General features: G+C 36.0%; 1 protein-coding gene across 2 annotated transcripts; it reads right to left on the bottom strand.

The window, feature by feature from the left end:
* Positions 1-11,777: 11,777 nt before the first annotated feature.
* Positions 11,778-41,923, bottom strand: LOC140135837 (BTB/POZ domain-containing protein kctd15-like). Of its 2 annotated transcripts, XM_072157476.1 has the most exons (3): positions 41,057-41,923; positions 27,114-27,423; positions 11,778-13,864 (listed from the first exon to the last, which is right to left on the bottom strand). In XM_072157476.1, exon 3 carries the CDS (start codon positions 13,820-13,822, stop codon positions 12,986-12,988), a length of 837 nt encoding a protein of 278 aa, XP_072013577.1. In that variant the 5' UTR covers positions 13,823-13,864; positions 27,114-27,423; positions 41,057-41,923; the 3' UTR covers positions 11,778-12,985. The 2 variants fall into 2 exon arrangements, with proteins under 2 accessions (XP_072013577.1, XP_072013576.1); XM_072157475.1 differs by lacking the exons at positions 27,114-27,423; positions 41,057-41,923 and adding an exon at positions 14,528-15,005.
* Positions 41,924-72,089: the final 30,166 nt, after the last annotated feature.

The raw sequence follows: 72,089 nt of genomic DNA, 5'->3' as shown, positions 1-72,089 counted from the left end.
AAGTTGTTTATACCATGTAGCGGCCTTTTAAACATTAGGATCACAAAATATTCGCATCTGTCGGGACACAATTCGTTAACCTCAATATAAACAGTGCAATAATAAAATGACTTTTGAAAGTATGAGGTACAAAACTCAACCCCACCACTTGAGGTCAAATTATGAGCTACGTTTATCGAGTGGTGGCTGATGTGCCGTGGCATTGGAAATGAGTTTAGGTCACTTTTACCATGCTTTACAGGTGTATTCTGAGATTGGCGCGCATCATCGTCATTATGTTCAATTGTGTCACCTGTCATTCACAAAATAGTCGCATCGTCAATGGCAAAGTTCAGTCACTCTAGTTTAATACTGTTGACCTCATGTTGTTGGATATGAGTTTTGTACCCAGCATATTCAAATGTCATTGCGGGAGTGTGCATGCGTATTGAGGTTTAAGAAGAGGACCCTCATAGATGATGATGTTTGTTTATAGATTATGATAAAGATGAGTAGGATTGACTCAACTTTGCGTACGTTTGACTCAATCAATTTGAAATCTGGCGCTAACAATTATTTAAGCTCTTTTAGCTGATTAGTAAAACCCGGATAAAATCTATCGGCGAAACTTTCTAGGAGTCAAAAATCTGCATCACATTATGTCGCCACATGAGCAGATTTTTGAGATGGAGTGAAGAGACCTTCTTTTTTTTTTTAAATCAAAGATTCATATAAACAACTGATGACTTCTTTGAATTAGACCACTTTTTATTAATTTGGTAACCATGGTGGCGTTTTTGGGGCAACATAACAAAAACAAATAAGTAAAAAACATTTTTTTTATTGATTTTTATAAACCAATGTTTTATAGACTTTTAAAAACTAGACATAAATATCTAGGATAAGTTTTTTTTCTGGTTTTGACCAACAATGGTTAAAAAATACTCAATTTTGCAAAAAATAACAATTTTTTAAGAATTAATACAATTTTTTATACTGAAGTTTGTTGTTGTTATGTTGCCCGAAGAAAATTGGGTAAAAAATATTTTTTGGGATTTTCTCCAAAAAAACTGAGCATTTTTGAAACTCTTTGCCCTCGCAGATGGATTTGTCAAGTCTTTACCATTTAAATACGTATAATTTTATATACTCTAGAGACCAACAATTTAACAGTTATGAGGCCCAAAGGCTTCCACACTAGGGCTTCCCTTTGTCCTCACCAAAATAAGATGGAACAATAATTACCCTTACCATAATTTGCCGAGGCATACATATAAAGAAATGAACTGTTACAACGACCTAAGTCAAGTAAAATATTATCGCAACATTTTGCGGCAATTTTTCCTTTAGAAGTTACAACCAAAACTGCTATAATTACGCTCTTGGCGTTTTACGCAACGCCAAAAGCAAAATATTAAAATAAAACAATATACAACATACATTACTTATGCAGCACAAGTAGTAACTCAACTAATAATAACACACATGTAAAAGGACAACCTAGGAATGCAAAGAGAATAGAAATACCAAAAACGTCAACAAAAATTTATCAAAACCTGATATTAAATCGACAACATTTGATTTCTGAAATAATGGATTCTAAATTAGTTACGATGCGAAAATAATTTTTCCCAATGGAATAAAAATGTGAGTGCCAGAAGAAACAAAATGATAACACTCGCCATCAAAATGCACAATATTTAGCGTGCATTTTACATCTCTGCTTTAAGTACAACAAGCATACGGAAACATAGAAACGAACAGTTTATTTCATCATGATTATAAAAGCCACCCGCACAAAAGTATGTCAGAACTGAGGCAAAACGAATCTCTAAATCTTTGTTAAATTCTGAGACGGATACTCGTCAGCGGACTGCCGGCGTAGCCCGAGGCTAAACGCGGTAAACTACAAGGGATAGAGCGTTTCTTTTCGCCAGCCCACTCGGGGCTGGTACCTGTTTCAGGTTTGGGGTCAGTTTACTCAAGAGATTATATTTTAGTGGTATTGGAATGATTTTTTTTTTTTTTTTTTGTGGTTAAATTTTTTTTAAAATATTTTAATTCGATTTGTTAGGAAAAGTAAGTATGTTTTGCCGTTTCAACGAACGAAAACGAGTGAGTATTTCCAAAGTTATGTTTGAATTATTTATGGCTTAAATATTATACGTTTATTGGTATTGGAATGACTTTTTGTTCAAACGTTTTGTGGTTGAATTTTTTTTTAAATATTTTAATTCGATGTGTAAGGAAAAGTAAGTATGTTTTGCCGTTTCAACGAATGAAAACGAGTGAGTATTACCAAAGTTATGTTTGAATTAATATGACTTCAAAAGTTTTAGGTATAGGCCTAAAATGTAACAATAATAGTTAATATACAGCATCATATGGTCAGCAGAAGAAAAGTATGTCATTTCAGTGTCTTTGACCCGGGGTCCTTGACCACTGAACAGCGTGATATCATGTTGATAACAGATCTAAGAATCAAAATCTTCATCATATGGACCATATTGATGTCAAAGTAATTATCTATCCTATCCTGTGTCGTTTTATGGATAAAAATGACTCAAAATGCTATTGATGAAATAGTTGCTATCATGAACATCAGTTTTGCCTTTTCAACGGGAAAAATCCGATGCAAAATAAAGTTTTTAGGGCTTAGCTATAATATGGGCATAATTTATGCATGTAGGCCTATAGTATTGAACAATGTACCCATTTGACATGCACTTATAGATAAATAAATTGTCTTACTTTATTAATTTAATAACTTCTATGTTATAAATAAAATGACACATAACGTAAGTGAAGCTACTTTCTATCTTTTTTATTTGATTCATAAACTTACAGTCAAAACACACAAGAGTGAAGATTGCAGTGAGTAATCAGTCCTTTATAAATGTTCTTGCCACCATCTTTCATACAGTAAACTATACATTGCGAATTAATATCAAATTATTTTAAAATAAAAAATGTACATGTAAGGTGAGTTTATATTATGTTATATGGCGAATTTAAGGAGTATTTCGTGATCCTAGCATCCTCTTTTTATGACATTTTTCAGTAGATATCCACAAAAAAAAGCTTATTCTAAAAAATTTCAGTTGATTCCGATTTTGCCTTTACGAGTTATGCATGGTTATGTGTAGACAAATTTCACGATTACTTTGCTAAACGAATTAATCTGCAAGAAATATTTTGTACATAAACATTATGTAGCCAGAGGTTTCCAGTGATATAAAAATCTCAACTTTTTTGAGAAAAGTTAGGGGATGATGCTGTGGATCACGAAATGCCCTTTTAACTAAAACCTGCAGTCAGTGCAGTGTAGTATTTGTGACGTGGTATATCGAAAGCAGACACTTTTTTGGGCAGGATCGTATTAAATGGAGAAATAGCCAAAAATCTACCCGGGGTGATTTTTTCACGATTTGGGTTTATGATGTTATTAATGTTTAAAATATTGTCTGATCGTTTCAGACCGGAATATAACTGGCATGTTGTATTTTTGAGACATTTTTCAAGGTAATTCCTACTCTCAACATTGTCAATAATATTTTTAAAGGCATCTATTATTAATATTAAAGGCCCATTCAGTGATTTGCTCATCCGGACGATCGTAAAAATCATCAAAATTTTGGTACCGTACCTACATGTGCTAAGTCTGCAAATGGTTCAGCCAAAAGCCGTGTAGGCCTATTTAAGACAAAATAAGACATTTTACACGAATCTGTATTTTTAGATACTGACAGTATCTAAAATTAGCTACAAGTATTTGAATGGCGGGGCTTGAACTAAGTCAGTACTGCTGTTTTCTTCATTTTTTGCCAAATTTGGTATTTCAAAAATACGAAATGACAATTTGAATGACTTAGGCCTATCCTTCTCTTTTAAGCAATTTATAAACAATTTTAATTTTTTTACTCTTGCACTGGGATCACTGAATGGGTCTTTAAGAAATGTGGCGTATCATGTCAAAACAGACATCTTTTGGACAGCTTATAAATTTGGAGGCTTTCACATAAAGAGCTATTTTGCTCCACAACGCCGTTTTCCCCAATAAAATCGGACATTCCTAAGCGAAGAAATTGAGTTCGTAAGTTAGGGTATTAAAAAATTGGAAATTGAAATATCGTGGGTAAGAAGGTGAAAAGACAAATAAAACCAGAACAGAACAATTTAGAGAACAATAATGAATTAATAATAATGAACAATAATGAATTAAAGAGTTGACAGGAGATTAGGAGTTAATGTTTTCTGCAGTTTCAGTGTACATCTTCTCACCGTTGATGGTTTGGCGGACTGTCATGTAACATGGATGTAGTAAGCCGTGATCCTAAAAATGCCTTTCACATTGACCAAAACTAATTACAAGACCTCTTCTACATTGAGGCTGGCTTTCCCTTTTAAAGGGGATTTTTATTTAAAATTACATGTTCTTACTCGAATGTGATTCTTAAGATGCAATAGTAAGAGTGTTAAGGGGAATGTTCAGCCAAAGCTTGCAAACATGCCGCGTAGGGGCATATACATACATACGACATTTTGAAATTAAGACCCCAGCTTGATTATTCCGAAAAGCATTCCTTTGAACTGAAATGTCATGTTCTACAAAGAATTTTAGATTGTATAATAATATATTAAGAATTAAACATCATTTTAGATGGAGTTGTATATTCCATACATGTATAATCCGTTTTAAGCCCCAACCCTTCGAATGCCTGAAGACGGAATAGGATTTCAACCTTCTTAATTTTAACGTTATCTGAGACTCTGATCTAATTCGTCTTACCTCTTAGCTACCCGGTTGTTACACTCTTCACAAATGAATAATTGCTTTTTTCTCCTATTCCGCTATGTTTAAATATATATATATATTAATGTAAAATATGTTTTTTATTCATTCTATGTACTGAAATATATCTTACTGTTTTAAATATTGGTTATTATAAATATATGTGATAGGCAAAATGCATTTCGTTCTAATCAGTGGATTACAACAACGTAAATGCATATGTCAAAGAATGAAAGGATTTTGGAATAAAAAAGTTTTATCGATACTCAAGGCACACCTTTTGAAACTCTTATGCATACATTTTCTCCCTACGAACATTTGTGACACTTTTGATGACGACATGATGGGAAGAAATGTTTTAACTCAATAGGCCTAAGGAAAAAGAGATGTCTAAACGAAGTTTTGTCTCCTCAATTTGATACCACTCTGATTTGATACCTTACTTAGCAGAATTTTCATTCAGTTGACTCGCTATGAGGTACAGTTTCAAACAATGGTTTTGTATAATTGCGTTTCCTTAAAACACCTCGATCCCGCCAATAATGTATTTCATTATAAGGCTATTATCACATCATGCCGCAATGAACATATTTCAAAAGGCGCGGGAAATCACTTTGAAAGAGAAGAGATGGATTTAGGGGAGCTGATCCTATAAACTGCGAAGGCTTATATTACATTATGTTCAGGTATGCGCTTTGCCCATGACTCCTTGAATAACTTTGAATATTGCCAAATGCGGTTGTATGAAGTTATTTGAGCCAGAAACAGTCTGTCACATTGTGATGTAAGCGGGATGTAAGGATTGTAGGTTTGGCGCAACGCACCGCTCGTCTTATTAAGGGTTCGGTCACCCACCTTTGCATCACAGAACCTTTGCATATGCGGGAGAGCACATCAGACACACCACATTAACAGTCGTCCCTATTTCATATTTGTTCGCTTATTTTAATGTGTTTATCTTTTTTGCTCATGCTCATTCTCTGCTGTTTAAAGTTGCTTCCTAAATTGTTTATGCAATGCAGAAATAAATGCGATTACATAACATTTAAAATTGAGAAAAGGACATGCCATTCTTGCAATAAATTAACAGAGAGAATTATCTATATTAACACATGTTAATTGTGTTTAAAGAAAGACCAGACTTGCAATGAATTAACACACATAATTATTCTGCATTAAAATGTTAATCATATTGAAAGATTAAACACCTGCTTCGCAAACTACCAATATGCAACAGATTTCTAAACACGTTCACAACGCAATCTTACAACAAAGAATCATTTTTTTCATCTCAAGCATCTGCAGCAAGATAAAACCAAAAAATCACAAAAGAAAAGCACTATATGTTTGATTGTTCTAGCATTGCCTTGTTCTCTATGCCAAATAACATATTAATTTTTAAATATATAACGGAATTTGTCAGACTGACGTGTCATTCGAAGCAACAAAGTTGTGTCGGATAACACTATGGACTTTAACAACCTGAAAACATATGCGCACGTGTTTCAATAGGATAAAACGTTAAATAATTAATAGGGATACAAAGGTGTTGGCGCTTGAGGATAGCTTCATCTTTCGGCTTTCCATCTGTCTATATGTTACATGTAGATCTTTTGGTCTGCATGTCTTCATTTCATTCGCTGAGCTGTCTGACTGTTATACACTGTTATTTTATGAGCCTAGCAACCGTTGTTTAAAATTACACAGCCTGTTTTAATGTTTGGGTAAAATTTACACGACTTGTGTATTTTTTTAAACATCAGTTGCTGCTGTGTGATATTATAAACAATCATTTTAAGAGTGTATTATTAGAATATTTAGTTCTTCAAGCGTACTAACTTGCACAATAAAATGTGATCATTATGTATTTTGCGCAATAACACGTGATCATTATGTATTCTGTGATTAAATAATATAAATGATGAATTAAAAACAAAACCTTAGCGTCAGGAAGAAAAATATATTTATTTTTAGTGTTTAATCTATTTGTGTAAATGGTTACCTGGAAGTACACTGGCATTCTTCTTCGTCTAGAAATACACCGTTAGTTCACTCAATTTGAATTCAGTTCAGCGAGTTGTTTAAACAATATCGCGTGCGTGACCGGAAATTATTTCACATTTCCAATTTACCTTCTTTTCAAGACACTGTAATAATAATAAATAAATAAATAAATAAATAAATAAATAAATAAATAAATAAATAAATAAATAAATAAATAAATAAATAAATAAATAAATAAATAAATAAATAAATAAATAAATAAATAAATAAATAAATAAATATTCAAATGAGTAAATAAATAATTAAATAAATACATTTATTATTGTTTCTTATTTTTTTAAATATGTTAAAGTTTATGTTGATTCGAAAAATGAAATTCAATCCGGTGCGAAAGTTAATAAAGGGGTAAATGAGTAAATAATGTTAAACATAGACTCTAGAAAGTTATGGTTAAAATATATTTTTCCATAAATCGAGGGTTGAGAACCAGAAAGCCTTAACTCACAATGAAAACCATTGCGAGTTACTGCTTTCTGGTTGATTCTCAACCATCGAAATACACATGCATACAGATCGAGACATCTATACCAGAAAATAAAATAACCCCCATCACCAACAATCACATCCCTCACCACAAACACCCCTTACACAAACCATCACACAAATCAACTCATTCACATAATAATAAACCAGAAATGACTCGCGCGCGTTTTATCGACAGGACAGCCAACCCCATTACCATGGTTTCAATCAGAAGCAAAACAGAATTATCAATTACGACATGACAATTTGATATGATATAAGTCGAATTGAACAGAAATGATGGCGGACTCCTATTCTGCCCTAAGCTGTTATAATATCTTCCACTATAGCACTAAAATATAATTCATTACCCACATTCGTTTTTCATATCATGTAATGTAACAAACATGCATATTATTTTGTTCCAAAAATATTTTTATTTTACTAGACATTCAGTCTTGACACACGATAAGTGATTTATACAATAGGAAGATACAGAAGAAGAAGAATGCTTATATGACCTATAAATTCACAAAGCAAAACTGCCCAAAGCGTAAAAGCAGTTAGCCCCTCAAGCCACCAGTACCTGGACTTCCTGTCTATGCAATCTCCATCCTTACCAAGCGGCCTTCCCTAATGCAAATTCTGCCCCAGATTCTCAATTCCTTTTACTGTTATCCATTTTGAAGCTTTCTGAGTTTAGTTTATTTCCCCAGCTCTTTGCTTATTGGGCTGTTCCATTTAAAATCCACACGCCCCCGTGTGGAATATTTTGGAAATATCTTCCACAGGGGGAGTATGAATTTCAAATGGAATTAGCACATTATGCAGCTCCATTTAAAACTCACCCTCCCTCTGTTGAAGATTCAAGTTGAATCTTTCTCAGAGGGTGTATGGAATTCAAATGGAACTTCCTAATGTGTTCATTCCATTTGAGATTCATACTCCCCCTGTAGAAGATATTTCCATAATTTTCCACAGGGGTAGTGTGGATTTTAAATGGAATAGCCCTATTGAATGGTAAAAGTGTGTCTTCTTTATTACGCACTGACCGAACAAGATTATTAGGTTTACAAGCGTAAAAAGAGCCACATTAGTGACTGCGCGGTTTGTGTCATCATGGAGGAAATGGTTGGTTGCTGCTGTTGATTTTGGTATTCATCAATCGTTGTTGTTTTTAATTTTCGTCAATCGTTTTCGTTCCATTGCAATTGATGTTGAATATTTAAATCTTGTATCCTGAACTAGAAAGTGCTCTTAGTACAATGTTTGTATACGTGTTGGTTGTAGACAATCAAGTGTTGGACGTTTACACGTTTATATAGGTTCATGCTATTTAAAAAAATTGTTAAATATGTTAGACAATTTTGTTTATGAAGTCAAACACAAAATATTTGACCGATTTTTTTAAATGTCAGGTTATATAAAGGGTATACATGTATAACTTTTTGAAAACTTGCTTTAAAACATTCTAACATAAATTAATGTTATTTAACCATGACAAAATATTTTGGAAAAATGTTTGCCAATATATTTTACAATAACATTTCTTGCAATATTAATTTGTTGTAGTGCTTTTTCATATAAAACGTTTAAAAACGTGCTCATGACCTTTATATAACCCGACATTTAAATGTTATTAAAACGTTTTGACCAAACCCGAAACACGTTTATACCTCAGTGCACGTCTTCAAACTATTTTTGTGATTTGTTTTTCTGTTATTCACAAGAAAATTCACTTTGAAAGGCACCATCAACATACTATTGTTTTCCAGTGGCTAAGGTATTCAATTTCACTAGAAAGACACATGTCTGTATTGATGATGGGAAGGCCACAGAAAAATATGACATGTTAATGGTGAATTAACAATCCATTCTGGTTAACATGTGTATAACCTTTGAAAATAGGCAAACTTAGTGCTGAAAATAGAAAATGTAATATCAGTGATATCAAGTTAATGAAGATTGTTAACTAGTCCAGATAGATATATAAATAGGACTGTGGCATAGTCTAGAAAAGTAAACTGAAACCAGTTTTTCTGAAGGAGTTACCTGTACAGGGCCACCTTATACTAATATTCCATTTTAAGTATCACATCACTATATAAAAACACACAATTTCACATTTGTTGATTTTAATGAAATGTTAGTTTAATACAAATACATTTATAATGTTTTTACACACAGCAATCAGAAAGCGTAAAACAGGTTGAAAATGCTCCTTTATAAATATCTATGTTGGTGATCAATATCTTTGAGATTTACAAGTTACCTTCTTAAATAAGTATGATTTTCTCCATCATTTATGTTGACAAGTTAAGTTTTGCAGTTTGTCAACAGCTTCATAACGCATTTAAATACAATAACAACTTAAAGGCCCATTCAGTGATTTGCTCCAAAATTTAGGTTTGGCACATTTATTTCTGTCATAGATGCGCTAACATAACCTAGTGGTTAAGCTGTAAGCAGCATATTAAAGACAATAGAATACATTTTACACGAATCTGTAATTTCGCTAGACAAATTAGCTACATGTATTTGAATGGGGCTTCAACTTTGTCGACATTGCTGTATTCATCATTTTTTGCCAAATTTTTCATTTCAAAAATACTTAATGACAATTTAAATGGATTATCCATCACGTTACGCAATTTATGAAGAATTTTGATTTTGTTACAATTGCGCTGGGATCACTGAATGGGTCTTTAAACAATGCCATTTTGATGCTTTTTCAAAAATATTACCTGGTCCAATGTTTCCACAGGGAAACTGGCGATAGAAGTGATCCATGCAGATCATTACTAGAAAACCATGACTAAAATTGGTAAGAAAGTTGTGAGAGCAAATTTATACAATTTGTTACGAAACATGTGCATTACCTAGTTTTGCTACAACTGCTAAAAGAAGTCTTCGATACCCAACTTTCGAGGCACAAAACTTTTGTAGCTATTCCTTTTTTTAATTTAGAGTGTTCTTGCGGGATGAATTTACATTCTTGACGAGGTAGTGTGTCTTTAAATTGGGCTGGTATTAATAATGTTATTTCTGTACTCACCATTTACGATCTTTGCTTAATACTACAATTACTTAAAGGGGCATTTTGTGATCCACAACCTCATCCTCCCGTTTTCTCATAAGTTGAGATTTTTATACCTCAGGAAAACTCTGGCTACATAATGTTTATGTACAAAAACTTCTTGCGGATTAATTCGTTTAGCAAAAATATTGTCAAATTTGAATTACGTTCTGGTATACCAGAATGAAATAATAACAACACAGAGGAGTTGGAGCAGTGTAATACATATAAATCAAAATAGGAATCAACTGGAATTTTGGAAATAAGCTTTTTTCGTATATATCTAATGCAACAGGTCACAAAAAGAGGATGCTAGGATCATAAAATTCCCCTTTAATAGAATTTAAAAAAAAAATGGTGTGTGCAATTCTCCAATTGTCATCAAATTAAATTTTCCAGTTAATAAAACGATATACCATCATTAACTATTCTGAAATACTTAATAAGAAAATAACGAAAACGGTACACGTTGTGAATAAGTGAATGAACGGGATAAAACTATAAAACAAAATGTAAATTAAGATTACATGTAAATGACTTTTAAAAATAGCAACATTTTCCAAATAATTATTTTGAAAGTGTAAGTTCTCGTTTTGCGCAACATGTTAATGTTATATATTAAACATGAAAATAAACATAGTAACTAGAGAAGACTAAAATATACGTCACAGGTCCTGTTTCGTAAATGTGCTATTTTAAAATGTTACTCACTTAAGATTAAAGTGCTGTATACTGGTTTAGTTAACCTTGTATAATCACAACAAAAGTTAGAAAGTAAAATTTAATATTGTCAAATATTTTGGTTAACCCATACTTTCATTTTAATCACAACAATAAAAAAAAGTCTTGTGTTTTTCATCATTGTAATAAAAATAATCAAACTCCTTACACACATTAGTTATTATAAAAAGAAATTAAAATCAAGCAAAACTTTGAAAAGTTTGGTCTCTTTCATTGATTTCTATCTATTAAAGCATTATGAGACAATTTTTACAATGAATTAGTTTTTACATTATATTGAGCGTTTCAACTCATAATATCAAATCTGTGGCATATCAGTAATATTTACTAGAATGTACAATAATAATTAATATTATTAACAATATTAAATAACAAATTTGAAAACAAGAAATGTTAGATTTTACATTATCTATAATTCTACAAGTGTCAGCTGTTCGCGTACAGTGAAAGAAATTTACGAAAATAAGTGATTCGGATAGAATAATAATGTTTAAAAAAATTAAAATAAACATGTCTTTTCTCTTTTGGGAACATTTTGTACTTAATCTTACAATGAATTTAAATTTCACAATCTCTCTGGGTTGATAAGATTACTAGGAATCCTGTAGGTTAAACATTCAAGATACAATTACAGCAATTTCATTAAAAAAAACACCTGAAACTATGCTCTTTACTTAACGTCGCTGCTTCTAATACCGCTGGAGTATTTAAGGCGACGGATCCAGTTGAGTAGTCATGTTGGACACAGTAGTTAAATTCTTTAAGTGCCTGCTCGGATGAACATGACAATGACGAACAATACGTTATGGGTTTCAGATTAGGCACTGTATGAAATTGATTACTGTCTCATGCATGATCGTCGAACTGGAACCGTCATCTCACAATGACAATGGTATTGCACACGACGTTTTTAAGTTGAAACAAAAATGAAAGTCAGAATTTAGTTAATTAAGTTTAGTCCGTTACATGATGCACCATTCCATGCAATAGGACATGTTCCGTATGCCATATCAGTTTTAAAACAATAACGTTTGTATGAATGACTCTGTAACATCATTAGTAAATCTAGTCGTGTCAAAACACATTCTAAGGTGAAAATCATTGTAAGGTTAAATAAGCATAGTCCATGCTCTGTTTATCAGTTTGCGACACAGAAATATTTTAAGCACACGTGGGTAAACCACTATACTGATAATCGACAACTGTATGCTAAAATCATGTAGGAATAATAAAATTAAGTCAGGTTCAAAAGTTATACAACGCAATCTTATCATAGATTGTTCAAATCTGATGTGAATTGATTCCTTTATATAGTTACGGCTATGTACAACAGGAAAATAAAGGTGCAAATCTCAAAACACAGTTTTTTAAACACACTAAACTGGTTGATCAAATGTATACTTTAATGTTTAGACTTTTTCCGAATTTTGGACGACAGAAATGTTTTCAACGGTTAAGTCTGCTTACGTTGTACTTGTCTATTGAAACCGTCGATTCCTTAAAACCGTTTGGTTAACAAGTGTATTTCTTTAAAAATAATTCGTCCATTTGTTTGTTCTAAGTCATTTTGATGGTCTTTGGAATCTATAGAAATTACCCAACTTCATTTGATTCTGGTTTAAATCTAACATAATTTCTAATTTAAACCGGTTTGTTATAAATTATAGTTAATACAAACTTTCCATCGTTGATACGGTATACATTTAAATCACCGTGACGAGAACGTAAGTAACATACATGATAAAAGTGAGAAAACGTAGTTGAATGAATACGAACGGGAGTAATAAGAATTAGTTACACGGGTGGGTAGAAGTATGGGGGAGGGGAGGGGAAGGGGAGGGATGGGGGTTAATGTACAGATGTATAGAAGATCAGCATCCAGGACTTCTGCTCATGACGTATTCACTGAATTGTGAACCTTCGATACCGCCACCACATGACGCAATCACACCAAAGCCACATTGCATGAGGCGCTGCAATACTTGTACAGTGTTCAATTTACAGTACCCATTCAAAGGAAATCGAATCACATAATTAGACTCTTGTGTCCAGCCTGTGTTTGATGAATTACAGATTACGCTGCCCACCTCTGGGAAGAGCTCGTGTATGAGGTTCTTATCGCCGCTGAGACTTATTCTTTCACCACAGTCAGGGGTAGTGTGTACAATGATACAATCTCCTCCTGCGCCTAATTCTGTCTTCACAGTAACTCCTTTCTCTTTCTGTTTGGTCGCTTTTACATTTTTCATACCCTCAATCACATCCATCATATCGCCAAGTTCATAATATCGAGCTTCCTCATAAAGTGCTTCATATTCATCGAAGGAATCGGGTAACAACAGACGCGATGACCGCATGAAATTCAGAATGTGTCTAAACAGATGACCATCTCTGTCGATGAAGTAATGCTGCTTGAGACTATCCAGCACAATGGGGATAGAACCATTAAAAAGCTTCCCCAATTTGGAATCCGAGTACCTTGTCAAAGTCTCCAGTGAAGACGTATAGATCTGACCACCTACATCAATGTGCACTGGAGCGGTAAATCGGCTATTAGCTGCTACTCTCGGTACTCCAGATGGATGAGAAGATGATCCAGAGCCATTGTTGTTATTGGTCGCAATGCTTGAGCTACCCGATGTCGGTACTGCTGATTGAGAGGTCGGGGGTGGCGTTCCCGAATTGCTGTTCGGTGATAGCGACGACATAACATGAGCTTTGCAATGATGCGGCGGTGAAGAACACCAAGCCTGTTAAGTTAAAAAGAAAAAAAAGAAGGATGAGAAACCCAAATGAATTTGAATTAAATAATACCGATATCATGGGGGTGGATTAAGTTACTCAAAGACAATCCACAAGCACAGTATAGCATCTGCTACTTAATTTGGTGCCTCTAGTGATAATTAAAGTGCTAACATTCGCGCAGATAATACTGGAACATTTTTTCTTATTTTCGAAAGTGCAAAATCTCTCTGAGGGCATTTATTTGAATTATCTGCAACAGAGCATTTGACATTGATCTCAACTGCGCATCTCTAAAATTAAAAAAGGGTAATATAAAAAACTAACTTGAAGTCAGAAATCCAACATTCGAGCTGGTAAATATTAATTAATACTTTCACAAAAATCACATTGATGCTGAAAAAGAAAAGACGCTACCAAAATATCAAAAGGCACATCACCACCAGAAAAGACAATAAACGTTTATAAAACCGATGAGTATGATGACAAACACAAGCAAATATAAACTACCCATTGGGAAAAAACACGACACACGAGACACTTAGGCATCCTGTAAAATAATACGCCAATGTGATGACAATAATACCAAACAATCTGCGAAAATAAAAGACAGATCTGAAATAAAAAATCATGTTAGATCCAAAAACCATGAGAATTGTTTCAAAACTCACTTTAAACGCTCTCGGCCTGGTGATCCCGAGACAAGTGAACTCGGGATATTTAGTACAGTCAGTGACCATTGCAGACACAGTGTTCAAAAGTGATTGCTCGCTATGTACCAAATGAAGAATACACACACTCACAAGACACCTTATAAAAAGGTGCCCAGAGGGAACTTTATAGTAGCTATATGCCCCGCAAAACAGTTCCCCTATTGGTGAGAATGTAATTACGTCATTCAACCAATTTTAGAAGCGCGTTTGTGATTGGAGGTACACGGGCGGCTGCCCCGAAGCGCTACAGAATTAGTGCCCTGTTACCAGTGATCGTGCATAGCAATACTCATAAAAAGGCTCACAGATAATAAAACGTGATTTCGTATCATACAATATTGCCGCAATGCTTTTCAAGAGTCTTAAATTCGCAACAAGGAAATATTGTGTTTTAAATATTTAAGGTGAGCGAGGATTCCTGTCCGCACCTCCTAATCCATGCAATCTTGCTCGAACATGATTACCAGATCTCTAGTATTATCACATTGTGCAATAATAACTAAGCCCCTAAATATCATCGTATCCCAATCAGACTCCGTAGCTTGCCGCCAGGGGACCTTAACTAACGTTCATATATGCCATCCAACCATGTAATGAAGCCGACAATTAAAAACACTAAAACGGTGTCATGAAAATGCTTTTAATGGCGAACCTGTTCACCGAGCAGACTTTAACTAGTTGCTTCTATCTGCATGCTTAATTGAAATTATCCGAACACCGCGAATTTTTACCTGACTCCTTTGACACAGAAAACATGAATATTTGCTGTCTTTTAATTTTTTCTTCTTCTTCAAACATCAAGTCCTGTTTGCCTGTTGCGAGGCAATGGTGCGAATTAAATGATAACCCGCGGGAATTTTGGGTTTCGTACTTCATTGGTGTGGGTGGGTGAAGCAGCAAAAACGCTCTGAACTGGACATTTTAGGCAATCAGCGGAAAATGTGCAAATGCAGTATTTTATAGCTGGTTGTCCTGCGACATCAGGCCCGTAGCTATATAATGGCTAGTATCTTTCTACCTAGGCAATGCATTATGTCACCGCAATATCCATTATAATATCGGGGGTTTGTCGGGTCGTGTTTCGTTAGCGCGATACCCGTAAGCGATGATAGGGGCCTTGCCATAATATGTTATATTTCTTATATTTTTAAGCCCACCGAAAAACGCCTGAAACGAGGAGGATTATGGGTAATCTTACAGGATGTGATAAAAAATTCTATGCATTGTGGATAAAGCATAAGAGCTACAAGCAATGTATGTAAATTGAAGAAAAAACATAACTTATAACTGTACAGATGTGATATTAAAGAACAGTTACTCACGGGCATATGAATAATTTCATAGTTTTTGATATGTGAAGAATATTTGAAATTTAAATATTTGAATTGAGAATGACATTTTGCACAGAAGCTCTTTTTGGACGTAAATGACTGATATATGGTGAGAAAGTAAGTTTTCAACTATCAATAGAAATGCTATATTGGATGGTGAATGACGTTTTAGGAATGTGGGTGTTGCGAGAAAAAACAGAAACACAATAATATATGCTGTTTCTATTTATTTACTCATTATTATATAATGATTTTGACTCATGACTTCTACAATCTGATGACTGTATTCAAAACAAAACAAGACATATTTGACTTAATTTCATAAATTAACCCCAGACTGAATTAACCCACTGAGCACTACCTGCCGATCTAACATTGCCCCGATTTTTGTGTGTGTTGAATCATTCTAACAATGTTGCTGATTGGTTCAATTAATAATGAAAACTTCTTTTTTGACCAATCGGCAGGTAGTTCTCATTAATTTCATAAGACTAAAGAGAAACTGAAACAAAATTAGCAAGTGGTATATAAATTAGGAGGATTTTACTAATAGTTATCCGTTGATCTTTTTCATATTGTTTAAGTGGTATTAACCCCAATCGCTCAAAGATCTGCTAAATCGGCATTATCATGAGCTTTAGTGGTCAAAGCGACCCTTTTCATTTTGGACGTTATTTGAAAAAGCAGGTGCAGATTTAACTTACGGTGACTTAAACGTTCTTGTGAAATCTGTAATCAGTGCAGTTTTGTTTTACAAACACATACGTAAAATTAATAGAGAAATAATTAGGATATAATCAGCTGTATTGAATAGTACAAGTCTACAATTTGTATTTCTTCACTAACAGAGACGATTCATTTACATGATTTGGTGTATCCTTCCTGGAAGAGAATACCAAACAAATCCCAACTCTAATCCTAACCCTAACCTTAAACCTAAACCTACCCTAACCCTTACCCTAACCCTAACCCTAATTCCTAACCCTAAACCTAACCCTAACTCTAATCCTATTAGTATTTCGTGCTTTGTTCGGACACCGGACTACTCCAATCTTCCTCAATACTTATCCCACAGAGATAAACCCTAATAAATGTATCAAATATGAATTATTCGATAATTGCTATTGTAAAATGTAAAAGACTTAAGTCTCGACCATCATACCCAGCTTTAATTGTTAGGAATTAATTGACCTTTAGCGTAGACAATTCCTTGTTGTTCATAATTAATATGCCTTAAGACTCAATTCTGTGGAGGATCAGCCATTTATATGTCTTCAGGACTCGTGTGTGTTAATATAGATATATTTCATTTAGTTCTTACTCAGGTAATTGTATATAAATCGTGATAACACTTGCACGTTATCTTCATGAACATACAGCGCACACAACCTCTGATCCAAATCGGCCTACCCCCAAGCAAGTCATCTTTTTGTATTTGTTACAGATGTACCTAAAAATACTTGGAAATTCACTGGTATTTCAAAACAGGGCTAATCCTTTTCTATTTGTTGTCTAAGGTAATATCATAGCTCTCTCTGATGTGTGTAATACTTTCAGTTGGAAGTCTAAAGTAGATATATTAATTGTATTATAAAACTAATTTAAAAAGAGTTATTCCTTCGTGTAACACGAAATTAGGTTTAGGGGTAGGATTATGGTTAGGGTTATGGTTATGGTTAAGGTTAGCATTAGGGTTAGGGATAGGGTTAGGGTTAGGGTGGTTAGGGTTAGGTTAGGGTTAGGGTTAGGGTTAGGGATAGGGATACGGTTAGGGTTAGGCTAGGGTTATGGTTAGGGTTAGCATTAGGGTTAGGGATAGGGTTAGGAATAGGGTTACGGTTAGGGTTAGCATTAGGGTTAGGTTTAGGGTTAGGGGTAGGATTAGCTTAGGCTTTCTTACACGAAACAATTGCAAAAAATTACTAACATAAATTACATGTACTTTGTAACTTTGGGTGAAACAAGTTTATAAATTTATCAATCAACTTAAAACGTCCTTCATATGGATTACACTTCAAATGTATCAAATTGTCACGTTCTGTTGTTGGAATACCTCTTCACGAAGTTCATAGTTGTTAAATGTTCTGATGGGTAGTTTTGTAAAACGTTTTACACTTTACGCTTAATATGTAGTATAATCACACTAATACGGTAGTTTACCAACTGTGTCTATCGAAATACGTGATACCATCAGTGGTCCAGAAAGCATAGACAAGATTATGTCACGCGATAATGATCCATTCCACTTAATGTAATGCATAGTCCAATTATAAAAAACATAAAAAACTATACATTCTGTTCATTTAAACTTTATGCAATATAACAAATCAGTCCTAATAATCTTGTGTTAAGCTCACAACACCATCAACACACGTGGCCACAACAATACCGTACACAACTCATACTATTGCAAAGCAGTTGATTGTTCACACAATATTTTGTAGCCATTTTAGGATAACTCGTGTATTTTGAGAATAAAGGATACTTAGTGGATCCAATGTTGCATCTAATGTGGAAGAAGGTTGCATATTTGTTATAACATTGTCTTAACTACATTTTTGTTCACGATTAATGGAAGTATTATGTTTATGAAGTGCCATTCTTAATGTTGTTCTTATAGAAACAAAGGAGGTAAAACATTTTACATTGGTCTTCCAATATAAACTACTTCTTGTAAACTTCTAAAAGACATTAATGTTAAGTTAATGAATAACTTTGATAGGAAGATGGTCTTCCAAATCTCGCTATTCGCAATAAGGGCGCCGCCAGCAGATTTGCGATAATAATCGTGATGTATCATGGGAAAAGGTCGACATCAAGTCCGCGCAATACGAATATTACCATGCTATTACATAGGAACACGTGACAATATTAGTTTAGTCAAAATAAAGGTGTTACACGCGAATCGATACTCAATAATACTTAATAATGTGATTTGAAATGTGCACAATTAATTTTTTCTCTATCGATTTGCGTGTAATACCGTTATATTGACAAACTAAAAATATTGTCACGTGTTCCTATGTAATAGCATGGTAATATTCGTATTGCGCGGACTTGATGTCGACATTTTCCCATGATACATCACGATTTTCCCATGATACATCACGATTACATCGCAAACCGCTGGCGGCGCCCTTATTGCGAATAGCGAGAATTATAAACTACTTCTTGTAAACTTCTAAAAGACATTAATGCAAACTTAATGAATAACTTTGATAGGAAGACCAAGAATAAGACTTACAAACTCCGATATCGTTCTATAAAGAGTTAATAGCAAAATAAGGAACACGACCAAGCGTCTGAAACAGCTCCAGGAAAGAACAAACTTCAAACTTGTTCATATTTACTGTCGACATAACTCCACCTCGGTACGCAATTACTAGTTGCTTTCTCCCGACAAACAACAAACATAGAGAAGGGTATACTAGTAACATCTCTACCAATCTAAACTATCTCCGCTAAATTGATTACATTAGCAATCTTCTTTTTTTTACTGACTTAATTTGGTGTGTGTTATCAAACCACCCCTCTGATTCACCTTTACTCCAATTCACTTTCCATTCTTATTATAACTCTACAATACGTAATTAATTTCATTGCCGATATCCGTGACCCATCTCTCTTCCTGTTTTTCATCATATTTTCCCCCTCATACAATCCACGAAACTCGTCTCCCGGAATTATACCATCACCGAAAATTCTCCTTTTTCATTCGATGTATTTTTCCTCCAGTGTACCCTTTCGCAAAATACCCAATCGTACAGAGATATTTCGCTTTTTATAACTATTGAAGTTCCCTCTGTAGCTTATAGCTAGCTATAGCTCCTTAAATTTCATCTTATATACACGACGCCTATCTCTTCAAATTAAGATGTCCCGCGAGTCTTTGAAATGGATAGCTTTCTATTTTCCTGTTACTAGAGAATAAATCTGCAAGTTTTCTGTGAGGCTGCTTTAGTTGCTTCATCGTGTCAATCGGTTACTTGATATGCATTCGTATGGGACACCTTATCATTGCATCGTCAAATTGCGTTAGAATGGGGTCTTTTTTTTCATTGGTCTTGGCGCACAGATTTGGATTGAAATCAGATAAATGCCAAAATCTTTGTCTGATGATTAGGGATTGGGTACAGATAGGGGGTAGAGTACAGACAAACATTTGTAAGGGAAAGGGTTTAATAGGGTTGTTTGTAAGGGTACTCAGTGATAGATAATGTTAAAAGAATACTCCTGATATACTCATATGCAAATGAATAGGAAAAGATAACAGGACTTGAGGATAAATACTTTTTAAGCCCCGACGATAATGACGAAGACATAATTGCGTTAATAAAGGTGTCACGTAAACTTTCTACTGCAGGTATGTAGAATGTGTAGGGTGTGTTGTTGGTTGGGTGAGTGGGGTGTGTTTGTATCAGAGTGTGGGATGTGTTTGTGTGGATTGGGGGTGCATGGGGTGCATTGCAGAATGCCCATTGATGTTGCATACATATTATATTCTGTAGAAGTTTTGGTGAGACAGAATTGAAAAATCTGTTTATGAGGCTATTAATCTTACAAGCAAATGAACAAGGATTTTCAATTGTTTTCAAAGGCTTAAAAATCCGACTTTGCTGTTGTACAATTCTTTAAAGTATTAAGCCCATATCTTACAATGCATGGAAGTGACTTCGCTGTCGAAGTTATGTAATAATCGGATTAACTACCATAGCAATAGATGAATACAATAATTGAATAAATCGCCCTGCACTATAAGCAGGTTGCACTCATCACATGTGTATGTCTGCAATCATAGATTGAATACAATACCACTCTATTCAAAGATACTAATCTTATAGGTGCGAGTGATTGGCATTTCTTTGACATCTATGGTTCAATGCATAGGTACCGCGTGAGCGTGGTAGTAGTGCAGGGCGATCTATTCAGAAATTGTATTAATATATTGCTATAGTAATTAATCCTGTTACATCATCACTGCGACGGCGAATAGAAGCGCTTTTGAAGATGATGAAGCTTCAAGTTAGCGTATGCAAGCACGCTTAAGGCAGCTATGCAACCTTTCCAACTCCATTTAGAGCAGCTATTCACCCATAATTTTATCTTCGTCTCGATATACAATCTGAATTACTTTGCTCCATCAATCAGCATATGGCGAATTTCCGTGATATGTTTTTACAAAGCTCAAAAAACTAGGCTCATCTCACTTTATTTTATAGAGCGGATTCTAAGTGTGAAATGTTAGCTAACACCCCACCATTCCTAAGGTGTCGGATACGCGGCAAATCTTCAGGGCATTATGATTCAATCGCTGCTCTGCCTGCCTCAATACCTGATCGAGAAATTGAGATATTTTGGCATTTCATACTAGATATGAAAATTAAAGCATTTTTTTGTTTTGTTTTGTTCTCCTAAAATTGGAAGATGGAGTAGATTGGGAAAAATGTAATTGTGCTATTAGATTTTGGAAGTTGAAATCTTAAAATCTAATATGGTGTTTGTTTATACTCTGATGATATGTGTGGTAGGTGGGTGTGGGGTGGGGTGGTGGTTGTGTTTGGAGGGGTGGAGTGTATGTTGGGTTGGGCGCACGTATGTACCTGTGTTCGCGTCTTGGGCGAGGCATTACCTTTTAACGACACCATTGAAAATGATTTGCTTACGAAGATACGAGTAGGATATATGTTGTAAATTAGATATGTCATTTTAATAATAATGTCGATTTTCCACATCCAGGGATACCGCACACTACTAGCATATATCCCCCACAAAGTAGAAAGTAGCTGCAAATAAAAAAGTAATTCTAAATTGACCAAAAATATCCTCCATTCAGATAGCCCCCTATAACTCATCGGTTTCCATAATTCTTATCCGTTTTCAACGATGAAATTAATGCCCCTCGTCTGAACACGCATTCACTTCCCTTATACATGTACACAAAAGAGACATGAATGCTAATGAATTGAGTCCAGCAGAGACGGGAGGATCATTGCACATAGGGGTTATTGTGAGTGAAACGTATTGTCATTGGGTGTACTACAAATATTCTTTTGATACGAAGGTCATTACCGCACAAGTCTATTGTCATCCACGACAGAGCACACATATCAGATGTTTCTAGAAGAAGGCATAGAGGGCTCCAGTTTCATTTTAATGAAAAAATTACCAGATTTCCGTGGAAGTTAAAGCCCTGAGAGCCACATGTATTATAATATGTATTATGGAGAGCATGGTACCTACTTGTGCAACTAAATAGTTAAGCAATATGATAAAAAAAATGGCGCAAAAATGAGCCTAGCGTATCTGCAAAAAATGAGTGCTTGTGTGTTGTTGTATTTTTTGCTATTTAAATTCAAAGTTTGTCACCTACTGCACTGATGTTTGCATCTCATTCAGTTTAGTGGGTCTTCCGGTGTAAGAATTCAGAAATATGGGTCAAATTATCTGAACAAAAGATCTCATGAATTAAACCGTTTGCACTTTTTCTGTCAAAGGACAATAATGCTCGTCTCATTTTGATTGGAATCATTCCATTTAATAAAAATCCCAAATAGCTTTCATGTCAGCGTTATTTGAGATTTTACGGTAACAGCAATAGCAGCAAACCAAACAAATCAGGCGGGAAATTGGAACAAAACAAATTTTACCAGGAACTAAAATAGATTTGAAATCACTGTTCCCAATTACCGCTATCGTGCCTCTAAAAAAGCCAGACTGTTTTTTAATAATACTAATTTTATTATATTTTGAATGCAATGCCACCATACGGCTTATAATGTAACAGTTACGCTATTATTGAATAAAGCATACTGGTATAGGAAGCACGTACTGAAACGCAATATGCCTGGACAAACAAATGGCCACCTCCTTGTAAACCAGTTAACCAGCTTTCAAAAAGCAACTCGTGTTGGGAATGGTAACGTAATATACCGAGCCGTATCCTTTATTCTCAAAATACATGAGTTATCCTAAAATGGCTACAGTGAACAATCAACTGCTTTACAATAGTATGAGTTGTGTACGGTATTGTTGTGGCCACGTGTGTTGATGGTGTTGTGGACTTGACACAAGCTTTTTCATTGATCCAGTTATTAGGACTGATTTGTTACGGATATTTTGACAAAGGAGTTGACTCAACATGCTCAATTCTAATAAAGTAATATCATTGAGATTTGTAAAAGCTTTTATGGGGGTAAATATTGAGGGTTAAAGTTCAAAACGTAAGGTCAAATGAATAAATTAGATAAGTAAATATGACGAAAGGAAACCAATAAAAATTCCTTTAAAAAAGGAATGGTGCGCGAAATAACAAACAAAAATACAAAAAGATCAAAAAGATGATGAAGTAAAACTATGAGATTATTTTATAAATCAAAACTGGATGAATAATCTACACCATGATAAAACTATGAGAGATAAACAATTCCAACTATTCGCAAAGTTATACACCGATTATTGGTGATAAAAACATTCTATTTCCTACTTTAATATAAATCAAACTTCAGGACAATACGTATCAATCTTTTAAAACTGCTTTTCAGCAAAATGTCTCGGTTTTTTGTCATCATTTTAAAGATTGTCAAGTTAGTATACACTTCTTGATGCGGCAGTGATCAATATGCAACCCACGTGTATGTATTGATTACTGTGCAAGCAATAGTTGTCTGTCTTGCGTTTTGGTTCTTTTCCCGGTGCGATAGTTACCCTAAATACCCAAAGTCAGACCAGGCAGAATCTAACATGGGCGATGAAATCTAAAGATATTGTAAATCGAAAAGATACCTGGTTAGGATAGACGAGGTTTGTTTCTTACTTTTTCATTATAGACAGGCTGGATGGATAAAATTTGAAATGAAAAATGTAAAATGAAGGGAGAATAAGAGTAAACAGGATTATGATTTTATCATTGTGTTTTACAGATGTTTTGTTTTATAAATATAAGTAAAGTAATGTCATGGTCAACATGGCACATGTCTTATTATCATGGTTATAGCAGATGAAATAGAGGCTAACGTGAGTCGAATATAGTACAGTACACTATTTCATTTCGCGGTTCCTTCAAACTTTATGTTCTAACCAATTGCTTACCATGCTAAGCTTATATCAAACGGTCATGGAATGAAACGTAATTGCACAGCTTTACAATGCAACATTGTATATATCCCTGATATAACATGATGTCTACAATTCAGGAAATAAATAGTTGGCACACTGCACTAAACAATGGAAATGCGTGCCCTATCAAAATTGGAGAGGCGAGTGAAACATGCATGCAATATATGTGAAGTACAGACTCTCCCCTATATCTCACCCTTCCCCTCCCCATCTTTCAATGTTGGATGGTCTCACGGACCTGTTGACAACATAGCTTGGTCCAACATTGAATTGGGGGAGCGGGGCAGAGATATACCATAACACAGGCAAAGTGTGCCAACCTTTTTTTCCTGGATTGTAGCTATTGTAAATGGAAGAGACTTGCTATAGTCAAGTTTATTAAATACATTTTTTTTTATAGATGGAAGCTTTACAATCTGTTTGAAACACCTACATGAGCTACTCAACTAGCAATATGGTACAGGTCTTAATATCAAATTTGATATTTAATGATATTATTTTCAAACTAATTGGCCAATTTATTCAATGTTTTCATTGGCATGGTGCTCCACGTAGTATATCTGAGCAGGTAAAATAAGGGCTGGCATATTGCCCTTTGCTCTCAATATGCCTCATGCAAATGTAAGAAATCCATAGCCTGGAGCAGATTAGACTATATATAAAACTGAACTATTTTCTCCTTTCATATATGGATTTCAGTATTTAAACAGGGGAAAGAACAATTTCTGTAAAATACTTTTAGGGCAAAGAAACTATTTTCTTAAATATCCTTCCAGAAAATCCCTTAAAGCAATATTATAAGAAAAGTTCAGGCAACCTAGCCACAAGAAAAATCTTGTTTAATCCAATGACCACTTAGCCCTGATTCAAGTCAACAAAAACTATAGTAATTGGTAAAACCTATTGTATGTTTCTGAGTCACTTTGAATACTTAGGTGTAGCAATGGTAATATTTTTCAGACAAAATGACCTAAAACTGTCCCTAAAACTGTCTCGCACCCGGCGACAAAGTTCAATAACCTCTACGAGAGAGTTAACTCTTTGAACCTGCGCTTATGTTGTCTAGCATGAGTTCATTTACTCAAATATATTCTAGAAATGTTAATGTATATTAGCTTAAAAACGACGTCTGGGAAGATTAGTACAGTCATGTATATGTTTAACACCCGGGGGGGTACTCAAGTTTGGTTTTGGTAGGGACGTGCCGCTGAGAATTTGAAAGTGGACCCATAAATATACCAATTTTTCAAGAAATTTGGACCCATTGATATACCAAAAGTCAAAATTTTCGGCCGAATTTAACCCAAATTGTCCTAGTTTTTACAAATTTTCCCAAAATTTTGGGAAAATTTTGAAAATTTTAGCTAAATTAACGAAAAATTGGGCTATTTTCCGAAAAAATTGAGAAAATTTTGAAAAAGGACCCATTCATATACCAAAATAGGCTTTGAAAAAGGGGTCATTGATATACCAAGAGGCTGAAAATGCTACCCATATTTGCGGCACGTCCCCGTATGGTCATTTGTACTGAGAACCCCCCCCCCGGGGTTTAACATGTAGTGAAAGGATATACGACGAAAGGGTTAACGATCTTGTAGTCGCTGACATCTCGTACCGGTAAACATACGACAAATATTACAACATAATAATACACCAGGTTTGCCCTACTTATTTACTAGACGAGATATAGTAGAGTCATCCATACAATGGTTTTGAATTTAAACCGATCTGGATTTGATAAATCATGACGTGTGACGCATAGTGTGCGCATCTTGTGACGATGCGTTTAGTATGGGTGACTTCACACTAAACGCATCGTCACAAGATGAGCGCACTACGCGTCACACGTCATGATTTAGCTAATCCGTATCGGTTTAAATTCAAAACCATTGTATGGATGGCTCCACTATAACTCGTCTGGTAAAAAAGTATTAGGCCTAAGATACATTTCATCCGGATTGGCCCTTAGTATATCTCCATCATATGAACAGCTCAGACGTACATAGATTCAGATTGATTCGAATTTTCACACATTGTGTAAAAATCCCCTCATAGTCTGTATGTAAGACATAACGAGGTTCAGATTCTATTAGGTCATTTATAAAGTTGAGGTGAATTAAATATTAGGTAACGCAAATTGTCAATGTTCATTTAGATCCATCGGATGACGATATATACACACAAGGAGGATTATTACAAAGCGGCGGGTTGGTGTTCTAGATCACGGTGATAGTAGCTAACATTTCAATATTGTGCTATGAACTTTGTCTTATTTGCGCTTCACATTGTTCATATTGTGGGGTTGATAAGATGTCTATAAAATAGTTTTTCTAAACGTTAATTTAAGGTGATGTGTAGTGAAAGATGCTCGTCATACAAAGAGCATGAAGAGGACGACACCATGTCACAACATTATCGGAGCACTAGTTCAATGTTTCTGTAATAGGAACAGACTAAAATTGAACGTTTAGTAAAAATGTATCTGAATACTAGTACTCAGGATACACAGATCCAGACATTTATACATCTTGTGTACAGTACCATGTCCAGAAGTTCACTGTTAATCACACTTGTATGCATTAATAACAACTATGAAAGAAAACGTAGGAAGCACCAAGCAAATCACAAACCAGAATGCATTTATAAATGAATGCTCTACTTGCACATGTTGCAGTGGACTGGATACGTATGACTCAATAAAACAAATGGATGTGACTCGACTCGACTATTTCAATCTCATCATGATCATCAGTGACTCGACTAACTCGACCCAACTCGACCTAAAATTGCTCCAAATACTTGACTCGACCAGAATTGTCATGGCTCGACTTTAGACTGCTAAACAACAAAACAATCAAACAATTACGTTGAAATCATAATTTCAAGCAATAAAACACTAAACATAATATTGGATTACTTGATACTGAACTTCTTTTCCTCATATTATTTACAGTGCAAAATTTGAGTATTATACGGTGTTCCATAGATGCCAAATTTAGCTCGTGCAAAAATAAATGTATTTGTGCAACAATCTGGCCTCTTTGGGACACCGTAGCATTATACTCGGATACACAACTTTGTTATTTGTTAATATTCACCTGTTTGTTATCCGTTTCGTCACGTGGTCTTTTTTCTATGTACTTGTTGTACTTCCTGCGAACTAGTTGGCATATTGTTGGTGGCTACAGGACGGTCAAGTTGACCACTAGGTGGACTACGATTCCGTGATTCCTCTACGGCTGCCAGGATGGACACTATACAATCCTCACTAGGAGGATCACTATAAGAAGCCGGTGGGTATATGAATGAAGCAGAAGCACCTGCTTGAAGCTTATTCCACAAAGAGAATCTTCCTCAATACTCGGTTAATGTATTCGTGCCAACGTAGCCAACTGTTTTATCGGCAATCTGTAATGATACACCATAAAGTAAAACGGGTTACCAAATTGTTAAATTACAGATCTCGTGATGATTTCATTAAAATAAGTTGAGAAGCATATAATTATGACAATTGTGAAAACAGTGTTGAGGCTATGTTTATTTAGGTCAGCTCACAGTGTTCAAAAAGCTTCAAAACTAGTCTCTCCTCCCAGAGAGAGACCCGTGAATGATACAACCCTCACGGCTTTCATTTTTTGTCTTCACTTCTTTCTCTAAGCTGCGAAAAAAGGCTTGGAGAGTGTGGAGTGAACAACAAATAGAACTATGCTATCAGCTTTGAGTCCAGTTTTAGCGATGCCATGGGCATTTTTAAATATTTTTTAGATGAATAGTTTACCATACCAATAGCCGTATTACACCTAGCAGAGTTTTTGGTTGTGTTGACCTACTTTGTAATATCATGTACCTCCTGAATTCACCGCATCTTATCTTTGTAATGAAATCATGAAGGCCCTTGTAGGATTGTAAAAAGACACCATAGGCATACATCTGTTATACAGGAGCAACAATGGGGCAACAGTGTCAATGGCAAACTATACAAGACTTCGACAACACTCGCATCTTTGTTGGTAATTACAATGACTTTAAGTAGCGCTATTGATACTTGAAAGTTTTCAGATTGAAATTAATATTCAAACATTAGCTGCTGTTATGATGTTTTATTGTCGCCAGCTTTAGGGATGAAATTAGCGCAAATTTGAGGGTAAATAAAGGTTCACTTGTCATGCTTGTGGAGCAACAAGTAAGTAGTATTAGGTAAATGTTACGATTTGATGTAAGGCCTAGTACTTTACAAGTGGCAGCTCAAAGGTTTACAATTATTGTTTCCTTCAGATATACCGATTATGGTTACCTGCAGTAACAATGGTGAAAGTTTTAGCGAAAACGTTCTGAGTAATCATGGTATTAAAACTACTGAGAAACAATTATTGTATACAAACCACAAATACATGCACACAGGAATACTGGGAAATACTGTTTGTACAGTGTCTTAATGATCTCATTGCAAAATAGAAATCTAACTCAGGTATTGGTGACCTTCAAATCGAGTTTATATCATGACATAGCATACTACCGTAATATATAGGAAATAGGCAGGACTTGCACATTGTGATGAAATCATGAAGGCCCTTGTAGGATTGTAAAAAGACACCATAGGCATACATCTGTTATACAACAGCAACAATGGGGCAACAGTGTCAATGGCAAACTATACAAGACTTCGACAACACTCGCATCTTTGTTGGTAATTACAATGACTTTAAGTAGCGCTATTGATACTTGAAAGTTTTCAGATTGAAATTAATATTCAAACATTAGCTGCTGTTATGATGTATTATTGTCGCCAGCTTTAGGGATGATATTAGCGTTTCACTTGTGGAGCAACAAGTAGGTAGTATTACTAGTAAATGTTAAGATTTGATGTAAGGCCTAGTACTTCACAGGTGGTAATTCAAAGATTTGCAATTCACTATGGACCACAATAGCCTCATCCCAATGGCATAGTCCAATAAGCTTAACTACATAATAATAGTGCAAAATTTGACCTCAAATTGCAGAGCATGAGCTTTTGTACCCAAGTCTTCAAAGGTCATTCAATAAATGTACAAATTGGGGTTTAAGAACTGTGCCCCTGATAGATGAGCATGTTGTGGATCCTAGTGATTATTGTTTATATGCCGATTTTGGTAGATATGTTGGTGCAGTAACAATGGTGAAAGTCTTAGCAAAAACGTTCTGGGTAAGCTCAGTAAACTACTGAGAAACAATTATTGTATACAAACCACAAATACATACACGGGAATACTGGGAAATACTTTTTGTACAGTGTCTTAATCTCATTGCAAAATAGAAATTTAACTCAGGCAATGTATTGGTGACCTTCAAATCGTGTTAATATCATGACATAGCATACTACCGTAATATATAGGAAATAAGCAGCACTTGCACATTGTGATGAAATCATGAAGGCCCGTGTAGGATTGTAAAAAGACACCATAGGCATACATCTCTTATACAACAGCAACAATGGGGCAACAGTGTCAATGGCAAACTATACAAGACTTCGACAACACTCGCATCTTTGTTGGTAATTACAATGACTTTAAGTAGCGCTATTGATACTTGAAAGTTTTCAGATTGAAATTAATATTCAAACATTAGCTGCTGTTATGATGTTTTATTGTCGCCAGCTTTAGGGATGAAATTAGCGCAAAATTTGAGGGTAATGAAGACTCACTTGTGGAGCAACAAGTAGGTAATATTAGGTAAATGTTAATATTTGATGTAAGGCCTAGTACTTCACAGGTGGCAGTTCAAAGGTTTGCAATTCACCTATGGACCACAATATCCTCATCCCAATGGCATAGTCCAATAACTTCAATTACATAATCAAAGTGCAAAATTTGACCTCAAGTTGCAGAGTATGAGTTTTTGTACCCAAATCTTCAAAGGTTATTCAACGAATGTACAAATGTATTGGGGTTTAAGAACCGTGCCCCTGATAGATATATGAGCATGTTGTGGATCCTAGTGATTATTGTTTCCTACTGATATGCCGATTTTGGTAGATGTTGCTGCAGTAACAATGGTGAAAGTTTTAGCGAAAACGTTCTGGGTAAGCATAGTTAACTACTGAGAAACAATTATTGTATACAAACCACAAATACATACACGGGAATACTGGGAAATACTTTTTGTACACTGTCTTAATCTCATTGCAAAATAGAAATATCTAACTCAGCCAATACATGGGTGACCTTCAAATCGTGTTAATTTAACGACATAGCATACTACCGTAATATATAGGAAATAAGCAGCATTGGCACATGGGAAGTTGTATTCCAGAGTGCATAATTCTACTTTGCCAAAGGTAATAACCATATTGGAGTGTACTACAACAATAAGTTACAAGATGGGGCAATCTTTTTTCAAATGTTTATTCTACATCTTATCACTACTTAAAATTGAAAATTTATATCAGCTTAATAATATAATATAGGCTACAGGTTAGTTACGATAGTTTATTGTATTATGTCCTAGGGGGCTAGGCATATGGATGGATTTTCACTGTTTAATTATGGAATGTGTCTCAATGTTGGTGCAAGTAAGAACAACTTAACTAGTGAATAAGATTTCGTTGTTTTAACCAGCAGTTTAGTTGTCATACTCATAGTTGAACCGACTTTGTATCAAAATGACCCAGCGTGTTGACATACTAAACACAATCCACAAAGTAAATACCCCCCCATTTACGAGACATAACTCAAAATCTATCCATCAAACTGAAATTGCAAAAAGATATTCCGTTGTGTTCTGCAAATGTTGATACCTCATTTGTCTTAATAGTTTAAAATGTATTTCCATGGTGACCCTTCGAATGATAAAGATGCAGATTTAAAAGTTGCACCTAAACCCATTGAAAATGTTACTTTTGTTGCTAAAATTACGCACATGCCCGTCACTGGTCACCGCTTGACCAGTCATGTACACTGACTGGAGTAGCTTTTTAGTGCAACTTTTGATTCTGCATCTTTTTGTATTTTGAGTCAGACTATTCAGACAAATGAGATATCAAAATGTGCAGAACTAAAATGGGTTTCTTTTTGTTATTTCAGTTTTAAAATTTGATGCATAAATTTTGAGTTATTGTCTGGTAATAAAGGGCACCCTTTTGTGTTTACAACGTAGACATCTATATAAAAATACTGATTCATTTGGAGGCATTACCAATTATCAATTCTATTTTCTATTTCACAGATTGGCGATTTAGTTACAAGTTCTTGACCAGCCCACCACATTATTGACCATGCTTATGGTCATTACTAGGGGGAATTCTTACACTAAGTACTTTCCTTGAATAAAGATGTATCCCGGGGGGGCCACTCAAATAAGAGAGTGTACGCATGCGTGACCAAATTTTTTTCGAACACCCCTAAACAAGTTTTCCTCTGTGAGCAAAATGACCCCCTAAGCAAGTTTTTAGCGCGCTTTCCCAAAAAATTTGACCCCCTAAACAAGTTTTTGTCTAATTTTGACCCCCTAAACAAGTTTTTGTCTAATTTTGACCCCCTAAACAAGTTTTTGTCTATATTTGACCCACTTTACAAGTTTTGATGGATTTTGACAAATTGAACAATTTTTGTAGGCCTAAACTTGCCATTGAACACTAAGTCTACCGGATATACCCCCCCCCCCTCCGGCGATCCGGTATACCATACCACTTTAAAATATAAATAATGACATTGACACAATGAATTCAGAGTGTAGGCCTATACGTACCATGAGGTCTTTCAGATTCGTAGCTTGTTACATGAATCTGATTGGATTCTCGTAAAGGTTTGTGAGAATATAAAATACCAATACACAGCGTAAGTTATCCAGAGGCAACATTATTAACAGTATTCACATCGTAGTTGGTTCCGAATTCGGCACCTAAAGTTGATTATCGTGTCCCGGTATTGTGTACCCTTTTCATGCTTTACTGCAAATATAATTTCCTAATGTAATCCAGAGAAGGGGAACTCACAAATCTACCAGCAGGAGTAGTAAATAATGTGAGGAATCTATAATAAAGGTCCTAAAAATCTTTTTGAAATTCATGATATTTTCGTTTGTCTCCCCGTTTGTCCACTGAACTATATACCCATCACAATAATTTTATATGACGTCATTAATTATAATTAATATGCACGTTTTTTTAAAAATCTAAACGGTATTTTTACATAGAAGTACGAGGCCATGGTTAAATCACATGTAATACGTCATGAAATATATTTGCATAACATAGTGACACTTTAGGTTTGGATACGAACGGGGAATTCCGGCACTGGAATAAACTTTTTTCGGAATCGGAGTTTCAGCAGATTTGAAAAGCGGATTAAAATGGTACCCTAAATGCGTTACAAACGATTTTAAAACTACCCCTTTTCATGAAAATCGCCGTTTTTTACCCCCTTAACGCGTCACGCGCGTAACGTGCCCAACCAAGAAAAAACACCCCTTTTCACGCGTTTTTTTGGTCACGCATGCTTACATCATTATATTTGAGTGGCCCCCCCGGGAGATGTATAGGATATTTACAAAACCTCAACTGCAATGGTATTTCACCATTGCATGCCCTTATTAGATGAATTGGGTCAGACATTTGTGTGGGCATCCATTTCATATGCAATACAAATGTTACACGAACATGTTTCCTATTGTTTACGCGGGTATATCTTTCAAAATGGCAAAATAATCCACAACGATATTACACAAAGACAGAATTTGCACGTACCATTAAACAAATAGAGGTTTCCATTCTGATTAAAGGCCTATAAGCTTCCAGCAATAATCGTCTCACAGACGCCACTATCTATTCATAATGCACTTACATTCCTACAACATCAATTTTACTCTTTTTTTCTGACCTATATCCTACCTTACTACTCTGGACACAGAATTTTTATTTTTATTTCTTCCTCCAGGTTAGAGAACGCGTCTTTTTACATTTTATAGAACAAACTACGTCATATCGTCTGTCCAGGCCAATATATGCAACACAAATCGTCTGCCCAGCCATCAAGTACATGATATTTTTTCCCGCCCAATTTTGATGCGCAGTGTTTGATAATCGACCGGTTCGGCCATCGGGGTATTTTTCTTTTTGCATGGAGTTAAGGGCAGTAACAGTTGCCACTTTAATACGGATGATGTTGCTCATAAAATGCCTCAAATCATTATTATTATTAGCATACTGCTTTGTTGTTGGAAAGACTGCTGTTTGAAGGCTCATTGAAAGTGCGCGCACAATATACCGGTATACAACCGTAAACGATAAACTCTTCTGGATAATATAAAACCACAAATTTGATTCCGTTCTATGATTCTTTTCTCAGCCGTAAGAAATCAAGACGACGCACTAGTTTGATCTAGGAATTGGTCCGGAAAATGCATCTGTTGAACAGGACTTTGCCCTCAAATCAGGCGGAAAATATAGCGAGTGCCGTATCACGGTTACTTGAAAGTAAAAGAGTTAAAAAGGTGTGAAATTTATAGTGTTGGGCATAATGCACTGTTAAATTATGTTTTGAAGTAGTGAATAGACTCCTATGGTGGGTAAACGGATTATTAAACATGGTGCACGTGGCTGTGAAAAAGAGACTTTTTAAGTTGCAATTATTGTACCTATTGTTCAAATTGTGCAGTTTTTTCTTATGTGTTTTGTAAATTGGTGTTGAGTACTTGGAAAATCAAAGACACTCAATTATTTATTTGTTGCAAGTTAATTTGTGACCTTTTGACCAGAGTTGTGAAAAACAGTTACCTTTTTTTTTACTTTTTTTTAAAAAGTCGCCGAACTTAACATATTCCATTGTTTATTTGAATCTAAAAATTAGCATTAGGTCTATATCATGATAAATAAAACAGAAATAATTTTCAAATACTAGTAATCTAAAAGTGCTTTATTAAACTCAAGCAACTTCGTTTGAAAAATTAAATAGTACTAGCACTAGGACCCACAACATTCTCATCTACCAGGGCACAGTTCTTTAACCCTAATACATGTGTACATTCATTGAATGACCTTAGAAAATTTAGGTACAAAAACTCATATTCTGCATCTTGAGGTCAACTTTTACACTATGATTGTTTAATTGGGGTTATTGAACTATGCCTTTGGGATGAGGCCATTGTGGTCCATAGTGTAGGAATACCCTGCTGTTTTCATTGAAATATCAGCATGAGCATGAGGTACAACTTATCACATATCATAAAATAGCTGTAAATTTAATATGCGTACATGTGTACAGTAAAGTTTCTTTCTGATATATTTTCTGATTAATCTTTGAAAAAGTAAAATATAGACTCTGGCCTGCTCCATATTGATGAAATATCAAGGTTCATATTTTAGATTATGTGCAATATAGAATGTCTTGTCCTAGAATGCAGAATTTGGCAAATGTCTATAGGGCAGCTATTACAAATAGGGTGTTCTTGCCTCCTTGTCTACCTCCTCAATATCAATGTCAATCAATGCTAATTAATTGACGTTTATAATGTTATACCAAGTTGTGTAAAATCTTATAATTGAACGGGCACACTTTTCAATTTAAAGTTGTAATTAACTAGATAGTGAAAAGTCATAGGCATAATGGTTATTGTTGCCCCGTAGACTGTGCCCACTGCAAAAACAGTGTTTAGTAAGTGAAGGCAAGAATGTGTTTAGAAACGTTATGTTTAGAATATGGATGTCAGATGTTTAGATATTAAACACCATCATTGACCAATGTTCAGAAATTTTATACATGATGTTTAGCTTCTAAACGTGTTTACAAAGTGAAGGTAAAATTGTGTTTAGAAAAGTGTTTAATTTCTAAACACTGTTTTTGCAAGCCCTTAACGATTGCTTAAAGATTATATTTGTCCATTTGGCTACCCAGCTGCTATTGTTATTGTGGAGCCCTTAAGATTAGGTACCCAACTGCTGAGTTATGCTGTGATTTTGTTGATGTTATAGCAGTGAAATGGTAATAAATAAATAATTATGATACGGTAACAGCTACAACCTATTAACATACTAAACAATTAACAAAAACCGTCTTTACGTTATTTTATTACATATTGTGTCTTGTCCTTATTGTTTTATTGATTTAAGATTGAAAATTAAAATAAAATACGTGAATTGAAGATAAAGATAAATAAATCTAAAATAAAACAGAACAGCTAATTTAATGCAAAATCAGTTAATACAAGGTATCAAATATGTAAATTTGACTTAAATGAAGGTCACTAGGATGAGCTCGTCCATATGCAAATAAGCAAGTGATATGTTACTGCTGGGTGTCCACCATTGATTGGCTTGATAATCATAATAGCTTCAAGCATTTCAAACGGCCACTAAATGGAATGGAATTCTCTTTCATCATGACCAGACAGAACTGCACAATGCAATAGAGAACACTGTCAACATCTCAGGAACAGAACGTTTTCCATGTTTAAAACACGTACCTTACTTGTACTAGTCAAGAGGTCATGTCAAATTTTATACGTTGGTGCTGTACCATGATGTCGTTTTCTGGGACGTAATTTGTGTAATTATATTCCAACAATGAACAATATTCAAATTTTGATAATTATTACGAGTTTTCAATTGAAATGAAAGATATATATTATTATTATTAGTATGTGATTATATTATACGTGTGTCTCCATCAATGTTTATACAGTTTTGTTGTTTATACAATCATGTAGCGAAAAAAACAAGGCCAATTCAACAAGAATGTTCAAGACATTCTATCCACATAATTCAGTCCCCACACCGACACCATACCCCCTCTTGTATGACTCCTCAAAAACACCAACCCACCCCACACACCCTTGGCAGATATGAATTTCGAGTTACTTGTATTATCCACCTACTTTTGTGCATAATTATGTGTATCCACCTATTATTTATATACTTGAGTATTATGATAATAGCATTACATTTTTGACATATTTAAACATTAATTTATTTGACATACTTAAACTTATTTGCTCAAAGCTTTTGACATGACACAGAAAGCAACAAGGTGTCAAAGGTTCCAATGAAGATTTCAACTGCTTCCTTTAACATCAAATTTATTCCTTTGCAGTGTCAAAACATTGAGCAAATAATGTTTAAGTAGGCCTATGTCAAAAATGTAATGCTATTATCATAACACTGAAGTATAGGCTAATAGGTGGATACAAATAATTATGTACAAAGTAGGTGCATAAGTTGTAATACGAAATTATGCAAGGGGTGCGTGGGGAAATGGGTGTCAGTGTTTTTGTGGGGGAGTCACAGAGGGGGTATGGTATTGGTGTGGAGACTGGGGATGTGTGTTATTGTATGTGTGTCGCTAGTTTAAATTGAAACGTACAAATGTAGTCTAAATTGCTATATGGTTGAAGATATTCATTCTTCTTATAAGAATATATGATAATGATAATAAAAAAAAAAAAATGATGACGATGATGATGATGATGATGATGATGATGATGATGATGATGTTGTTGTTAAGGATGAGGATGATAATGATAATAATAATAATGATAATAATAATGATGATGATGATGATGATGATGATGATGATGATGATGATGTTGTTGTTAAGGATGAGGATGATAATGATAATAATAATAATGATAATAATAATAATGATGATGATGATGATGATGATGATGATGATGATGATGATGATGATGATGTTGTTAAGGATGAGGATGATAATGATAATAATAATAATGATAATAATAATAATGATGATGATGATGATAATTTAATACAGCAAATAAAAATAAGTCAGTAAAGCAATAATTCAATTTAACATATGAATACAAAATAAAATATGTATATGGTATGTCACAGCATAATGATTGATATCTAATAATTCTATACGAGTAGTTGTGTGAACAGGTGTTTTATCCAAGTCCTTTGACCAGATGACGTAATCCATCAGATAGTTGTACCATGATGGTGTACAACATTTCCTGCTACAGTTGGATTTAATCTGCTTTTTCAGAAATCAAAACACAAATGTTCAGTTTTTAAAATAATATTCCCAGTATGTGGCTCTTTAGTTGATTTTTGAGGTGTCATAAAACACACTTATAAGCATCTTTTTAATCCAATCTAAATATATATTTTACTTCCTCTTAGTCTTTTGGATCATTTGACTACTGTACAATATATAATTAAGTATTACCATGATTACTACAAAAGTTCTCTTCTAGATGTACCACAACATTATAGTTTACCACGAAAAGTTCAAATTGCCATGCGACACTGTGACTATTAAAGTTGACTCCAATGATCAATAGGATTGAAAAAATGTGAAATGTTCCATCTGTGTAAAACAGTTAGTCTCATCCACATGCACAGGTTTTGTACATGTTTAAATTGCATGTTTACCCATGGTTTACCTGACCAGGTTACAAAGAATTTGAGAATGGGATCTGAAGGTTAAAGCAATCTGATTGTTTACCTAAATCTGTATGTAACAAAAGATGGTGTTTTCTTCTAGTATTTCAAATGCAATACTTCGAATGATATTAAAGAAATATGAAACTACTTCAACTGTATTAACACTTCCTGTTGTATCGAACGAATTGTTTATTTAAAGATTGCAACTTGTACAATATAAATTGTCTATTTTAGTACAAAGTTTTGCTTTTTATGATAATGCTGGCATTTATTAGATTTACGTCTATACAACTACAAGTATGAAACATGTCAAAATACAACTGTCAAATACCGGAATGTTTATTGCACCAATTGGTAAAGTACTGTTTTTTGATTAACATCAATTATAAATAAGGGTACATCCATCAGGAGCAGCAGTCAAACTAGCATTGTTTACCACTACATCACCCCCTCCCAAGAATTATAATATTATTGTACCACGTTTTCATTATACATGTACATTTATATACAAATTAATGTATTAGGCTACCTAATTCAGTAATATATTTAATTTTGCCATTTATGTTAGAAGATACACTACTTACATAAGCATGATAAGTGAAAATGAAAACAAGCGCCAGCGAAGGCTGAATATTTTAAAAGCATGTGATGTATCAATATTAATGTTGTGATTTAAAAATATGTGTGTGGGGTGTGGGAGGGGGGTGTGTGGGGAGGGTGTGTGTGAGGGTGTGAAGGTTATGTTGATGGGAGGATAGGGTTGGTGGTGATGATTAATTGAAATATATTTAATATAGATGTGATAGCCAAGCACTTCTTCAGTACCTTTAAGTCTTAATTGTAGAAGCAGTAGTGCACTTTTACTGCTTCCAATTTCTAAATGGTTTAGTAAAACGGTACCTACTCTTCACAAGACAAACATGAGCAATTTGCAGGAATAATCAGTTTGGACAATAATGTAGCGTAAAGGATAGACGATGTTAAACATGTTAAGTGCCTGCTTCCTCCTTCAAGTGCAGATCGTGGGAATCCTTAAGCGTGAAGAGAGTTAGCTCATGTCGTCATATATTCAAGTAGGGTGTCAGTCTTTCACGATCGGATAATATTCTACAAGATTTGCCAGTGCGGCTAATAGTGCATGGACTTAAACGTGTAGTACATCATGTAAGAGCAGGCAATTATTATAATATCTCTTTCATGTGTGCACTGCTTTTCAGTATACCGCATTCAGTCAGAACATCTGATTACATTACCTTTTAAATGTACGGCGTTGAATGATTGTTAAGGAGCGTACAATACATGTAGTAAGGGGGATAATGAAAATGGTGAGCATGCTGAATTGATATTATAAAAACATTTCAGACGGAAAGTGGTTATGTTAGAAGATGGCGTGTTTGAATTGCATGGGAGTGCCGACATGAATGCAGGCGGGTGCATATAACAAGCGTAGTGGGGATTGCAATTAAGTACGCTCCTCACGCAATTTGGGCGGGTGGCCCGCAAGAAGAGCGGAAAATCCGTCTTGACTGTTTTACATGTGCTGCAATGCTGAGTGTAAGCTTACAGCTGTGTTGGAATCGCCGGTGCTCTCTCTCTCTGTCTTTTTTTTTTTTGATCGGGCGCGAATTGGATAGCGTTATTGACTTTCTCAAGCTTCTTTTCCTGTTTGCTAAAGTGTCAATACAATGATCGTCGAGACACGAGTGAAGTGAAATTGACACGAATACGAGCGCCCGCTTTTACTATAACTCATCAAAAAAACAAAAAAAACACGCACAGAGTAGATGTAGGCCCGAGATCATTTACGAGTAATCGATTAGCTAGGTCGCGACTCATATCACAATATATGTAGCGTAGTTGAGAGGGTATTTTGAATTGTAATACACCACTAGAAATTAAGTTTGCGGAAACATTAGTACGAGTAAGTGGCCCTCTTGAAATATATCTATGGACTTGGGTTTGCTTGGATACGGGACGCTACTTTATGAGCACTAACAGAAGAAGGCAACGTAGTTTCAACACATTTTTGCTCACTTTTTACAAGGAAATTGATACATCATTTGTAACGCGTTGATATCGATATCTTGTAAAAATCGATTATGCAAATGATTTGCGAATAAGAGAGACAGAGTGAGAGAGCGAGAGACTGAGATAGAGAGCGATTACTAACCATGGAAGCAAACTCAGTATTGGAAGCAAATGCACTTATTATCACTTGTCTTACGTTAACTATGGCTATGTATTAAGACCATGGGCATGATGGGCGTCGACCCCGAGGGGACATGGGGGACGTGTCCCCCCCACACCTTTCGGCAAAATTACCAATTTTTTGTTCTTTTCAGCCACTTTTTGACAATTTAGGCCGAATGTCCCCCCACTGATTTCAAGCCGGATTGGCGCTTATGATTAAGACGACGTGATTTAATTAGTGACCATTAATTAGTGACCGTTACTAATTGTTTAAACACATCGCAATGGCTCTCTCTATAGATAATGGTTAGATAATCTTTTCTCTTGTTCTTCAACACTTATGCAAAGATTTAATGCATGTATATATTAGTTTCCCAATTTAATAATAGCGTAGATATATATACATATATATAGATGACATGATTTACGATATAGATATCGCTATACGCTATACGTACTATATAAACCGCCGTGTTAAAAACACTACACGTGTATTACGCATAGTATTGCAAACTCCATAACAGTATTTACCCACTTAAGCATAGTTAAGCCAAGGTTGCTACAATAATTGAACTTAAATCCCGGGGGGATCACTCACATAAATGGTCTGTACGCATTGCGTGACCAAAAAAAACAAGTAAAAGGGGTGTTTTTTTAGGCAAGGCAAGTTACGCGCGTGACGCGTTTAGGGTCTAAAAAACAGTGATTTTCAAGAATAAGGGTAGTTTTTGAAACTGGACAACTTGTTTAGGGTACCTTTTCAAATTTTCGGTAAATTATGAGTCCAAAAGGGTACATTTGTTGCATTTTCACCAGCCAAAAACTCATTTAGGGGTAAATTCTACACTAAATTACCTTATTAAGGGGCTAAATTTGCTGGTAGGGTAAAACTCGTTTAGGGGGTGTTTGAAAAAATGTGGTCACGCATGCGTACACTGCCATATTTGAGTGGCCCCCCCGGGACTTAAATAAATGGTTACAATGTGTCAACTCTCCAAAGCAAGTTTAAAGTAAATACATGTCTATTCACCAAGCGAGGCTAGGGTGACAAGGCGTTATGTTGGTATAGTCCCAAAGCGCATCGGAGCGCGAAAACTTTTTCTCAAATCACGATACAAAAGTTGGTATAACCGAATTTGGAAACATTAAAATTTCTCCATACGTGCAAAAAATATTTACAAAATAATCAACGATCCATTTCATATGATTTTGGTATGCTGTTATTTCCCTATACATGGCCCACATAGCAATAATAAGCCTTCAGCTACACAGTGTGCCACTGCTACATGCCGTGGAGTCGAGTCAGGGCGGTAATACCGAAGCGAGCGTTGAGACAGCCTTTACTACATAGCATGCAAACCGTACACACCACACCCTCATTATTAATCGACCTCTCATATGAAATGGACGGATCGTAGGAGCGAACACATGGTGTGCTCCCCAAAAACTTGTACCTTATATCGTTCCAATGGCACTTACCTTGCTTTTGGTAGAGGAGACACAACTCTTAAAATCCTAAAATCATGGCAAACGACGAGAAAATGGTGCAATTTCTACCGTGCGGACCTAGTGGAATGATGGCGACGCGAGAAACTGTTAGCCAGCGGCCATTTGAACTGCTGGCGGGCATCACGCGCTATTCAAATCTCGCGAGATGTGACATAATTACAAATCTTGCCGGCGGCCATGCCTGTTCCTTTTCTTACGGCAAACAACAATACACACGCTGCAGTTGTTGCTTATATTAAAGTGTATAGGCTTACAGTCCGGGGTGAAGGGCCGGTTTTCTGTGGATTTTCACTAGGTTCTACTTATTCCCTGTCGAACTCATAGGTACTGTGTGCCTTTAAGGTCCTCCACGTTGCTTTTTGGGGGCTGAGTAGGAGGGGCGCATACGGGATAACCGAGAGGGCCTTAGTTGGGAATAGGGCGGGAAAATTTAGAAAAAGGGGCGCGATTGCGGCAACCTTGGCAAGCAGACGACAGTGGTTATGAGGCCGTGATCCATTCATTGGTTGAATGCTCCTTCTTCGTAGAGTTGATTGCCGCCTAAGGGCTATCTCCGGGTCACAGAGACGGAATACTCTGTGCCAGGGATGGTTAAGGGGTTGAATTTTGCAGAGCGGATTAGCCGATGGGGTCTTCGTTCTGAAAAGGGCATGGCATGTAGAAAAAAAAGCCTCAAGTTGTCCGGTTAGTTTTTATCTTTCTCATGCGCATGTACGAGTATATTGTGAATCTCCAGTTTCCCCCTGTAACCCTCCTCTTTTTGTGACTCCCGTGACGACACTACCTTCCTTATTCCCCATCAATGGCCGCTGGTGAATCTCTGAAAACAGCCGTGGACCGATTCTTTTCGCATCCTTTCGTAATCACACATAGCTTTCATTAGCGGCGCGCTAAAAAACAAAGAGAATACGGTACAGAGTAAAGTTGAAGCAAATACGAAGAAATCATCTGCTTAAAACCCTACAGAAACATAGAAAGTAAAATATGCAAGAGGCGGCAGTGTTTTGCTCTGCCCACAGGGGCAGAAAGAGAAAATCTTTGCAACATGACGATTAAGTTAGTAGCAGAAGAAAATAAAAGCATGGGGAGCTTTGGCCCGTATATTTTTTTCGGTAGGATTACGGCATAGGTCAGGTCTATGAACAGAAAAATAAAGATGGTGCGGCTTTGAGTGAGTGGAAAATAGAGGATGCCTGAAAACACAGAAGCTATAAAGCCACCTGATGGTAATCTCTATGTCCTAAGGGTACAGGTATATACCGGGGACCCGTCACCGGTTCACCACTAAGGCCTCGCCTTGTATGGAATAAGTCGCCGCAGGGAGGAGTAGGCTAAAACTGTTTGTCACGACTTGGGTCTTGTATTGCATTGCAAAATGGCCGACCAAATGCTGCAATAAGGTTTCATGTCTTTGGGGTGCTATGACATATCATGATGATCAGGGCGTGGGAGCAGAAAGTTGGACAATATTTGGTAACGTGTCTGTCGTAAAATCATTCTAAATGATGTACACCTGAGTGTTTTGTTCCAGTCAATATGGTAGATGAAAACAATATAGCCATACACCTGTTTCGCGTTGGTACTCTTTTTTTATTGTGCTGTATTATCACAACTACCTTTACCGAGCCTCCAATTGTGCCAAAGGGTTCTTACAAAAAATGGTCGGTGGTCAGGCAGGTAAAAGGGCGCCCCCGGGCTAGTTGCGTCATATTGTGTGGATCAGTCGCGGAAATGTCTTTTTCTCTTGCCAACTCATACCCTGCGCACTGTACTGCCTTCTCTCTTTCCCGTCCCCGCCAGCTAGATAAATTCGTGACGAGTAGCACGTGATCGGAGCACACCTTCTTCTATCATTACCAATTCTCATTTTACTGTCTTTTAGGTCAGCTCAACCATGATAGTACTAGATTATATTCTGAATGACTGAGCGCATGAGTTTTAACTTAAAATGATCAACAAATAGCGCGCCAAAAAGTAAAATGGAGAATCAGGTGAGCGTCGTCTGTGAAATAGACACAAATGATTTACTAATAGATATTTGGATAATTGCGCAATATTGTTTGTAAGTATAAAGTAAGTAAAGAATACAAGGCAGAACATCAATTGAATATAAGTTTTGAAAGAGGCAACAAGTTGAGTACCTTAAAATATCTAACATTATATCTAAATAAATATAAAAGCATGTTAAAATACTTAGTAGTCCAAACTATGTCTATTAGTAAACTTCTATTGCTAAATATCTAATTAATACGCAAAACAGTGCGTTTGTATTGATGCAAATGACAGAATTCCTCTTAATCTATGAACTCGGTATACACGAACCAATGAACGTAAGACTGAAAACTTTAAGCCACGCCTACTACAACCTCGTTTGCGAAGGCAGAGTTTCATTGTGTACATTATGCGCTGCCCGGTGTTGTAACAAAATGTTACTACGAAAGGGCTTACATTTCTGTTAGTTCTTGTTATTTATCATGTTTATGATTAATTAACCATATAACTTGAATGAGTTTTTTTCAATGATGTTTCAAGCGTGAACATACAATTCATGCTCATTAACATGCCAAGGTTATTAATTATTTTAAACTGTTGTGATTTGGTAGTTCACAGCATCTTACGAACGGTAGTGAGCTTTGGCAAAAACTGTATTGCTCAATTCATAGCGAGTGTGTAGAAGAATTAAAATATCACAGATATACTTTTATAGGTGCTGCGGTTCTTGAGTTACGTTGTAAAGAGGGCGGAAACAACAACACTTTTGTAAAACGTACATAACTCATTAACAACAATAAATTAAGCAAGGTTTCAAAGTATATTATTTGAAGAATGAACTTTTGCAAAACATCAAGGTGTTATTTTTCAATAATGTATTGATCTAGATAATGAAAATCGATTTTTAGGTTGCTTCGACCAACAATACCTCGTCTACCCGTAAAACAGTTCTTGCTTAAATTTGTCTACCTGCTAAATGTTGTGTTCATGTTCATTATAAAGTATTTTGCAAATTTATAATACACCCTACTTATCCATGTGATTGTGTACACTTTTATCACGAGCCAAATATATAATTATACATTGAAGGGTAGAAAATAAGGTACATGTATGTATAGAATTGATTGGGAAATATAATTTGTATCTTATATCATTAATATCAACATGATGAAGGAGACAAAACAAGTAAACAAACCATTATAGTAAAAAGATTGCGAGAAGATATACATAATCACGTTCGTGCGCGGACCCCTACTAGTACCACCTAAGAATCCACACCTAACACCAATTTCCTAACACCCACCCACACACCCCCATCTACAAACATACCCCTACGAGGCACAGCTACCACCACACGTACCACACAGAGAGGAGTAAGCGCAACACGCACCACTCACCTCACACAACCACCCACACAGGCTACACATACATAAATAAATGAACTAAAAACACTTTTGCTAAGAATTAAGTTAAATTAGGATAAAATATACCCTTTATTTTTAATGTTTATTTTCTTATTTATAAAGAAAGATAATTGTTAAGGTTAGCAACTATTTTAAACTGTTGCGACTTGGTAGTTCACAACATCTTGCGAATGGTAGTGAGCTTTGGCAAAAATTGCATTGATCATTTCATAGCGAGTGTGTAGAAGAATTCAAATATCACATAATACATTTTTGTAGGTCCGTGGTTCTTGAGTTATTTTGTAAAGAGGGCTGAAACAACACCACTTTTGTAAAATGTACGTACATAACTCATTAACATCAATAAATCAAAGTATATGATTTGTAGAGTGAACTTTTGCAAAACATCAAAGTGTTATTTTTCAATAATATATTGATTTAGATAATGAAATCGATATTTTGTTGGGTCCTTCGACCAATAATACCTAGGCTACCCTTAAACCCGAACTCACTATTTTAGCAAGTTGTCCATGATGTACATAGATTTCACATAACGTCATATTTTCACAAGAAGACATATCCTTTCATAAAATGAAAAAGAATAATAATATTTGAAAACAAAACATTCAGTGTTTGTTAATTGCTACAGAAACGACAGTACCTGTAGTACAACATTGTACAATATCCGGTAAAAAGTAGAACATTATTGATTTCTGACATGCGTGTTTTCTCTACATGTTGATACAGAAAGAAATGCTGACGTTCTCCTTTCCAATTGGCGTGGGGTGAGTGTGTGGGGGTATGTGGGGATGTATGTGGGAGAGGGGAGGGGTAGCGTGTGGGCGGGGGTGCGTGTGGTATGGTGTCTGGTGTGTATAGGGGGTTGGTGCGTGGAGATGTAGGTGGTATATACATGTGGTACGTGTTTATATGGAGGGTGTTGGGGCTGGTGGGGCGTGTGCTGGGGTGGGTGGCGTGTGTAGGAGGTTGGTGCGCGGGGGTGTAAGTGGTGTATGCATGTGGTACGCGTTGAGGCGGGTGTTGGGGCGGGGTGCATGTTGTGGGGTGTGTGGGATGTGTAGGGGGTTGGTGCATGGGGTATAAGTGGTATATAAATGTGGTACGTGTTTGTATGGATTGTGTTGGGGCTGAAGGTGCATGTGGTAGGGTGGGTTGGTGTGTAGGGGTTGGTGCGTGGGGGTATAGGTTGTGTATACATGTGGTACGTGTTTGCATGGAGGGTATTGGGGATCTGGGTTTTGTTGGTGAGGTATATTTAGGTGTTTCCATATTAGGAACGTGGGTGGGGTGTGTGGGGTGGGCGCGCGGGCGTGTGTGGGGTTGGGGTGTGTGTGTTTGAGTGTGCACGAGTGTGGGGGTGGTGATGTGCGGTGTGCGCGTTTGATCTAGATATGTCTGATTGTGTCGGTGGTACGGGGTACGTGGGGTGATGTGTACAGAGATGGTTGGGTCTAGCGTGTAGGTGTGTGCGATCTTTGGTGTGTGGGTATATCGGTGCAAGTTCGTGATGATCCCCGGACGGTATAACGTCATGATCGTGTTTATACAATAGATTAATCCACTTCTTACTTGAGATTCAAAGTCCAAACCGGCATTGTATAAAAAAATAGTTACAGTATCAAATCACCCGATGCCCATCGGAAAATTATAGTACGAGTGTGATGGACAAAACCTAGAATATAAACCTCTTATGTTTACTCAATAGTTTTCATGTCTCTGCATTATAATCCCTCTATTCATAATAATTCCCCCATGCGCAGGTTTTTCTTGACATGTCTACACACCTGAGGCCCTTTTAGTTTTCTTTTCCTCTACCCAGCGTTTAATTTGTCCAAAAGCGTTGTTAGAAATGAAAGACAAGAGAAGAAGAAGAGAGAGATATGCCGTGCACATAAACATAATTTGCCGTTTGCATAAGACGCGGCAAGGCCTCATTGCGTTCCGGTAGCTAAAAGCAATTCGGCATCTCATCTTATCTTCTTTCTTTCTTCTCGTGATGCCATGAAGCGCCGCCGGGAGCTGGCTCTCATCCGCAAATATTAGAAAGAGGTGTAAACTATAGCGCATTTTCCCATAGGCTTTGTAGGAGCCCGACTAAAGAAGTAAACCGCGCGCACCCGGGGGTACATAGGGTAGTTTTTCATGCTTTAAGTAAAGACGAGAAAGATAGGGGGATTTTTAAACAAATAATTTAAGCAACTGGTAATGTAGAAAGTGTTTGTGATTTGCACAGTGATTTGGGAATCGGTGTGATGTAAGAAAAAGAAGAAAACACACTTAGAGCAAACAACAACTCGGCTGATCGCCCACAACAACTCCAAACTTGCCACAAAGTTTATTAGAATACAAACAGAAAACGATTTTTTTATCTTTCTGCTTAAGTTAAAAACAAATTAAATAGAGTTGTTCTTTACATGAGCTTTTTTTCGCAACAACGAATTGATTTACTGTTTCTGGAACAACAACAGAATCCAAAATTGACTACTAAAAGTATAAACATGTCGATTAACCCTATGAGAACAATCGTCAACATTGTTAGAATAATAATTTTCACTACGCATAAACATTGGGGTTAATTATTTGCAAAGCTCCATTCTGATTGGTGATTAAAGTAATAATATCATGTAATTGACCAATCGGAGGCAATGTTACATCGGCAGGTAGTGCTCACTCGCTAAAACTAACGGCGTATTTAATGTTGAAAGTAACTTGGTACAAATTAACATTGTTTAATTCTGATAGCAAATAATGGCATATGAGGCATGGTACGAGTATTTAGTCTTCATAATTTTCATCTGTCATGATTATGCTCTACATGAACTAAAATAAATCCAGCGTCTGAATTTACCCAATTACACAGGAGACGGGCTTGTCTTAGCTCTAGCTAAGAGGCGGAAACTTTCACCCAATCAGAAGTTAGTTTAGATACATGTATGACTAAGATTAGCATGACTTGTGAGTGTGCGTAAGCAAAATCGCAAACAGAATGACGTTGATCAGAACTTATATTACCTTCAGCACTGCAAGGATATATTCTACTAAGGGAAGTTTTCAAGAAGTAGTCGTCAAATTTTGTGGATACCTTACTAGGCAAATTGCACAAATTAAAAAAAGTACGGAAACAGTAACGCTACAGTAACGATATTTACAATTGCTTGAATTGAGTGCAGTTTCCTTTACCAGATCACTTGATTAGCTTAACAAAACCGTGATTTTATGGGGTTTCCTTCCATAGTCTATGATGTGTGTATAATTATGTTTTGGTTTCTGTGGGTGGGGGGTGTGTACGCGGTGTGTATGGTGGGGATGGGATGTTTAGGGCGTTTGTAAATGCCTCCAAACGAGGACCTACATATGGATACACACCATAAAACGAGGACACACCTCCAAACGAGGACGTCCTCGGTTTGAAACTATGACCAGGATGACGTAAATGATGCAAATATGCCACATAAGATAGCATATAAGATAGGTCCCCCATAGGGGGTATAGGACGGGTCTCAGTTGGATAGTAAGTTGTCTGGTGTGTTTGTATGAGGTGTGGGGTGCGTGGGTATAGGATTAGGATGTGTGGGAATAAATGCATAAAGCATACTTTTTTGTTGAAAATATTTTACCTGTACTCGTATAATTATGTGATATGGTCATAAATTCCACCGTCTTTTTCAATAAGTATAGCTGCCTGTCTATCGGTCTCTTCTTCTCTCATCTTATGACTTTGAACCTTTACGGCTATTAAAATGTCTCAGACATCCAAGAATATTCCTTTAACTATCAGTTAACCCATATTTACTTTTAGACGTCGTTCATTCATAATGCATATAAAGCTTTGAAACAAATAGAGCGCAACTTGAAGCCATTAATATTTTCATACTCATTGAAGCAAATGATATTTCTTTTAGTGCTACCAACGTCCACTATATGCAATAGCCCTTAGCTATTGAGACAAAATATATAAAGGTAATATTCCAACGTACTTGCGTTATTATGGTATTGACCAATTTGCTGAGAGTAAAACCATTTGGGACAATTAAGGATGTTTGCCGACAAATATGGTAGAAGGAAAGTGATTTGTGTCACATTAAATGAGATGGACAATCGGAAATTGATAGAAAGAATAGTTTATGAAATTAAATTTGAGACATAATTAATTGCGAGTGTAGAATTGCGCCTTTGGCGTTTGATATGTTGAGGCGAAATTCAGAGCGAATTGCGTTTATTATTGTGACTTGTTGTCCAGGAAAATCGTTTTAATAAACGAAAAATGTTGGCAACGTATTGGACTTAAACTCGCCAAATATCTCTTGAAATATTGTACATCCATATTCGCTTCGTACCCTGTGGTATACATGTATAATGTGACTAATGTCACCATGGTAAGATGTTCTGATTGTGTCTGTCTTTTGCACACACCCTATCTTTATTCCATCATGTCTTCCATCCAATCTGCTTTCACTTCTCTTCTACTGTTCCTCTCCAGGTTGGGTTTGGTCTTCCACTTTTCGTTTTAGGTGGTCATACAATGATGATATAATATTTGCTACTTTCTATCTAATCGAATCAAAAGCTTTCTCAAAGTCGATGAAATGTACGTGCAATGATGTATATTGCTAACCAATGGATAGCTTAATGATATTTCTAAAAATGAAGATCTCTTCGGTTGTACTCTTTAATTTCAGGAAATCCAGCTTACCTGGACTAATAGCTACATATCAATGTTTTTCTTAATTCAATAAACACCATTCTTCCTAATACTTCACTCGCTACAGGAAGCAGATTTCCACAAACAGATTTCCTTCGATATCATATCAGATCTTTCTCTCAGTACTTTGCTTATTTGATAATACATGATCTATGTTTGGGACAGTTAAGGGCATTTGGTGGAAGGAATGATGTTTGTGTCACATTATCTGGGAGAGACAATCGTAAATGATAGAAAATAATAATAGTTAATAAATTATAAATGCGAAACGGTTATTAATCTTAGCGTAGAATCACACCTTTGGTGTTTCATATTCGTAATTCATAGATCTTGTTTGAATGTTTAGTTGTTGTTAACAAAAACTCTTTTAAATAAAACTAAAGGCCACTGATTGTCTCTTGAAATATTGTATATCATACCTATCCTTTCATATAGAGCCATGTTTGTCTGTTTTTTTGCACGCACCCTGTCTTACACCCATTATGTTACTAGTACTCAACAGTTTTTAGTCTTCCACTTTTCGTTTTCCTTCTGCATGGTTACCATGTCAGGGCGGTCATATATATAATGATGATCATGTTGCTTTCTGAGGACATGACTTATCTGTGTTGTTAGACTAAGGTATAATAGCTCTTCAATACTTATATGTATAATTGGAAATATTGGTATATATTGGTATATATTGGTATATATTGAAATGCATCCAGTTTTTCTTCATCACTTTTGTTTATTTTGTTTCGCCACGATAGAGAAGTACTGGTGTCACTAATGTTTGACAGTATCAACATTTTTATTCTTTATTCTGACGATTATAGTATTTCATTGATCTTCAGTCCAACTCTTTTTTCCAGGTATGACATGGGTTTGCTTTCTTTTGTGTTTGAGAATGACTGGAAGACAAGGACGATATCGTCTGCAAAATATAGATCTTCAAGTTTGGACATTATCCGCCATCTAATCCGAGTGTTGTGATCTTTGGTTTTTATGTCCATTATAATTATACAAGATGTTATTTTTTTATGGCTGCTTTTACACGAAATCACTCTGTAAACTCGCCACCATCTAAGCATGATAACCAATGATAACACAGCAGACTCGCAATCAGCATGGGAATTCCATATTGCCTCATCATGCTCATGATCAACTCCCATATGCTGTCACGGTCTATCGAATCAAAGGCTTTCTCGAAGTCAATGATTATTGCTACTCAATGGATTGCTCAATGATTTTTCTAAAAATGAAGATCTGTTCGGTTGTACTCTTGAATAGCTTGCCTGGTCTTAACTTCATATCAATCATGTCAATGTCTTTCATAATTCCATTAATCACCATTCTTCTTAATACTTCACAGGAAGCAGAGTTGCCACATTTGTTGTGTCAAGTGTTAACTTGGATGGACAATTGGAAATTGATTGAAAATATAGCTTTGTATCAAATCTAATTATCAGCGTAGAATTGCGCCTTTGGTGTTTGATAGGTTGAGGCGAAATTCATAAATCTTGCTTGATTTTTTACTTTTAATGTCAACAAAAATCTTTTAAATAAAAAAAATTCGGCAACATTATGTATCTTGAAATATTGTATATGGAATGGATTTTAATTGGCTTTTTCATCAACAAAAGGATCAACAACCACAGTTTGATAAACGTATAAAAGGAAACCATTTTCTGGAATATATATAATGACAAAATACCAACACAAAATATCATCACAATATAACGGTAAAATTGTTAAAGAGTTATGTTATATGAAATGTAATTAAGATAAAATAAAATAAAGCAATTCATATCATCATATGCACTTCCCCTTGTACAGTATAGTTGTAGTATAGTAGTTTAGATAAATTAGCCGAAAAAGTAAGAAATAAGAAAGTTACAAAAAATTTCAAAATAGCAGTTATATTAAGAAGGGTAAAAAACGAACTTGTTCAAAGATGTAAAAAACGTGATAGCACACGAGCGTCATTCCTCAAACTTGGAACGCTGTAGAAATGTCATAACCAGGTACTACATACAATATTGATGATAAAGATGAATGAATGACCAACAAACATTTGAATTTCGTTTTCAGCTGGATCAGTAAATGATGGAGAGGATAATTCCATCTTTATTGAACTCTAAATAATTTATCAATTTACGATACAGATAACCCAAAGAAAGCTCTCCAAAAGGATAAAATGTGATATGATATGCATAATTCCATTTGGTAATAATAGCATATCCTTAAGGTTATTATGCGTTGTGGACAAACTGGTAGTTAGAATATATATGATTTGACTTGGCAGTGACCACATGTCTGTGTATGGAATGAAAATATGGAGTGATTTATCCCTGGTAAATTACTCTATCAATATGAATAGGATTTCATTCCAGTTTCAAAATTGGTGTTAATAAATAATGTAATTGCGTACTCAGAGCAAATGTATGGTATGAAAGAAATTATTTCAAGTATTTGAATTCAGGTGGTCAGTAAGCATGGTAAGAACATAGCAAATAAAGAACAACATTTTACATCATGAATATTTGATATGCAGATCATGAAGAATGACCACTCAACATTTTAAAGTGGTAGTGATTAGTAAGTGTTTGAGAGGATTGTTATAAAGTATGGCATATTGTGAAGTTTCAAAGAATAAACTAAAAAAGAAGGAAATATAATATACCTTAGTGACAGAACTTTTCGAAACGAAATAAAATAACCCGTTGTTGCACTAGTTATCATTGGTTTGTGGTTCAAAGCTCAGGTATATACAACTAGTACAAATTGTACAAATTACCTTTATTGAAAAACAAACAACAACAGAAACAAACAAACAGAAAGCCAATAATTATTTATCTCCCAATGTACTTTCTTCTTTAAATTGGCAATATTATTGAACATAATTTGTATCATCAGACCAGAGACGGAGAAAAGAGATGAAAAAAGGTTTTGAGTTTTGCCGATGATTAATTCTTCATATTTGAATTGTTTTAATGGAAAGGGTGCAGCTATATATAGCTTAAACATGGCTAATCACTACTTTATTTTCGAAAAATTGCATTTTGGTAAGGGTTCTTGTACCAGTTTTAGATTATATAGGGTGTCCGGAAAGAACTGTATCGCCAGGAACTGGGTATTAATAATTATAAGGCATATACCAAATATAACTAAATAACCGGTGTGATTGAGGAATATATCAGATATCACATACTTTTTGAACTTTGACAAATGACAGCTCCTTTTTTAAATAAAAGGATTTTACGAAACTACCTCATTTTCAATCTGTTCCACGGAGTGAAATATCTATCAATGACAACAAACGCCTCATGCGGTGATGATGCGCAGTGATTAGCACTGCGAATAAATATAGATTATCGATTGATATTTGAATCAGTGGACTGGAAAGGTTTGAAAATGAGGGGGTTTTGTAAAACTCTTATATTTCAAGAACAATATGGTCAATTGTCAAAATTCAAAACGTATGTGATAGCTCATATATTAGAGTCAAGCGGTAGCATGACCAGCAAGTTTAAAAAAAAAAACGACTGATAAAGAAGAATAAACAGATGCACCGCGGACTATATTTACACGAAACAAAACGCTATTGTTCTGTGATATTTTTAGCTGGGTACAAAATATATCTAAAACCATGCTAAATCTTATTTACTGTCCAAAGTGTAATATTTTAATAACTCATTAATTCAAAAAGTTACACCAATCTTACAGTCAATCCGATTGTTTGATAATAAACAAACATTCTTGTATTATTTCACGCGGTACTTCATAGCCAAAATTAGTGTAAAATCATAGCTAATCATACTGATATCCAGAATCTTTCGTCACTGCTACAGCCATACATGGCTGTCACTGTCGCACTACTTTTTGAGATTCACTTTCAAAATATACCCTAGCATTTTCCTGGATACCCTACATACAAATTCTGGATCCCATTCGCCAAAAAATCAAGTTTTTCACAATTCTTTTATTCTTTCCGGACCACAGCATACATTCATATTAATAAATACTCCACTTTCACACGTCGTTATATCGGAACGTCCCCGTGGCGAAGTGGTTAAGGCCATGGACTTCTAATCCACTTATGAAGTTTTGTCCAAGTTCGAAACTTCCCACCATCTTTTTTTTAATGTTTTATTAACCAATTTTTTGTCATAAATCAAGAATAACACCATTTCGAACATCCATTGCTATTGTGATATTATATTTTTTTTCATCAAACAAACATGTTTGATTTTTTATTCACATTTAGGCCTAGGCCTAGGGCCTACGATCACCATCCAGATGCTTTCACCATGCCTGACTATCATGATATCTTCGTCATTTAAAACACATTTATCAGTGGCTCTGTTCACAGCTCAGACTGAAATTATATTTGGAATAAATATTATAAATTGTCACAAATTAAAATCACAAACAGCGAAAGATCGCCAACAACTGCCGCTGAATATTGTTATCCAACTAGATTTCCCCACAGGGCTATAAAGAACCACAAACCGCGAAATTTGGATATATACTAGATTGCCCTGCAGGGCTATAAAGAATCACACACCACAAAATATGGATATCCAACAAGCTTAAACTATATATAAATTAGCTCCCGGATCCCGATAGAGGGCAGGGCTGATAAGGGAAATTAAAATCACAAACCGCGAAAGATCGCCGACAACCGCCGCTTAATAGGGATATCCAACTAGATTGCCCCGCAGGGCTACAAAGAACCACAAACCGCGCAATTTGGATATCCAACCAGATTTCCCACAGGCCTATCGATTATAAAGAACCACAAACAGCGAAATATGGATATCCAACAAATTAAGACCACAAACCGCGAAAGATCAACAACAACTGCCGCTCAATATTGATATCCAACTAGATTGCCCGCAGGGCTATAAAGAACCACAAACCGCGGAATTTCGATATGCAACTATTGCCCCACAGGGCTTCAAAGAACCACAAGCCACGAAATATGGATATCCAACAAGCCAGATTATAAAGAACCACAAACCGCGAAATATGGATATCCAACAAATTAAGACCACAAACCGCGAAAGATAACAACAACTGCAGCTCAATATTGATATCCAACTGATTGCCCCGCAGGGCTAGAACCACACACAGCAAAAATTTGGATATGCAACTAGATTGCCCCACATGGCTACAAAGAACCAGAAACCACGAAATATGGATATCCAACAAGCTTAAACTATAAATTAGCTCCCGATTGAGGGCAGGGCTTGATGAAAACCACAAACCACGAAAGATCGCCGACAACCGCCGCTTAATAGGAATATCGAACTAGGTTGCCCCGCAGGGCTACAAAGAACCACAAACATTAAAACACGATTATATTGCCTACTCGGGGCATTTAGACGCTTCTGTAGTATATGCTTAAATATAATGCGCATTTACCAGTTCCGACTTGAAGTAGGCCTAAATCGGACTTACTCTCTGTGTCTCTCTGGCATTGTCAACATTGGGTGTGTTTTGTTCATATTTACATTTTTTTTACATATTTACGTTGCCTTGAATAATTAAAGTATATTAAAATGTATATTGATCATTGTGTACGCCTCTTAACATTACAGTCACGTGTGACAAGCAAGTTTTAAAATTAAACGACTGATAAAGTTTTGTTTAATTATTTATTGTCATGAATCCAGAATTGCAACTTCAAACATCTATTTTTCGTTTTATTTGTTTTATGGAGCACATCCTAACCTGATGACTTTCCAAGCTTGGAGCTGCTTGGCTACATTCATAAAAGAAAAAAATCTACCAAAAAACGTTGACAACGTAAAGAAATCAGCAAGTTTAAAAAACCCACCTCGGCTCACTTTTTGAAACTTGGTCCCATTTTAAACACCAACAGCAAATCAGTGTTTTTATTTTATTTCAACAGAACACAGCGTTTCCAACAAGATTACAAGCCTACGTGTTATTTGTTTAATTCAATCATTAATCATGACTATTATAAAACAAAACACAATATGATATTGGCTTACCGTGCAAAAACAAGATAATAACCTTTCAGGTCGTTCCAGAAAGCTTACAAATTAATATCGCATCTGTACATTAAAGATACATAACACTTCTGGAAATGTTTTAAATTTATATAAATATGATAAAGTTTAAATCAGTACCTTTTACAAATGGGACCAAGTTTCAAAAAGTGAGCCGAGGTGGGTTTTTTTAAACTTGCTGATTTCTTTACGTTGTCAACGTTTTTTTGGTAGATTCCTCAATCACGCAGGTTATTTAGTTATGTTTGGTCACTGTGGTTTGGTTTATGCCTTAAAATACCCCAAAAAAATCTGATCATGATAATACTCAAACAATTCTTTTGGGTCCCTCTTAATATCAATTCAATAAAAAATAATTATCAGCGTATCTATTTCTCACTACTTGCGGTTCATTTTCATCAACCAATTAAACCACTATTGATCATGAAATCAAAAATTTAATCCAATACTAATCGTATTTGGATCCTATTTAAAATTCATCGCAATATGAAGAATCATATGGGTTAATTTTCCCTACAGGAGATTGTCACGCCCAATACGTAAGCGATAATATTTAACTAAAAATCGACTCTACATTCTATTCTATTACGATTTGAGTCAGCTATAGCGATAAGGGACTTTACTCCTTTTCGCACACAACGTTATGACACCTGCGCCCTTCAGGGAATCAACAAAAGCACTGGACATACAGCTCCTCAAAATGTTGCAGCAATCCTTTTCATAGCTGCCTTTGTCCCGTATCATTTAACCCTATACGATGGGAAGTTTACTGACAAGTACGGCGTATGTCCTAAGGTACCTTCAGGCGAAAAGATAGGGGGGAAATGAGGGAGTGAAAAGTAGCCAATTTAGTAGAGAGTATGTGCTGTAATACATATGGTTAATTAACGATTGCCTGGTCAGAAAGAATCATTAAATTGTTATTATTTTTGACTCATAGCCAGTGGGTATTCTAAAGGTATTGTTGGATCACTTTTCGTATTTTTATATTATTTTGTAACAAAAATGTCCCCCACACACGGTTGGAAAATTGCCTGTGGATTTTTTTACATCCCTTAGTAAAAGTGCAAAAGAAGTAAGAATTTATTGTAGCAGGGTAAAATGTAAAGGGAAAAGTAATAACATTGGCTATTCCCTGCTATTGTCTTAAGGCCAGGCCTCTGGTTAGTACCGTGCAATCCAGGCCTGATAGAGAATGTAATATAAAAGTGGCCATTGGCGACATTTCAGGGATTCACTTAGATGGCCCCAAACTTTAATTTCTTTAGTACCTTTGTTATTTATTGAAACCTGACAAAAACAGTAACATCTACGCCCAAATCGTCCCCTGAAAGTTGAAATATACAAAAAGGAGATATTTGCTCAGAATAAACCTTTTTTTATTGTATTTTAATCTTATAATATACTAGAACTTTTTTGTTTTGTTTTATATTTTTGCCTAAAAGAAATTTTGATGTAACATTTTGAATAATTGAATACCGTATAAGATAAAACCCCTTTAAAAGCACTTTGCCAACAACAGGTGCGCAGTTTTGTCAATACCTGTTTATAATAATTGTACTTAATAAATAATAATTTTGTTTCACAGTATTTTGGCAATTAAAACTATTTTAACCTGTTATAAATGTTTTCATTATAATATACTGAGATATAATAGTCCAGACCGCCGGCACACCGAAGGAAACCAGTCCTATTTTGAGCCGGGATTCTGAGTTATATGGTGGGTAAGTAGCGTTTACCTGAAGCTTAATTCTCTTAGTGTATAATAAACATCTCAAAAAAAGTAATTACCCCCTTAAATAATGACCATTATTAAAAAACAGGCTATTGTATTACAAATCTGTAAAATGCGTTGGAAGCAGACTTTATTTTTCTGCATTTTGACACCTCATTTGTAGCAATGATTGTCTAAATATTGACGTCGCAGCGTACATTTAAATCAATGTAACCCAAGATTTGAAAGTTGCAGTAAAATCTATTGATTTGATTTCAGTATAATGGAAGGAAATCTGTGTAATGTTATGTGAGTGTTTTTGTATTGTTGTAAGATCTGGATCTCACTACATTAAATTAACCGGTGTTTTATTGTTTTCTGGGCTATCGTATCAAATGAGGTGTCAAAATGCGCAGAAATAAAATCTGGTTCCAACGCATTTTACAGATTTGTAATACAATAGCCCGTTCTTGAATAATGTCCATTAAGGGGGTATTTACTTTTTTTGAGATGTTTATATGAAAGGTGTTTCAAGTAACGCATGACCAAGGTAAAACTCTCGACACGCTTTCAAGGTGATTGCGTGCACGCGTCTTACACAGCGTACGCACTTAGTACGCTGCATGGACGCATCAGGTACGTTCCACCATGACCAAGAATTACTGAAATACTGTATAATCAGACGTAATTTGTAGAGCAGTCCGCACCACTAACTTCCCGTGGCAACAATTGATTACAGTAAAATAAAAACTGAAAATGACCAATCTATACTTATTGCAATAAATGATTGACTTGGAACCATAACCTATACATCTTAAAAATTCAGCGGAGATTAGAACCACCCATGTAAGGTTTTTAATAGAGAAATGTGATATTTGAATGGCTACAGTAAACGGCAAAGCTAACTTTGTGTATGGTATCGGACGGAAAGTTATTATTGTGATCAGGGAACTTTTAGAGTAGACTCTTACTTTCCTGTTGTGATCAAGAATCATAAGCCTACAGATGTGTTCTGAAACCGGGCCGACTCTCCCCAAGCTAGTCCGACGAGTAGGACCTGTTTTTTTCTTAGTTACCAACTATACTCTAACTCTGATCGCTCAAGAAAGATTAACCACAAAAATCCACTAACCGCCCCTCCCGGGGCGGCGCGGTTACTGGACTTTCGCGATTCGTCTTTCTTGCGCCATGTGAGATACTGATCATAGTGTGAAATGAGTATAGTCTGGTAACTTAGAAAAAAAGGTCCTACTCGTCGGACTACCCCAAGCCATTGCCGATGATCGCCGCACTATAAGGCCTGAGTGCAAATCGGAAAATGACATGCCGCACTTACTGTTGAGCCGTTAATTTGATCCCATACGCTTTATGCTTTAACCTTCATGAGCCTTTTTTGTTGTTGTAAATCTCATAAACCTTTGCGGATAGATCTTCAGATTTGTCGTCATTTGACGTCACGCCGATTAGACATATTTCGGTTGGATTCTGAGTGCAGCACTGGCATACGCGCACGCGTGTGATACAATTGACCCGGATGCAGATATTGAACCCAGTACTTTCTCAGAGGGTGTATGAAAGCCTAGCGGAATGGTTGTGCACACCGAATCTTTAAGTGAAACCGTTATATTTTGACAAAACCGTCGTGTGGGGTCAGATTGAAGCGTGGGTGTTTACTTTTTGATTAATATCAGAAAATTTAAACCGGAAACTATTAATGATTATTCCAAATACCAACCATTGATGGCGTCTGATTTAGCAATGCTTTCAGGAATTTTTAGAACACAATGCATTAAAATATTGTTTGGTGCATTGAATAAACAAGAAAACATGGTACGTCACCGCATGTGCATGTTTTATGTGAATCAAGGTAAAAATTAATATAATTATCACAGAATACTACAGAGCACGTATCAACAGTCAAAGTCTCCGTGCACTGTATGCTGCGAATTCTCGCATATTCATGAGGGCCGATCATTCGATCGTGACGTATCTAACAATCACGCTAGCGTTACGTGACTTCGCGTATACGCGATAGAGCTTTGTGTGTCTTCGCGTTTACGTGAAAGACCGCAAAAATATGCGGTATATGTGCGTAGTAGTTTTGCTTGTCGCATTTAATAAAACAATCGGCCCTCATTCAGTTATCTCTTTCGTCCATGATAATTATTCATCATGTTAATTTGCAGTTCGAAAATGTACATTGCATTGGCCTGTATGTTTGTTTTCTTGTGCGTGCGTGCATTCGCTCCGACGGTTCGCGCGTATCCGAGGCGCGTGAATGCATGTTTGTGGGTTTAATTAATTAATTAATTATCTCTACTTACGGTTTGTTAATGTTACTTTACTATCGTAACAGTAATATTTGTGTGTGTCACCCCCGGTAATCCTACCCCCACCAAACTTCAGATACATGAATAAAGTAGGGCTTATAATTACTCCACGAATCCTAAGGAATGGGTGCTATTATAAAATAAAGTTTTCTTCATGACTCAGTGTTGAAGTTACAACTACGACTGCATGCTCAATTTCCCATGTCCTGCGTGAACCGAAATAGGAAAAATATCCTTACAAAATGCCGTTGGACATAGCAGCCATTGCGGTCCCCAAATACCTGTTTGTGCTGAGTTTCCTTCAGGCGGTGCACCAGGCGTTGTGTCTCCAGACGGGTGCCTGGGCCTGTCCCGTTGCCAAAACTTCATAACAAGGAACCTCTATCTTTTATGCTTGCAGCAATTCTTCACAGGTTCCTGCCTAGCTGTGTTGCAAGAAAAAGCTGAGGGATATGAAGGGATGCTCCAAACAATTTATTCCTGGTTTTATTACACATTCTGTTTAATCATTAGCATAAAAAGATCATACGACTGCCATATTGTTTTTGCAGTTCGATTTAAAGCTATAAATAATTGTAATATTTGATTACAGTTTTGATATTTTGGTATTCAATGTTTAGGGGATCAAAATGTTCGCCCAATCTTAAGTCATAACGCAAAGCGCGTCTTAGTTCCGGCAATGAGAGCAGCTATTGCTGTTAGGGCCTTACGGTACGCTATATGTATTCGCTGGCGAAGTGATGTAATAATCGGATTAACTACCATAGCAATAGGTGAAAACAATTGTTGATTATATCGCACTGCACTACAACGTTCACGCGGTACCTATGCCGATTGAACCATATAGATGTCAAAGAACAGGGATAAAGACCTGGATTGCCTATTGCTATGGTAATTAATCCGATTATTACATCACTTCGCCAGAAGAACCAACACATCTGGAAATGTAGCATGTTAAAAGTCCATTTAATCCAGTAACATTATTTTTATGAGGACAGATTAGTGACATTCACCCACATTGCACCATATCCCACAATGCAGATTGATTCGGGTGACCTACGAGAGCAGGTGGTGTAAACTTATATTTATGCAGAATATGGGTAAAGTCTTAGTGCATGCATGATGGGATATTATCTGATTTTGAGATTTCTTGCTATGTGGTAGGTACGACTTTATCCCAGACATTCCAAAGTTGGACTGGCCAACGATTTTCATAATTTTCAAGGTTTACACGATTTTTCTCTACTCTGGAGTACAGCATCCCCTCTAAGAGTATACTCACTCTGACGTAATAATTATGGGAATAGTAATCACATAGGATGCAAGTATGGTAGTTTTCTAGTTCTGGATATTGGAGACACTATTGAGGTTTTGGGAAACTTGATTTTGGTGGTGCTTGGTGTGAATCCAGTTTACATTTTTTCACAAAAACAATGTTACTTACAATTCCAACAATACAAATTAATGTAGATATACTCGTGTAAGTATAAGTTCCTGATATTTGAATAATACCAATTTCGATTTGTGCATCAAGATCATAAAATATAAGTTCTCTTCAATGATGATAAAATATATCTACATAAAAATTCATAAATCACATGCAAGTTGTGTAATTTATACAATTACTATTTACCTTTATGTTTCGTGCCTTCGTACAAGCCATGTAAATTGCACCCAATGTAGAGGGAAATTGTCGGGTATATCTCAACAAGTCATATTTACCATGTTGGTAAAAACCTAACCAGCCTTAAGGTATGGATCGGGGGAGAAATAGTGTTGACTGATTATCCAGCATAATTAGGAGTATATTCATGTAATTTGCAGTGCGAAATATTATGTACCCGGGATTTTGTACTCAGTTTTTAGTTGTTGTTGTTGTTTAAGATGGCGTACGTGATACAACAGAAATTGTCTTAATCATTGGCATCGGTGCCTCACGAAACTTCCACATAATATATCTCCTGCTAGGGGTCTTATGTATGATGTTGCATGGTTGGAGGCGATAGCTTACCTTGCCGTAAGCGATCCCGGAACCTCTTGATAAAATTCGATGCAGTGATAACAGGAGATAACTAGAATAATATTCAAAACATTAAAAATATATCCTTTGTTCTCAAGATATTCAATAATTTATGGATAGGATGTTAGTTTATCCAATTAAACCTAATATGATTAAGCAAGAAACAAATTACTGTTTGATTTGTATCGTCAAATATTTGGATTTCGGCATATTAGATGAAGTAAAATGTATTTTTAGTTTCGTAATTTTAATTCAAACGGCGCTTTACTGTAACTTAACGTAATATCAGAAATACAACAGGTAAACTAGTGAAAACCGTAAGTATTTGTTAAAAAGATGATATAATTTAATACCAAGAGTACAATGAAAGCAATATCATTATGTATCAGTGGGAGGCGCATTCATCACATTCTAGAGAAAGTGATGAGACAAACGGCCTGTGATGGCGCTGTTTGGATACATCATTGTTGAATACACAGTAGTTGGGCAATTCAAAGCACATCATTCCGCAACGCGAAGTTTGCATATGCAAATTAGGAAATTAAGGTGGTTTGTAAAAGTTTCTCATACCTTAATCATTCACTTACTAAAATAGTTTCCATTATACTATTCACCTACATGTTTGGCTGTTGCATTAACATGATTAAAAGAAATGCAAACTTCGCGTTGCGGAATGTTGTGCTTGGAATTGCCTAGTTACCAAAATTTAAATGATGTTATATAATGTTTGAAGGGAATGTTCATTTTATTATAGAGGAAAACAATACTTATAGTAGAAATTACAATTACAAATATTATTTCTTAATTATGTTTTCTGGTAATTTTGTAAACCGCATTTTAATTTGATATTAGTTCTGCCTTACAGAGAGTGAAAACTTGACTCATTTGGAGAGGCTTAACTGCATAGGTACAGAATGACCATTGGGTCATTTGCCCTCTGTCAGAGAATCTTCTTCCTATCTTTGAAACAGGTTCATCAGGTTTGGTAATTAAAGAATTAAAGAGTTTTTGATTTGTCAAAGCAATTGAAGAAACTTGCTATTTTCTTGCTGACAGTTTCGCAACCACTCTCTTTTTTGAAGATTGCTGTTGTGCCATCACCTGGTACTGATCCTTCCAGCACCGAGGACGTGGCAAACAGCATCAACAATTATTTTGTCTCAATTGGTAAAGATATCAAAGCTTTGGAGCCATCAAATTTACCTGCCTATTTACCTGCTCCTGAAAAACTCCAAAAACTCCCGGAGGTTTATCTCTGGGAAGTTTGTGCCAAACTCTCTAAGATTGGTAGAAAAAAAGGCAGAGGGTCCAGATGGAATACCCGCAAAATTGATTCGTGAGTTCCCTTTCGAGCTCAGTGTGCCAATGACCCACATTCTTAATGCTTCTTTTCCAGAAGGTTCAGTACCGGACCAGTGGAAGTGTGCAATTGTGGCACCCATACTTAAGAGTAACCCACCTAAATGGAATCAACTCAGACCCGTTTCATTAACAGATCATTTTGCCAAAGTGGCCCGAATCTTAAATCACAGACTAGTTGATGAATGACACTGAACTGCAAATTGATGAGGGCATTTTTGGGAACCGTAAAGGAAGATCCACAACGCACTATTTAGTCAAATTTATGATTCACATACATGTAATAAAGCATGCAGATCAACCAAAAAGCATGTCTCTTATTATTATTACTGATTTCAGTAAAGCGTTTGATCGCGTGGATCATAATATTGCCATCCACAAGTTGTTAAAAACGGGTGCTAGGCCCGCAGTCCTACCATGGATATGCAGGTTTTGGTCTACATGGTCTAACAAAGTCCAATGTGTTAGATATCATAATACATTGTCAGAGTGGAGTAAACTCACGGGAGGGGTCCGACAGGGTACTTTGGATGGCCCTACTATTTTCCTTGCCCTGGCAAATGCTGCTGCCATAATGAAAGATACCAACAAACTTGCGTTCAAATATGTTGAAGACTTGACTATGGTTGAGAATTATATTCGTTGGCCAGGACAGTAAAAATCTGTTTGGACTTTGCCAAAAGCAAACTCTTTATAATGCGAATGAGTTTTGCAATTGGTTGCCAAAGTTAAGATCTGAGCAAGTCAGAAGGACTCTCCGTAATGCCAACACATTAACTGTGCCACTAAAATGCGCCACTGACTCACTAATCATCCTAATAGCTAAGTTCTGAAAATGGCCTCGGATTATTTTCTTTTTGACCTCGTGTATTTTTGTTGATTCGCTTTCTCCGCCTTCCTTCTGTGTTCATCCAATCACGTGCCGAAAGTTCTTTTTGTTTCTCCAGCATAAGTTAGCTCGGTGCTTCCACAAGGAGCTGCTTCATAAACACAGTTGGTTTTTTTTTACTGGATCTTGTTTGTCGTCAGGAAGGACCACCATTTTTCTAATCGTAGTACGCTCGTATGTGGTCTCATAGCAGTTGCGATGTCGTGTTTCTTAAGTGTTCTGGTGATTCTTTCCGACCCGCTACCAGACCTTTACTTTTACGTTCAGATGTCGTGTTCTTATTTGTCTTTCCTTGATGTTTTGTCTTCCATTTGTTTCTTGACTTTGTTAATTGTCCATTAAGAATAACCACACTTTGCAATTTGGAGTATATGAGACTGGTTTATTCTGTCTTAAACAGGTTCAACTGTGGTCTTGTGACAATGTGATGTCATCAGGTCATGATTGGTCCAGATGGTACTCCTAAAGTCCTAAGTACGCCAAATGCACTGGCTGTCAGTCTGGTTCGCTTCTTCTTCTTAAAGTGATGGTGCATTATATTACTACCAAGGAAGACAAAGTCAATCACTTTGTAAATGGGCGTCTGGTTAACTAAGGGTGATATGACTTTTCATTCCCTATTTGGCACATGGTTTTCAAGTATGTTTGGGGATATCTGTAGCGTTTCAAACACCATATCCATTTGTGTTGTGTCATCAGGATATTGTCGATTTTCATCTCATCTCTCTAATTTGGATTTCAGAGCCTAAGTTTAGTACTCCACTCATTACAATGTCCAGGAAGAGATTGAAGAGGCATGGATATAGAAGATAACCCGGTCTCACCTCAACTAATACCTGAAATCAGGCAGTGAGTTTTCCATCTACCATTATGGAACATGAGATATAATGTACTAGCTTGCCGTCAAGTCCAACTGATCTCAACATTGCCACAGTGCATCTCTCCAGATGGTGAAGAGAATGCTGCCTTGTATTATCAACAGTTCCGGTGTATTGAAATGCGTCTTTCCTTGGCCTTCTTTATATTGACTTTGCAAACAATGAATACAGCATCACTGGTGTCTCTGGAGCTTCTGAATCCACATGCACTCTTCCTTTCCAAGGTGGTCATCTATGATATTCTGGATACGGTTCAGGACCATCATACAAAATACTTTCCCTGGGATGGAAAGAGGTAATTGCCATGTTGTTGACTGCATCCATTATGCACCTTTATTGAATACTGTGGTTATCATGCGCTGCTCCAGTTTTTGGGTATTCCCCTTCTGCCCAGGCAATGTTGATTATTTTTCAGCAATAGCTGTCTCAGCGGCCATGGCTCATAAGTGGGCCTCTTGCTTTCAGCGGAGATTAAGTCCCATCCACAAGCTTTGTTGTTTTTTCAATTGGATTTTCAATTTGGATTGGTAGGTTCCTGGACAGAGTGCAATACTTTATTATCTCTGAGGAATAAGGTGATCAGATGTTTGATGAAGTGTTCTTCCTAGCACTTAATTACTTCGTCTGGAGCAGCTTAGAGATAACCATGTTTGTTCTGGCAGCTTCTTGCAGTTTACGCCTTTTCATCAGCTAGTTTTCAGACGCTCTTGACGAGTTCGTGACTGTTATTACTGGCGTATTCCATCTTCTGGACTTGATTTTCAAGCAGCGTCCTTTTCCAGTGTTTTATTTTTTACTGACTTGTTAAGTTTGGAGTAACTGGACATGTTATGTGGATTTGGGTTGTTTATCATTATGATCCTAGCTGAGATTCTACTAGATGAAAAGTTCGTCAGCGTGAAAACATAAACGTTTAACTCGACTCCGACTTTACGTGATTTCAAACTTATAGTACCACGTTAACTATTAACCATGTTTACTGTAGTGGTAATATAATTGAAAAATGTCTGTTCTTGAACAATCTTTTAGAGGTCACTTATTTTTCGTTTGCTATTGCAATACTGGATTTGATATCACTAGTGTAATAAGCATTGCCAGTCTGATTGTAAACCCAGATATTTAAAGCTTGCCACTTCTTCACCACATACCATGATATTAAACTTCATGTCCATACTTTTGCTGCTACAAGGAGTTTTGTTTTGCTTACATTGAGTCCCAGTCTAAGGTTCTTACCTGCATGACTTTGCGTTTATTCTCTCTTTAGAACCTTCAATCAATGCTCATTTAATATGAGTGTTCCTTGAAATTTCCAGAAGTGCCACGATTCGACACGCGCGCCTCCTCCATTTATCATGCTCATCTTTCGATGTAGGATGTAGCGATATGGCGACAGAATGCATCCTTGCCTGGCTCCTTTTCCTTTATCTAAAACCATTTGTTGTATTCTCCATTTATTCCAATATAATAGTGGTCCTATTCGGTTGACGTAGAGACTGAACAGAAGTAAAGCAACACGATGTTTGAGGACTTCCACCTTCTGATCTCCATAAAAGCCTGTTTTGACTCAGAGAGTCAAATCCCTTGGAGTAGTCTATGAACATTTTGAACACGTTTGCGAATCTTCTGCCATCACTTTGTAAACAAAATCCGCACCTTCGTTTAGAGCAGTTTTTTGTTATTCTATTTCTCAAGTAAAGTTACAGTAACATAAAATAATACGAATTTCAATTGGTTTTTTTTCAATTCTTTGTTTATTTGGGTTTATTCCAAAAGCTTACGGGATGGTTTACATAGAATTTACCTATTTCTGTAGAGCCTAGTAATTTTATAATTTTGAATTTATCTGCATGATCTGAAGGATTAGTTTTTCAGTTTGTGAAGGATGATCATATCAAAGGAATACCATTTTCATACTCCATTCGTTAGCGCGCCAACCATATCTCATTGGCATCGCCAGTGAAAAAGTTTGGTTTACACAAACGGAACATGAGTGGAAGGCAAAATTGTTTCCTAAAAGTGGGTTAAGTACCTCAGGATGTAGGAAGCGAAGCATTTTGAGTCAATATTAACACGTTACCTTGGAGAATGTATACATCCGCGGTGAAAGTGTTGATAAAAATGCATGTTATCTGTCGAAAATGATAAAGTACTAATGAGTGGGAGGTCAGGGTGAGATGAAGTTTTTGCTTTTCTTTTTCTTTTACACCGTTTTTCTGAAATGGCACACGTGAAATGTAATACAGAAGAAGTGACAGAGGCCTATAATGTTGCAAAGAATTGTGGGTAATGCGAAATATAATGGTAAATTTCAATGATACTAATGGTTAGATAATGTGCTGCTCTTAAACTTGGGGAGTTAATGCGAGATGAAGTTGCGTTGCACTGTCAGATGCATAATGGTATACACTTGAAAGACGAAGTACCGGAAGTCTAATGTCGCAAAGGATTGTGTGCAATAAAGTAAAGTATAAAGGGTAAATTGATTTGTAATATAGAAAAGGAGAATATTTATACTGATGTTTAGCATTGATGATATCACCTTAAACATCATCATCACCACAGTGGACTCTATTATATTTTTTGTAGCAAGTTTGAAGGTACGCGATAGCTTTTTGACTTTTTCCTTAAAACAACAGCATTGAAAAGTAGGGCGATTAAGTATCACCAATGAATTTAGCGTGAAACTGTAATACCATGAGCTGTCTGGCACTAGATGTCTTACAAAATTCCTCAGCGTGGAGGTCATCAGTAGGTGTCACTAGTTGCTTCAGGTTATAAAACTAATACCTTTTGGTTGCCAGAAGAAAGAAACAAGACGAGAGTTAGTCGGGGAGTTAGTCATCTCCGCTTGACAAATAGTTCACTATTGACCATTTCTCGTCCAACGAATGGTAATAGCAAGTAAATAAATGATAATAAACAAGAAGCTCAGAGCAAGAAGTTTTGAAACTTACTGCGAGGTCCCTCAGTGCTATGTGCATGCATAATGATCGATTGTCTCTATGGTGAAGCGATGTGGCTGCGTGCGTGGTAATTTTGAAACGTGCCGAAAGCATCGCTCGCGGGCAAACGTGTTTAATAAAGATATTTTAAGACTTTTGCAAAATTTAGAAATTTGTCACTATGAAATGTATGCAAAGAAGAGATGAAGGTGTTTAAAGTTTTGATTCAATTCGTTTGGTGTTGAAATCATGTTTAAGTTTAATTACAATTATATGACCAATGGAGCGTAACATTACGTGACCCCTACGGATTCATACGCCGAGAGCGAAACACGTAATAGTGGGAGGTAATTCACCGTACGAAAATAACTTGCCCGGACTTATTTTTTGAAACATGCAACACACCAACACGGGAATACTTTTATAAATATCTGATCCAGACATGTTTTAGTTGATGTTCTTCGCGGAAGGATATTTTTCGGTACTCTTCACATGTCTTTAGGCAATGGCACATACCTTAAGGGTACGCTTCCATTTCAACGGCAGCAGGGTCAAGAAAATATGCTTTTAAGGTTTTGAATTTCAATATCCCTAGCGTGGTTAATTTCTTGATGCAATTATGCCGGAGCTTCGTGTGGCCGGAGGGCGCGCCCCGGAGCCGGAAACGTGGGAGTTAGCTGCCTCCTGCCGCGACTAGACTCCAGGGTATAAGCACAGCTTTACTGATTAGAAACTCTATGCTGACTTATTATTAGATATATTATAATGTTTTATCTAAATTTACACATAAATAATGGTGCTATAGTGGCGTGTTGCCAGTCAATTACTAATCGTTGAGGGCACACCATAGACAAGGTTAATGGTTTGTCGTGATCTTGTAAACAGTGTGTTTACTTATTGGAGGAGTGATTTTGTCTGTTGATACAAGATATTGACCACAGCTGTCAAAAAGGCGTAAGTGATATATCAGAAGGGTGTTTGACATGGGATAAATTAAAATATAAGTTGGATTTAAATTCCGATCAATAACCTTATCTTCTCTTCCCCCTCCACTGGTGATATACTCATCATAGTGTCATCCGAAAGCCCATTATTATTCTATTTCTAATGAAGTATTATGGATGAAACAAAGTATGGATGAAAAATGTTTTGGTTGGATTTTGTAAGCCAAAATGTGTCTGGAGCGGGTTATAAACTGCCATTGCAACATGTGAAAATTATGAGGGAGTATAACTGGTTAAATATGCTTCTTAAGAGTAGACGCGGTATTGCTGGTCGCCAAAATATCGATTTTCATTATCTTAATCAATATATTATTGAAAAATTACACTTTGACGTTTGCAGACCAATCACAAGGCAGATCCATTTAAAGATGCATTACATCATGGCCAATTTTAGTTCTTCATAGAGTCCCGTGTTAAAAATCTTAACCGCAAGGCAAAGTCAGTAGTCCACTTGGGAAGCTAACAAACAGAGGGAGTGCGGTGACTGAAAAGATCAGATACAGATGTGAAAATCTATCAGTTGCACACAAATCAATATAAATCAGAGTTTTATGCTTAAATGTAATGGCCAGAGTATGCAAAATGGGCAAGTGGACTACGGAGAAGTCTACCTAATTAGTATGCTGCTACTATATTTATAAATTTGTATTTATAAATACGCCCATGACCACCTCCACGCTGCCATAACAGCTTGTAGACTGTAAGTCTCGAAGTGGCAAAGGCGGTAAACAACAAGAGACTACTGTTGCAGCAAAATTGTCTATTTTGTTCAACTTTGTGATATTGTAAATGTCGGCAAAGATTTTCAAAATGTTGTTTTTGATAACATATTACACATTCGGAATCCACCCATGTGTAATAATTTTGCCATTCAATTAATACTTATATTTGATGATATTTATCTAAAGAGTTCCTGTCCTTTTCTGTATAGTGGTCAATGGCATGAGGGTTTGGTCACGGTTGCTGGTCTTGGTAGGTCGTGCCCATGGGTCACGTTCGTATTTATAAATACGTATACACAGTCGAAGCATACTGCTAATTATGTCATGACAACCAATCACGGGCCGTGTAGAGTTTGATTGACAGGGACGTCATACGCGAACTTTTCTCTGTCTTTGGTTATAAACAACTAGAAATACTGGGAGGCAACTACCGATTGAGATAATATAACATACAACCGAATGATCATTGATAATCCTGGACAAATTAGGTAGGGCCTGGTCAGGCACCTTCAGAAAATTAATTTAGAGTTGGGAGATGACGTTAGGGTGTAAACCTGCCTACGATAACTTACATTTATAGACTTGAAGAAAGCTTTTGACACAATCCATCGAGCCAAGATGATGAACATTTTCCAGTCCTATAGTATTCCCAAGCTGATTGTTGATGGTATTGGTAGAATCATATCCCTGGTAAATACTGACTGGCGTACTTCAAGGAGACACCTTAGCCCATACCTGTTTGTAATGGTTCTCGACTTTGCTTTGAGAATGACAGTTGATGGAAAAGAAGAGGAAAACCAGGAGAGTTGGGGCAGGGACAGTGTCAGACTTTGATTTTATCAATACGCAAGATTTAAGTTGAAGCATCAGTAGCAAAAGTAGCAAAAGTAGGGTTGAAGATGAATGTGAGCAAACAAATTTATATCATAAAACAATGGGCAAGGATGCATTACAACAATGCTAAAATGATAACACATAACCGGAGGACGTTTGGGGATTTAATGGAACAGTGCAGAAAAACATGTCAAGCAAAGAACAGCACTTGGATGGCTTGAAGCAAGTTTAAGTCTGGAAGTCGACGCTCTCCAGGATTGTGAAGCATGGACAGACCAAGAATTACAAAAGAGTTTGGTTATTCTGAGAACCAGTCTAGAACTGTCCTCCATGTCCACTAGAAACAGCATATTACAACATGATGATTAATCATATCAGGCTTAAGATCAGAAACAGATTCGCATGACACTCTTCCATCAGAAGTGAGTAGCCAGTGTTCAAACTGGTTCGAAGCCACACCTACATTGATATTCTCAACCCGGATTCACAAGGAGGCAGCAGATATCAAGACAGCGATGCCAGACAAAAATCTCTGAAAATTAAGTAGGTATAATAAACAACAAATACCACTTTTCAGATCCACAGTCACGAATAAATAACTCAAAATAACCTTTTATTTTGAAACATGTCACTTTGCTTGCTTTTTTGCTTGGCTTACAAGCCAAGCAATATTATCATTCGTTTGTGACCTCGACATTTGAACTGAAGTAGGAGACTAGTCTTGTTAACATGCATTTGTTTCTTCCTCAGTAAAACAGTGTTGTAGGATAATGCTTAAAATTTAAGTGGTGGGTTTGCAGGAGGCTAAAGAGTAGCCTCACTCCCCCATGACAAAATTCATTTAGCTATATATTCAGCAGTGCACACTTTGATTTGACCATGTTGACCCAGAGATGAAACAGCAAGCTCCCAGGTAATCTCGTTTCCCTCATAAAGCAGTGCTCAGTATAGTGATTGTTATTGACCTGGGGATGATGAGTTTTAATGACTGTTGACAGGTGTACAATATAACATCTTGAACTGCTTGGTTTCAAAGATAAATTTAACCAAATTCCAATAATTATCATGTCCTTGGACATGGAACAATTGACCAAGAATAATTTTGGTGGTTAATGAACTTTCGCATCACACTATAAGAGAGTGCAATACTACAGTCTATTCATGTGTTTTACTTTCATGGTCTAAGGTACTGCAAAATTCTTGATTTAATGTGGTGTTTGTCAGTCATGTTTGACGTTTGGGAGAATGGATAGCTACTGTTTTAGGTAGTGGTAGGTGGGTATTTAGGTTGTAGGTTGGTAGTAGATTGTATAGGTTTAATAGCACAGACGTGTCTATGTTTATAGGTAGGTATATATGGCCTATAGATGGGAAGGTTACAATGCATAGGTCAGGTACGCCTAGATGGTTGTTGCTGTTGGAGTGAGGGCCAGTGCAGTGCTGACTTGGACAGATTGAATCAGATCGTTTCATATAACCGAGTATATGCCTACTGCAATGTAAGTTCCTGTAGTGTAGTATGTTCTTTGTATTTATTTTTTGATATATTTTATTAAGTTTGGGTATTCCAAGGCCAAGCTCTCCCTTTTAAAGGGATTTTTATTTAAGCACAATTTTGGGTTTTATCCGGGGTTTTTATTTTATTAAAATCAAACACAGAGCTGAAATATGAGATATTATTTAAAAGAGGATGTATGCTTGCATGCACAATACCAACAGCATGTGCACATTCCCGATTCAAATAGCCGCGGGCTAAAAACATATATCGATTTTAACGTGCATTGAATTCCGCTATTAAAGTAGAGAAATGATATGGATAAAGTTTTTAAATGAAACAATTCTTCAGGTTGCGTTGATTCTACATATTGGGCGGATTTATTTTCTCAACTAAGGAATGGACACCGGATTTGTGTAATTCATCCGAAAACACACAATTTTGATGCTCACATGATATGAGTTAAACAATAAGATATCCCCTATTGCGCATGTGTAAATGACCCTGTTGCCAGATCGACAAAGTTGCAATAATTGATTGAGTCTTGGTGATGTCATGTCGTGAAATATAGGACGGGTTATGTGTCAGTAATGACACGATTGGATTTCTGAACAGCGACACTGCGGGTAGTTTGTTAATTGACAGCTGATTGAAACTTAGACCGCTATCGAGATTAATGAG

Source organism: Amphiura filiformis, chromosome 16, assembly GCF_039555335.1.
Source record: "Amphiura filiformis chromosome 16, Afil_fr2py, whole genome shotgun sequence".
NCBI lineage: Eukaryota > Metazoa > Echinodermata > Ophiuroidea > Amphilepidida > Amphiuridae > Amphiura > Amphiura filiformis.
The sequence above is the reverse complement of the archived record's forward strand: the minus strand, read 5'-3'. Positions and strand labels throughout refer to the sequence as shown.

What these genes read in the sequence shown, in the direction of transcription:
- LOC140135837 (XM_072157475.1), bottom strand. Translation starts at nt 14,596, where the DNA reads ATGGTCACTGACTGTACTAAATATCCCGAGTTCACTTGTCTCGGGATC. An exon ending in CCAGGCCGAGAGCGTTTAAA is followed by an intron (nt 13,865 to 14,527) that starts GTGAGTTTTGAA and finishes TTAACTTAACAG; the next exon opens with GCTTGGTGTTCTTCACCGCC.